At 43.2% G+C, this 72,089-nt stretch overlaps 1 protein-coding gene across 3 annotated transcripts; it reads left to right on the top strand.

The window, feature by feature from the left end:
• Positions 1-29,666: 29,666 nt before the first annotated feature.
• cnot6a (CCR4-NOT transcription complex, subunit 6a) lies at positions 29,667-42,863 on the top strand. 3 transcript variants are annotated; one of them, XM_024394907.2, is made up of 13 exons: positions 29,667-29,774; positions 30,103-30,206; positions 34,221-34,342; positions 34,485-34,671; positions 35,889-35,974; positions 36,248-36,349; positions 36,582-36,650; positions 36,808-36,965; positions 37,175-37,329; positions 37,524-37,678; positions 37,785-38,018; positions 38,101-38,303; positions 38,502-42,863. In XM_024394907.2, the coding sequence occupies exons 3-13, from the start codon at positions 34,231-34,233 to the stop codon at positions 38,712-38,714; spliced, it is 1,674 nt and encodes a 557-aa protein (XP_024250675.1). In that variant the 5' UTR covers positions 29,667-29,774; positions 30,103-30,206; positions 34,221-34,230; the 3' UTR covers positions 38,715-42,863. The 3 variants fall into 3 exon arrangements, with proteins under 3 accessions (XP_024250675.1, XP_024250674.1, XP_042165151.1); XM_024394906.2 differs by having other exon boundaries at positions 30,103-30,180; XM_042309217.1 differs by lacking the exon at positions 29,667-29,774 and having other exon boundaries at positions 29,818-30,180.
• The last annotated feature ends 29,226 nt before the right edge of the window (positions 42,864-72,089 follow it).

Here is a 72,089-nt window from a genome sequence, read left to right on the forward strand (position 1 = left end):
GTGACTCAGCCCCTGTAATAGGGTTAGAGGCAGAGAATCCCAGTGGAAAGAGGGGAACCGGCCAGGCAGAGATAGCAAGGGCGGTTCGTTGCTCCAGAGCCTTTCCGTTCACCTTCCCACACCTGGGCCAGACTACACTCAATCATATGACCCACTGAAGAGATGAGTCTTCAGTAAAGACTTAAAGGTTGAGACCGAGTTTGCGTCTCTGACATGGGTAGGCAGACCGTTCCATAAAAATGGAGCTCTATAGGAGAAAGCCCTGCCTCCAGCTGTTTGCTTAGAAATTCTAGGGACAATTAGGAGGCCTGCATCTTGTGACCTTAGCGTACATGCAGGTATGTATGGCAGGACCAAATCAGAGAGAAAGGTAGGAGCAAGCCCATGTAATGCTTTGTAGGTTAGCAGTAAAACCTTGAAATCAGCCCTTGCTTTGACAGGAAGCCAGTGTAGGGAGGCTAGCACTGGAGTAATATGATCAAATTTTTTGGTTCTAGTCAGGATTCTAGCAGCCGTATTTAGCACTAACTGAAGTTTATTTAGTGCTTTATCCGGGTAGCCGGAAAGTAGAGCATTGCAGTAGTCTAACCTAGAAGTGACAAAAGCATGGATACATTTTTCTGCATCATTTTTGGACAGAAAGTTTCTGATTTTTGCAATGTTACGTAGATGGAAAAAAGCTGTCCTTGAAATGGTCTTGATATGTTCTTCAAAAGAGAGATCAGGGTCCAGAGTAACGCCGAGGTCCTTCACAGTTTTATTTGAGACGACTGTACAACCATTAAGATTAATTGTCAGATTCAACAGAAGATCTCTTTGTTTCTTGGGACCTAGAACAAGCACCTCTGTTTTGTCCGAGTTTAAAAGTAGAAAGTTTGCAGCCATCCTCTTCCTTATGTCTGAAACACATGCTTCTAGCCAGGGCAATTTTGGGGCTTCACCATGTTTCATTGAAATGTACAGCTGTGTGTCATCCGCATAGCAGTGAAAGTTAACATTATGTTTTTGAATAACATCCCCAAGAGGTAAAATATATAGTGAAAACAATAGTGGTCCTAAAACGGAACCTTGAGGAACACCGAAATTTACAGTTGATTTGTCAGAGGACATATAATATCAGACATCGCGCACAAGCTGTTACTGACAAAAAGACACACGCCCCCACCCCTTGTCTTACCAGACGTAGCATCTCTGTTCTGCCGGTGCATGGAAAATCCCGCCAGCTCTATATTATCCATGTCATCATTCAGCCACGACTCTGTAAAATAAGATGTTACAGTTCTTAATGTCCCATTGGTAGGGTAATCGTAGGTCATCAATTTTATTTTCCAATGATTGAATTTTAGCAAGAAGATCCAAAGGCAGTGGGAGTTTACTCTCTTGCTTCGGTTTCTCAGAAGGCAGCCCAATCTGCGTCCTCTTTTCCTCCGTCTTTTCTTCACGCAAATGACGGGGATTTGGGCCTGTTAGAGCAGTATATCCTTCTGAAAGACCTGTGGTCGGCAGCACAATCTCTCGGCACACCAGTACAGTCAAGCAGGAAAATAGGGATCAAGTCATGCAAGTCAGAGCTTAGAGAAGTACACTTTTGAGGAAGCGATGTGAGAACGAGGGCGGGCGAGTGGCTCTTTAGTATGAGGGTAGGGGCTTACCTCATTCACCATTGGACCTGTCTGTCTCCGACAGATGTGTGTGATTAGTTCTTCAAGCTTCTGAGACATTCAGCTGAATCCCACATGAGATATTGAAACAAGTAATTGAAAAATAACTATTGGCGGCTAGCTAGCAAATTGGCTTGTCCCACTGGTGAGACTGAAGAGATTTGGCATGGGTTCTCAGATCCTCAAAAGGTTTTACAGCTGCACCATCGAGAGCATCCTGACGGGTTGCATCACTGTCTGGTATGGCATCTGCTCGGTCTCAGACCGCAAGGCACTGCAGCCCACGACATCACCTTGGCCAAGCTTCCTGCCATCCAGGACCTCTATCTATTGTATTTATTTATTTCACCTTTATTTAACCAGGTAGGCTTGGCCAAGATAAAGCAAAGCAGTGTGACACATACAACAACACAGAGTTACACATGGAGTAAACAATAAACAAGCCAATAACACAATAAACAAATCAATGACACAGTAGAAAAAACAAAGTCTATATTACAGTGTGTGCAAAAGCCATGAGGAGGTAGGCAATAAATAGGCCATAGGAGTGAATAGTTACAATTTAGCAGATGGAGTGATAAATGAGCAGATGATGATGTGCAAGTAGAGATACTGGTGTGCAAAAGAGTAAATAAAATAGGCTTATAGGCTTATAGATGACCTGGAGCCAGTGTGTCTGGCGACGAATATATAGGGAGGGCCTGCCGACTAGAGCATACAGGTTGCGGTTGTGGGTGGTATAAGGTGATTTGGTAACAAAACGGATGGCACTGTGATAGACTGCATCCAGTTTGCTGAGTAGAGTGTTGGAAGCTATTTTGTAGATGACATCCCCGAAGTCGAGGATCGGTAGGATAGTCAGTTTTACTAGGGTAAGTTTGGCGGCGTGAGTGAAGGAGGCTTTGTTGTGAAATAGAAAGCCGATTCTAGATTAGATTTTTGATTGGAGATGCTTAATATGAGTCTGGAAGGAGAGTTTACAGTCTAGCCAGACACCTAGGGATTTATAGTTGTCCACATATTCTAGATCGGAACCGTCCAGGGTGGTGATGTTAGTCGGGCGGGTGGGTGCGGGCAGCGAATGGTTGAAAAGCATGCATTTGGTTTTACTAGCATTTAAGAGCAGTTGGAGGCCACGGAAGGAGTGTTGTATGGCATTGAAGCTTGTTTGGAGGTTAGTTAGCACAGTGTCCAAGGAAGGGCCAGAAGTATACAGAATGGTGTCGTCTGCGTAGAGGTGGATCAGGGAATCTCCCGCAACAAGAGCGACATCATTGATATATGCAGAGAAAAGAGTCGGCCTGAGAAGTGAACCCTGTGGTACCCCCATAGAGACTGCCAGAGGTCCGGACAACATGCCCTCCACACTGAACTCTGTCTGCAAAGTAGTTGGTGAACCAGGCGAGGCAGTCATTAGAAAAACCAAGGCTATTGAGTCTGCCGATAAGAATACGGTGATTGACAGAGTCGAAAGCCTTGGCCAGGTCGATGAAGACAGCTGCAGAGTACTGTCTTTTATCGATGGAGGTTATGATATTGATATATGATATGATATATCCCACCGTACCTTGAGCGTGGCTGAGGTGCACCCGTGACCGGCTCGGAAGCCGGATTGCACAGCGGAGAAGGTACGGTGGGATTCGAAATGGTCAGTGATCTGTTTATTAACTTGGCTTTCGAAGACTTTAGATAGGCAGGGCAGGATGGATATAGGTCTGTAACAGTTTGAGTCTAGGGTGTCACCTCCTTTGAAGAGGGGGATGACCGCGGCAGCTTTCCAATCTTTAGGGATCTCGGATGATACGAAAGAGAGGTTGAACAGGCTGGTAATAGGGGTTGCAACAATGGCGGCAGATAGTTTTAGAAAGAGAGGGTCCAGATTGTCTAGCCCAGCTGATTTGTACGGGTCCAGGTTTGCAGCTCTGTCAGAGCATCTGCTGTCTGGATTTGGGTGAAATATCGATTATCATGGATTTATCAGTGGTGACCGTGTTACCTAGCCTATGTGGGCAGCTGGGAGGAGGTACTCTTGTTCTCCATGGACTTTACAGTGTCCCAAAACTTTTTGGAGTTCTGCTCGAAAAAGCTAGCCTTTGCTTTCCTGACTGACTGCGTGTATTGGTTCCTGACTTCCCTGAACAGTTGCATATCGTGGGGACTATTCGATGGTATTGCAGTCCGCCACAGGATGTTTTTGTGCTGGTCAAGGGCAGTCAGGTCTGGAGTGAACCAAGGGCTATATCTGTTCTTAGTTCGGGGCATGCTTATCTAAGATGGTGAGGAAATTACTTTTAAAGAATGACCAAGCATCCTCGACTGACGGGATAAGGTCAATATCCTTCCAGGATACCCGGGCCAGATTAGAAAGGCCTGCTCGCAGAAGTGTTTTAGGGAGCGTTTGACTGTGATTAGGGGTGGTCGTTTGACCGCGGACCCATAGCGGATACAGGCAATGAGGCAGTGACCGCTGAGAGCCTGATTGAAAACAGCGGAAGTGTATTTGGAGGGCAAGTTGGTCAGGATAATGTCATTGAGGGTGCCCATGCTAACGGATTTAGGGTTGTACCTGGTGGGTTCCTTGATGATTTGTGTGAGATTGAGGGCATCTAGCTTAGATTGTAGGGGTGTTAAGCATATCCCAGTTTAGGTCACCTAACAGAATGAACTCTGAAGCTAGATGGAGGGGCAATCAATTCACAAATGGTGTCCAGGGCACAGCTGGGAGCAGAGGGGGGTCGATAGCAGGCAGCAACAGTGAGAGACTTATTTCTGGAGAGGTTAATTTTTTAAATTAGAAGATGAAACTCTTGGGTATAGACCTGGAAAGTATGACAGAACTTTGCAGGCTATCTCTGCAGTAGATTGCAACTCCTCCCCCTTTGGCAGTTCTGTCTTGACGGAAAATGTTGTAGCTGGGTAATGAAATCTCAGAATTGTTGGTGGCCTTCCTAAGCCAGGATTCAGACATGGCAAGGACATCAGAGTTGGCGGAGTGTGTTAAAGCAGTGAGTAAAACAAACTTAGGGAGGAGGCTTCTGATGTTGACATGCATGAAACCAAGGCTTTTTCGATCACAGAAGTCAACAAATGAGGGTGCCTGGGGACACGCAGGGCCTGGGTTTACCTCCACATCACCCGAGGAACAGAGGAGGAGTAGGATGAGGGTACATCTAAAGGCTATCAAAACTGGTCGCCTACAGCGTTGTGGACAAAGAGTAAAAGGAGCATATTTCTGGGCGTGGTAGAATAGATTCAGGGCATAATGTGCAGACAGGGGTATGGGGTGCTGGTACAGCGGAGGTAAGCCCAGGCACAGGGTGATGATAAGAGAGGTTGTATCTCTGGATAAGCTGGTTATAATGGGTGAGGTCATCGCATGTGTGGGAGGTGGGACAAAGGAGGTGTCAGAGGTATAATGAGTGGAACTAGGCGCTCCACAGTAAACTAAAACAATGATAACTTACCTAAACAGTATACAAGGCATGTTGACATATGAGAGAGACATACAGCGAGGCATAAAGTAATCACAGGTGTTGATTTGGAGAGCTAACTAAGACAACAATGGGTGAGACAACAGCTAATCAGCTAAAACAACAACAGGTAAAATGGCAATGACTGGGCAGAGAGGGTCTAGCAGTGGCTAAATAACTTGTAGCTAATTAGTTGGTTAGCTTCTGATGGCTAGGAGGTTCTTGCTATAAGGTTTAAAAATTAAAAATAATAGCGGTTCCATATCACATTGGGTGAGGCAGGTTACGGGAAGGTATAATTGAACTAAAATGGAGAAGAGATTGAAAATAAATGTTAAATATATACAAAAAAAGACGAGAAAAGAAGAAAGTACACGAGAGGATGAACAAAACACGTCTGCACTGCTACACCATCTTGGATCTTCCATGTCAACAGGCAGTGTCAGAGGAAGTCCCTAAAAATTGTCAAAGACTCCAGCCACCCTAGTCATAGACTGTTCTCTCTGCTACCGCACGGCAAGCAGTACCGGAGCGCCAAGTCTAGGTCCAAGAGGCTTCTAAACAGCTTCTACCCCCAAGCCACAAGACTCCTGAACAACTAATCAAATGGCTACCCAGACTATTTGCATTGCCCCCCCCACTCCCACGCTGCTGCTACTCCCTGTTATCTATGCATAGCCAATTTAATAACTCTACCTGCATGTACATAATTACCTCAATTACATTGACACCGGTGCCCCCGCACATTGACACATTGACTCTGTACCGGTACCCCCAGTATATAGCCCCCCTATTGTTATTTACTATTGCTCTTTAATTATTTTGTTATTCTTATCTCTTACTTTTTTTAGGGATTTTCTTAAAACTGCATTGTTAGTTATGGGCTTGCAAGTAAGCATTTCACTGTAAGGTTGTATTTGGCGCATGTGACAAATACAATTTGATTTGATGTGTACTGTACATTTTTACATTTTAGCAGACACTCTTATCCAGTGACTTACATTAGTGAGCGCATACACTTTCATACTTTTTCTGTACTGGTCCCCATGGGAATTGAACCCACGCCCCTGGTGTTGGAAGTGCCATGCTCTACCAACTGAGCCACAAGTAACCAAAAAGGTATAGTGACATGTTTTTGTGATTCAAAGATATTTATATATTATTTTGAATGCTAGCCATACAACAAAAGTATTTGCTATATTGTATAGATCAACAAAGGCTATTCAAATAATAGTTGTTTTTTTTACCAATATAATGTGTGTTCATCAGTTTTATGTCATTAGTGTTACTGCCTGACTGCAAAGATATACAAGGACCTTGAGCATTCTCTCCAGTGACAAACTGTTATCAGGGGAGGGGTCTATACTAGAGAAAATGATTAGCTAATCACACCCATTCATTATGGGATTCCATTGATAATTTGGTGTGTCTAAGTACAAACTGTCACTTGGTGTTAGTCCATTTAAATGAAGGGAAATAACATTGTGAGCAAAATGATTAATCATATCACTTTAGAAAATTATTTTTAAAGGATTAACTTTGATTTGAGAGAGTACAGGATGTACATGTTTACTCGAAGATTTAGAAACAGCTAGAACATGGATGAACACAGACAAACAGCGTCTCCATGAATTAATGTACTCTCTACAGTACTGCATTGTTACACCTCAAAAGAGCTAGAACCAAGTGTTGGAACCAAAATCATTTTACAATAGTTTTGTTTTGAACAGAACCATTACCAGGCGGACATTGGAATTAGTTTCTGAGTGACAGTGAGGACAAAGCAGTGTTCCCCCAACTCGCAGGCCGAATTGGGCCCATGGGTAGTTTTATTTGGTCAAAACTATTTTTCAATTACATTATTTTTCTTGTTGGACATAAGACTGGAAAAACATCAGCAAATTAGCTCCAAGTAATTTTTATTTAAGAAATCTGTTCAAGAATTCCCCTGCATAATAGTATACAAATGTAAGCAAGATTATTTTAGTGAAACATTATATCTGTTCGGGCTTCTTGTGGTCAATTTGCTGTCTACAAATTATTTGTAATTATATTCCGGCAACCCAAACATCCTCTCAAGAAAAAAATTGGCACGCTGCTGAATCTAGTTGATGATCCCTGGGATCTCTGTTTGTTTTGTTCTCTTCACCAGGATAGTGAGACGGGGGGAAGTCAAGTTACTAAAAAAATGACTATCTGGTGAAACACTTCAGTTTTCGCTGTGCTGTGGTTTTTGGTTCGTTAACTTCACAATTGATTTTTCAAAGCTGCGCTCGCATTCTACACGTGGTGTAATTCTTTATGCATTTTTTCTATGAGAGGGTAGGCATGCTCGACATGGCCTTCCTGGATGCAATCAAAGGCACTAGATCTAAGTAAGAGGACTATTAGTCCTGACACAATGCCAGTTTTTACCAGGAGACTGTTAAGGTTTTTGTCAATTATATCCTCCATTTTTGTTACCATCACCCTCAGCAGTTGAGATGGCTCCACCAGCCTAGCATCCTCAATGTAGCGCTTCTTTTTGATAAAGGTTGTTGAATCAGAAGAACTGATGTGGACCAGCAGCCTCTCGCATGCCTTGCAGTCATGAAGGATTGGCTCTTTCTGCATCTCATGTGCAAGACATCCTCCAAACAATCCCCATCTGCATCCCCTTCGGCAGTGTTGATCTGGGGAGGATGGGCTCGTGGTAATGGTTAGAGCGAAATAAGTGAAATGGTATCAAATACATTAAAAACGTGGTTCCGTGTGTTCGATGCTATTCCATTTGCTCCGTTCAAGCAATTATTATGAGCCGTCCTCCCCTCAGCAGCCTCCACTGGTCAAATAGTGTGTCTAGTGGTCAGAATGGGAGTCCAAATAGTCCTGCATTATAGAAGTAATATAATCTTGGTTTCTGCAAAGCATGTCAGTAAGTGGGTCCTAGTCCATTTTAAATCAACTTACTTAAATGTCCATGTGTCAATCCATCTTATTGCTTCCTGAAGGAAATCCAGCTCGAAGCTGTTCTCTTGTCCGAGAGCCCTGGATTTCTATCCCAGCAAGATCTAGAAGGAAAAAGCTTGTGTTGGTTTGATAGTGATTTCTATGTGCAAGGTTTTCAACTGTGTAATCCACCCTGTACTGATTGCATTTTCTTAGGTCTCTCTTTATGTAGTGTGTGTGTCGTCTCTCTTGTCGTGATGTGTGTTTTGTCCTATTTCTTTTTCCATTTACTATTATTATGTATATATTTTTTAACCAAGTGATTTTACCAAGTGCGGAACATCAAAGATGGGAATTCTGTGGTCTTCAACTGTGATGCAGTGCGCCCCGTCAGTGTGGTCCTCAGCATTTAGACTTGCTCCAAGGAGTTTCATGGACTTCATATTACAGGGTGTCTGGTCACACACAACATTGATGACCTATCACATTTAAAGTAATTACTGTAAAATCCAAATATATAGTAGTATACATCTTCCGGCGCCGACAGAGATGGCCGCCTCGCTTCGCGTTCCTAGGAAACTATGCAGTTTTTTGTTTTTTTACGTGTTATTTCTTACACTAGTACCCCAGGTCATCTTAGGTTTCATTACATACAGCCGAGAAGAACTACTGAATATAAGATCAGCGTCAACTCACCATCAGTACGACCAAGAATATGTTTTTCGCGATGCGGATCCTGTGTTCTGCCTTACAACCAGTGTAACGGAGTGGATTACATGCAGCGACCCAAAAAACGACTCAGAAAAAGAGGGAAACGAAGCGGTCTTCTGGTCAGACTCTGGAGACGGGCACATTGTGCACCACTCCCTAGCATTCTTCTTGCCAATGTCCAGTCTCTTGACAACAAGGTTGATGAAATCCGAGCAAGGGTAGCATTCCAGAGGGACATCAGAGACTGTAACGTTCTTTGCTTCACGGAAACATGGCTAACTGGAGAGACGCAATCCGAAGCGGTGCAGCCAGCGGGTTTCTCCACGCATCGCGCCGACAGAAACGAACATCTTTCTGGTAAGAAGAGGGGCGGGGGCGTATGCCTTATGGCCAACGTGACATGGTGTGATGAAAGAAACATACAGGAACTCAAATCCTTCTGTTCACCTGATTTAGAATTCCTCACAATCAAATGTAGACCGCATTATCTACCAAGAGAATTCTCTTCGATTATAATCACAGCCGTATATATCCCCCCCAAGCAGACACATCGATGGCTCTGAACCAACTTTATTTAACTCTCTGCAAACTGGAAATGATTTATCCGGAGGCTGCATTCATTGTAGCTGGGGATTTTAACAAGGCTAATCTGAAAACAAGACTCCCTAAATTTTATCAGCATATCGATTGCGCAACCAGGGGTGGAAAGACCCTGGATCATTGTTACTCTAACTTCCGCGACGCATATAAGGCCCTGCCCCGCCCCCTTTCGGAAAAGCTGACCACGACTCCATTTTGTTGATCCCTGCCTACAGACAGAAACTAAAACAAGAAGCTCCCACGCTGAGGTCTGTCCAACGCTGGTCCGACCAAGCTGACTCCACACTCCAAGACTGCTTCCATCACGTGGACTGGGAGATGTTTCGTATTGCGTCAGATAACAACATTGACGAATACGCTGATTCGGTGTGCGAGTTCATTAGAACGTGCGTTGAAGATGTCGTTCCCATAGCAACGATTAAAACATTCCCTAACCAGAAACCGTGGATTGATGGCAGCATTCGTGTGGAACTGAAGGCGCGAACCACTGCTTTTAATCAGGGCAAGGTGTCTGGTGACATGACTGAATACAAACAGTGCAGCTATTCCCTCCGCAAGGCTATCAAACAAGCTAAGCGCCAGTACAGAGACAAAGTAGAATCTCAATTCAACGGCTCAGACATAAGAGGCATGTGGCAGGGTCTACAGTCAATCACGGACTACAGGAAGAAACCCAGCCCAGTCACGGACCAGGATGTCTTGCTCCCAGGCAGACTAAATAACTTTTTTGCCCGCTTTGAGGACAATACAGTGCCACTGACACGGCCTGCAACGAAAACATGCGGTCTCTCCTTCACTGCAGCCGAAGTGAGTAAGACATTTAGACGTGTTAACCCTCGCAAGGCTGCAGGCCCAGACGGCATCCCCAGCCGCGCCCTCAGAGCATGCGCAGACCAGCTGGCCGGTGTGTTTACGGACATATTCAATCAATCCCTATACCAGTCTGCTGTTCCCACATGCTTCAAGAGGGCCACCATTGTTCCTGTTCCCAAGAAAGCTAAGGTAACTGAGCTAAACGACTACCGCCCCGTAGCACTCACATCCGTCATCATGAAGTGCTTTGAGAGACTAGTCAAGGACCATATCACCTCCACCCTACCTGACACCCTTGACCCACTCCAATTTGCTTACCGCCCAAATAGGTCCACAGACGATGCAATCTCAACCACACTGCACACTGCCCTAACCCATCTGGACAAGAGAAATACCTATGTGAGAATGCTGTTCATCGACTACAGCTCGGCATTCAACACCATAGTACCCTCCAAGCTCGTCATCAAGCTCGAGACCCTGGGTCTCGACTCCCGCCCTGTGCAACTGGGTACTGGACTTCCTGACGGGCCGCCCCCAGGTGGTGAGGGTAGGCAACAACATCTCCTCCCCGCTGATCCTCAACACTGGGGCCCCACAAGGGTGCGTTCTGAGCCCTCTCCTGTACTCCCTGTTCACCCACGACTGCGTGGCCAATCATCAAGTTTGCGGACGACACAACAGTGGTAGGCTTGATTACCAATAACGACGAGACGGCCTACAGGGAGGAGGTGAGGGCCCTCGGAGTGTGGTGTCAGGAAAATAACCTCACACTCAACGTCAACAAAACTAAGGAGATGATTGTGGACTTCAGGAAACAGCAGAGGGAACACCCCCCCATCCACATCGATGGAACAGTAGTGGAGAGGGCAGCAAGTTTTAAGTTCCTCGGCATACATATCACAGACAAACTGAATTGGTCCACTCACACAGACAGCATCGTGAGGAAGGCGCAGCAGCGCCTCTTCAACCTCAGGAGGCTGAAGAAATTCGGCTTGTCACCAAAAGCACTCACAAACTTCTACAGATGCACAATCGAGAGCATCCTGGCGGGCTGTATCACCGCCTGGTATGGCAACTGCACCGCCCTCAACCGTAAGGCTCTCCAGAGGGTAGTGAGGTCTGCACAACGCATCACCGGGGGCAAACTACCTGCCCTCCAGGACACCTACACCACCCGATGCTACAGGAAGGCCATAAAGATCATCAAGGACATCAACCACCCGAGCCACTGCCTGTTCACCCCGCTGTCATCCAGAAGGCGAGGTCAGTACAGGTGCATCAAAGCTGGGACCGAGAGACTGAAAAACAGCTTCTATCTCAAGGCCATCAGACTGTTAAACAGCCACCACTAACATTGAGTGGCTACTGCCAACACACTGTCAATGACACTGACTCTACTCCAGCCACTTTAATCATGGGAATTGATGGGAAATGATGTAAATATATCACTAGCCACTTTAAACAATGCTACCTTATATAATGTTACTTACCCTACATTATTCATCTCATATGCATACGTAGATACTGTACTCTATATCATCGACTGCATCCTTATGTAATACATGTATCACTAGCCACTTTAACTACGCCACTTGGTTTACATACTCATCTCATATGTATATACTGTACTCGATATCATCTACTGTATCTTGCCTATGCTGCTCTGTACCATCAGTCATTCATATATCCTTATGTACATATTCTTTATCCCCTTACACTGTGTATAAGACAGTAGTTTTTTTGGAATTGTTAGTTAGATTACTTGTTCGTTATTACTGCATTGTCGGAACTAGAAGCACAAGCATTTCGCTACACTCGCATTAACATCTGCTAACCATGTGTATGTGACAAATAAAATTTGATTTGATTTGATTTGATGAAACTGGATTATTGTACAGTGGCAAGAAAAAGTGTGTGAACCCTTTGTAATTAAATCAAATCAAAGTGTATTTGTCACATGCGCTGAATACAACAGGTGCTTACTTACAGGCTCTAACCAATAGTGCAAAAAAGGTATTAGGTGAACAATGGGTAAATAAAGAAATAAAAACAACAGTAAAAAGACAGTGAAAATAACAGTAGCGAGGCAATATACAGTAGCGAGGCTATAAAAGTAGCGAGGCTACATACAGACACCGGTTAGTCGAGCTGATTGACGTTGTATGTACATGTAGATATGGTTAAAGTGACTATGCATAGATGATGAACAGACAGTAGCAGTAGTGTAAAAGAGGGGGTGGCGGGACACAATGCAGATAGCCTGGTTAGCCAATGTGCGGGAGCACTGGTTGGTCGGGACAATTGAGGTAGTATGTACATGAACATACCTGGAATTACCCGGAATTACCTGGAATTCTGCATAAATTAGCCATACATTTTAATCTGATCTTCATCTAAGTCACAACAATAGACATAGACAGTGTTCTTAAACACAAATTACTGTATTTCTCTTGTCTATACTGAATACATAATTTAAACATTAACAGTGTAGGTTGGAAAAAGTATGTGAACCCCTAAGTTAATGACCTCCAAAAGCTGATTGGACTCAGGAGTCAGCTAACCTGGAGTCCAATCAATGAGACGAGATTGGAGACGTTGGTTAGAGCTGCCACATAAAAAACACTCACAAAATCTGAGTTTGCTATTGACAAGAAGCATTGCCTGATGTGAACCATGCTTCGAACAAAAGAGAGCTCAGAAGACCTAATATTAAGAATTGTTGACTTGCATAAAGCTGCAAAGGATTACAAAAGAATCTCTAAAAGCCTTGATGTTAATCAGTCCACGGTAAGACGAATTGTATATAAATGGAGAAAGTTCAGCACTGTTGTTACTCTCCCTAGGATTGGCCGTCCTGCAAAGATGACTGCAAGAGCACCGCGCAGAAAGCTCAATGAGGTTAAGAAGAATTCTAGAGTGTCAGCTTAAGACGTACGGAAATACCTGGCACGTGCTAACATCTTTGTTTGCGAGTCTGCGATACATAAAACACTAAACAAGAATGGTGTTCATGGGAGAACACCACGGAAGAAGCCACAGCTGTCCAAAAAAAAAATATAGCTGCATGTCTGAAGTTCGCAAAAGTGCACCTGGATGTTCCACAGCACTACTGGCAAAATATTTTGTGGATAGATTAAACTAAAGTTGAGTTGTTTTGAAAGGCATGTGTGGAGGAAAAAAAGGCACAGCACACCAACATCAAAACCTCATCCCAACTATAAAGTATGATGGAGGGAGCATCATGGTTTGGCGCTGCCTCAGGGCCTGGACAGCTTGCGATCATCAACGGAAAAATGAATTCCCAAATGTATCAAGACATTTTGCAGGGGAATCAAGCTCAACAGGACAACGACCCAAAACACAAGTAAATCAACGCCTTTTGGAGTGGCCCAGTCTTATGGAGAGACCTGACCTCAACCCAATTGAGATGCTGTAGCATGACCTAAAGAAAGCTGTTCACACCAGACATCCCAAGAATATTGCTGAACTGAAACTTTTTTTTAAAGCAAAATGGTGCAAAATTCCTCCTGACCGTTGTGAAGGTCTGATCAGGTCTGAACTACAGAAAACATTTGGTTTAGGTTATTGCTGCCAAAGGAGGGTCAACCAGTTATTAAATCCAATGATTCAGACACTTTTCCCACCCTTGCACCCGACAAACCACATCCTGCAGGCCACCTGAACTAAAGTCAGCATCTGCTGCTTCCTCTGCATCGAGCTTGGTCTACGCTCTCCTTCACCGTCTTGTTCTCTCTGTCTTTCTCATCTAAAACTCCTACACCTGCTTCCCTGTCCTCTAGACAATTCAATACTTTAACCCTGTTGTATTGATTTAAAACGATGATGCATCTATAATTGCTAAAAACTTTGTGGTTGGCTTACTTCTTCTCTTTTATACTATGCTGTACATCTGTTGCAGATTGAGGGGGTGGATTCATGCAATTTATCCTGGTAGGTACTGCCTCGGTGGACAGTGTCTTCTGTGAACCCTGTTGAAAGATCCTTTTCTGGTAAAAATGTATCATAGGACTGAAATGTATTTTTATTGACAAATATTAGCTATACCTTTAAAAAAAAAATCAGAATAAAACACTCTTCAAAGTGCTCCTCGCACACATTATAACCCCCTTTCTTCTGGTCCTCGAAGGACTTGTGCAGACATGTCCCTACACCTGATGTTTCTCAGCCATATCTTCCTTCTGAGTAATTGCAACAGTGCGTAAGGTTTAATGTCAGATTTGATTGAATTCACAACAACAACAATTCAGGCTTTGTTTTAAATTTTATGGAAATATGACTTATTCTCTTCTCTCTCTCTCTCTCTCACTCGCCCTGCGAGAGTAGGTTCTACCCTTTCTAGGAGCGGAAGAGACCTCGGGTTTCTGGGAATCTACAACGTCCATTGTTTATTTTAACTTCTCCTCTGGGACCCCCAGCCATTGTGTGTGTATAAAGTTTATGATTGTGTTCTTATACCTCTACACACTACTCTGACGTTTTAAATAGTCCTTTAGATGTTCCTGAGTCTGAGGACACCTCCTGTCATCTGAAACCCCTGCAGACTACCTGATTTTTCTTCTACTGTATTATTGAATGTATGTTTGTTTTGCTCCATGTGTAACTCTGTCTGTGTCGAACTGCTTTGCTTTATCTTGGCCAGGTCGCAATTGTAAATGAGAACTTGTTCTCAACTTGCCTACCTGGTGAAATAAAAGATACAGAACACTACTGATTACATAGCCATGACGTGTGCCTCACCATGCAATATTTATTACATACCTTTCAACATCTGTTGGAAACTGGGAAAATGATTTTTCCTCCCTTCCTCTGGACAGTATTGCTGCACATTGTCATAACTGCATTAGTTATCTTAGTTATCATTAGTATCTTTGACAACAATCACATGGGATTCCAGCTCAACAACTTCATAATCAAGAATGGGAAATAAGCTTGGCATAATGATTTGATTTTTGTTTCCTCTCCCCCTAAACAAAATCAGAACATTTTACAATAAAAGGCATTTATTGATGACATGTTTCTTATCATGAAAAGAAAGTTATTTCACAGGAGGAGTAGTAGTCGCAAAACTTGTAAAGACATTGATTTCTAGCTATTTAAGCCAAGTATGTTTATTTTTTTGTGAGTTGTGAATTAGCTAGCCAGCTCGACATCTACTTGGGAAAGCTATCTAGCTAGCGCCAAGAAGAGGATGAAGACCATTTCTGCCTTAAGATACATGACCTTCTTGCGGAAGAAATGCCAACTATCTAGTGCACTCATCCTAAACAAAGTAATCTCTATAAACAATTAGGTGAGTCAAGTCAGCCAAATTTTGTGCACTCTGACACAGATTCTAGTTTTGGAAACAAGTTTATGGAGAAGAAATGTTTACTTGATGAGGAAAATTAGCAGAATGTCGCTCAAAATCTTCTCCCACTCCTGGCCACTGACTGCTTCACATTTACACATCCAGGGAAATATCTGTCTCATTGTCCTGTGGCGTCGTCGCTGATTTTGTCCAACTGGTGGCCGCCAACCAGCTCCATGGGGCCATATTGGTGTCACATGTCCATAACTAATTGGTACATAAAACCCAATGATGGCTTAAAAATGCTTGAAATGGTCTGAAGAAAATAAAAACATCCAAAACATGCCACTTAAATATCCTTATGTTTTGGGATGGAAAAGCACCCCAGAGTAGTTTTCATGCCAAGTTTGAATATTTTACATGTAAACAGTCTAAATAGGTTAAGTGTTCCCTGAATGATATAGAATAGGATATTACATACGGTGTTCATTTTAAGAAATGTGACCAGAAATCTGCCCTGTATCACAGCTCAGGCCAATACCCAGATGCAGACACAGGAGGCGGATAGTACGAGTCTCACAGTTTATTATAGTACAAAGGGCAGGCAAAAGTTAAGTCAAGGCAGGCAAAGAGTCACAATCCAAATCAGAGTCAGGCAGGTACAGAATGGCAGGCAATCAAGCAGAACGGTCAGAACTGGGAAGACCAGGGAAAACAAAAACTAACACATGGCACACGCTGGTGGGACAAGACGAAATGGAAATAGACAAACAGAAAATGCAGGTATAAATACACAGGACATAATGGGGACAAATAGGAGACACCTGGTGGAGACAAGCAAAAGACAGGTGGAACAGATCAGGATGTGACACCCTGTACACATCACTCTAGGTAAAAACCCAATAGGAATGCATTATGTCCAGCTGTGAGATATGTAACCAATTTGAACCAAATTCCTTTGTGATGAGACCATAAAACCCGAACAAAAAGCAAGTAAAGGTCTAAATAAAGATGTATAGCTAAAGTGCCATTGCAGATTTAACTTATTAAATAATTTAGGGCACCACTTTTCAAAAATGGGCGCCAACCAGCTCCATCCTTGAGGCAGTGTGGAAAACATTATAAAATGGCTCAAGTATTCCAGATATATGTATGCTTTAAAATGTATGCAGAATAGTGATCTAAAGGTACCCTCAAATTACTATTTTGTCATTTCCAATTGAACATAACTTCATTAATAAGTGTTAGATTAAGCCTAATGACGGTGTACAATGTTCGCGGGTGTGTGGCTAATACGATCATGTATGTTATTCTTTTGAAAATATGACCAAAATGTGCTCCCAATGCTGTCAGAAGAATCATTGATTTTTGTTAATATTTTGAACCCTCGATTCAGGAGATAACATTTCAGCACACTCCTAATGATCTGAAAATATTATGTGTCATCTGTGGATAAGAATGACATACAGTGCCTTCAGAAAGTATTCACACCACTTGACTATTTCCACATTTTGTGGTGTTACAGCCTGAATTTAAAATGGACGACATTTAGATATGTCACTGGCCCACACACAATACCCCATAATGTCAATGTGGAATTACAGTTGAAGTCTGAAGTTAACATACACTTAGGTTGGAGTCATTAAAACTCATTTTTCAACCACTCCACAAATGTCTTGTTAACAAACTATAGTTTTGGCAAGTCGGTAAGGACATCTACTTTGTGCATGACACGAAGTCATTTTTCCAACAATTGATAACAGACAGATTATTTCACTTATAATTCACTATATCACAATTCCAGTGGGTCAGAAGTTTACATACACTAAGTTGACTGTGCCTTTAAACAGCTTGGAAAATTCCAGAAAATGATGTCATGGCGTTAAAAGCTTCTGATAGGCTAATTGACATCATTTGAGTCAATTGGAGATGTACCTGTGGATGTATTTCAAGGCCTACCTTCAAACTCAGTGCCTCTTTGCTTGACATCATAGAAATGAAATTGTAGACAAGTCTGGTTCATCTTTGGGAGCAATTTCCAAACGCCTGATTACCATCATCTGGACAAACAGTAGTGCGCAAGTATAAACACCATGGGACCATGCAGTCGTCATACCGCTCAGGAAAGAGACACGTTCTGTCTCCTAGAGATGAACGTACTTTGGTTCGATAAGTGCAAATCAATCCCAGAACAACAGCAAAGGACCTTCTGAAGATGCTGGAGGAAACAGGTACAAAAGTATCTATATACACAGTAAAACGAGTCCTGTATCGACATAACCTGAATGGCCGCTCAGCAAGGAAGAAGCCACTGCTCCAAAACCGCCATAAAAAAGCCAGACTACGGTTTGCAACTGCACATGGGGACAAAGATCATACTTTTTGAAGAAATGTCCTCTGGTCTGATTAAACACAAATAGAACTGTTGTTTGGCCATAATGACCATCATTATGTTTGGAGGAAAAAGGGGGAGGCTTGCAAGCCGAAGGACACCATCCCAACCGTGAAGCACAGGGGTGGCAGAATCAAGTTGTGGGGGTGCTTTGCTGCAGGAGGGGCTGGAGCACTTCACAAAATAGATGGCATCATGAGGTAGGAAAATGATGTGGATATATTGAAGTAACACATCAAGACATCAGTCAGGAAGTTAAAGCTTGGTCGCAGATGGGTCTTCCAAATGGACAACGACCCCAAGCATACTTCCAAAGTTGTGGCAAAATGGCTTAAGGACAACAAAGTCAAGGTATTGGAGTGGCCAACACAAAGCCCTGACCTTAATCCTATAGAAAATTTGTGGGCAGAACTGAAAAAGCATGTGCGAGCAAGGTGGCCAACAAACCTGACTCAGTTACACCAGCTCGGTCAGGAGGAATGGGCCAAAATTCACCCAACTTATTGTGGGAAGCTTGTGGAAGGCTACCCGGAACGTTTGACCCAAGTTCATCTATTTAAAGGCAATGCTACTAAATACTAATTAAGTGTATGTAAACTTCTGACCCACTGGGAATGTGATGAAAGAAATAAAAGCTGAAATAAATCATTCTCTCTACTATTATTCTGACATTTCACATTCTTAAAATAAAGTGGTGATCCTAACTGACTGACAGGACATTTTACCAGGATTAAATGTCAGGAATTGTGAAAAATGTAGTTTAAATGTACTTGGTTAAGGTGCATGTCAACTTTCGACTTCATCTGTTTTTTGAAATGTTTCCTTTTTTTTAAATGAAAAGCTGAAATAGCTTGAGTCAATAAGTGTTCAACACCTCTTATGGCAAGCCTAAATACTGTACGTTCAGGAGTAAAAATGTGTAAACAAGTCACACAATAAGTTACATGGACCCACACTGTGTGCAATACTAGTGTTTAACATTATTTTTTTATTGACTGCCTCATCTCTGTACCCCACACATTCAATTATCTGTAAGGTCTGTCAATCGAGCAGTGAATTTCAAACACAGGTTCAACCACAAAGACATGGGAGGTTTTCCAATGCTTCACAAAGACGGGTACCTGTTAGTAGATGGGTAAAAATAAAGAAGCAGACATTGAATATCCCTTTGAGCATGGTGAAGTTATTAATTACACTTTGGATGGTGTATCAATACACCCAGTCACTACAAAGACACAGGTGTCCTTCCTAACTCAGCTGCCAGAGAGGAAGGAAACTGCTCAGGGATTTCACCATGAGGCCAATGGTGACAATTACAAGGTTTAATGGCTATGATTGGAGAAAACTGAGGGTGAATCAATAACATTGTAGGTACTCCACAATAGTAACCTAATTGACCGAGTGAAAAGAAGGAAGCCTGTACAAAATAAACAATATTCCAAAACATGCATCCTATTTGCAACAAAGCACTAAAGTAATACAGCAAAAACATTCAGCAAAGCAATTAACTTTTTGTCCTAAATACAAATTGTTATGTCTGGGGAAAATCCAATACAACACATTACTGGGTACCGCTCTCCATATTTTCAAGCATAGTGGTGGCTGCATCATGTCATGGATATGCTTGTAATCGTTAAGGACTGGGGAGTTTTTTTTTAGGATAACAAAGAAACGTAATGGAGCTAAGCACAGACAAAATCCTAGGGGAAAGCCTGGTTCAGTCTGCTTTCCACCAGACCCTGGGAGATTAATTAACCTTTCAGTAGGACAATAACCTAAATTACAAGGCTTACCCCGAAGACAGCGAATGTTGCAGAGTGGCCGAGTTACAGTTTTGACTTCAATATGCTTGAAAATCTATTGCAAGGCCTGAAAATGGCTGTCTAGCCAATTTGACAAAATTTGATGAGTTTTGAAAAGAATAATTAGCAAATGTTGCACAATCCAGGTATGCAAAGCTCTTAGAGACTTACCCAGAAAAACTGTAATAGCTGCCAAAGGTGCTTCTACAAAGTAATCAGGGGAATGAATACATATGTAAGTCAAATATTTCTGTATTTCATGTTCAATAAATTAGCAAACGTTCCTAAAAACAAGTTTTCACATTGTCGTTATGGGTCATTATGGGGTATAAATCAATTTATTCCCTTTTGAATTCAGGGTGTAAGACAACAAAATGTGGAATAAGCCTTGGGGTATGAATACTTTCTGAAGGCACTGTGTAAAATGTCCCAAAACAGTGTTTGCGATTTTAAGTAATGGTAGCCTATGTATCTGACCGATACATCCCATTCAAAAATGTAGAGTTCTGTTGGAACGGCTTCATGTCCATGATTCCATGATCAAGATTTTAAGTAAGTACAGGAAAGGTTTCCAGTCACATTTCTTGAAATATCATTGCAATCAGTAGACTTTATGGAACCCCCATATGACAATTTATACTGTTGAAATGTAAAATGTTGAAAATGAGGATGAAAATATATTCAGGAATCAGTAATCATTTTCACTGCATTTCTGCATCAATTTTTAAGGATACATCCAGTGCATTTGTAAAGTATTGAGACCCCTTGACTTTGTAAAAATGTTGTTACTTTACAGCCTTATTTCTAAAATTGATTGAATCATTTATTTTCCTTATCAATCTAAACACAATACCCCATAAGGACAAAGCAAAAAACATTTTTTAGAATTTTTTGCAAATGTATTAAAAATAAAAAACTGAAATATGACATTTACATAAGTATTCAGACCCATTACTTAGTACTTTGTTGAAGCACCTTTGGCAGTGATTACAGCCTCAAGTCTTCTTGGGTATGACGCTACAAGCTTGGCACACCTGTATTTGGGGAGTTTCTCCCATTCCTCTCTGCAGATTCACTCAAGCTCTGTCAAGTTGGATGGGGAACATCGCTGCATAGCAATTTTTTTAGGTCTCGCTAGAGATGTTAGATCGGGTTCAAGTCCGGGGCACTGAAGGACATTCAGAGACTTGTCCTGAAGCCACTCCTGTGTTGTCTTGGCTGTGTGCTTAGCTGTGTGGTTGTTGTTCTGTTGGAAGGTGAACCTTCACCTCAGTCTGAGGTCCTGAGAGCTCTGGAGGTTTTCATTAAGGATTTCTCTGTACTTTGCTCCGTTCATCTTTCCCTCAATCCTGACTAGTCTCCCAGTCGCTGCCGCTGAAAAACATCCCCACACCATAATGCTGCCACCACCATGCTTCACCGTAGGGATGGTGCCAGGTTTCCTCACGACATGACGCCTGTCATTCAGCCAAAGAGTTCAATCTTCGTTTCATCCGACCAGAGAATCTTGTTTCTCATGGTCTGAGAGTCCTTTAGGTTTCTTTTGGCAAACTCCAAGCGGGCTGACATGTGCCTTTAACTGAGGAGTGGCTTCCGTCTGACCACTCTACCATAAAGGTCTGATTGGTGGAGTGCTGGAGAGATGGTTGTCCTTCCGGGAATGTTCTACCATCTTCACAGAGGAACTCTTTAGTTCTGTCAGAGTGTCAATCAGGTACTTGGTCACCTCCCTGACCAAGGCGCTTCTCCCCTGATTGCTCAGTTTGGCTGGGCAGCTAGCTCTAGGAAGTCTTGGTGGTCCCAAACTTCTTCCATTTTAGAATGATGGAGGCCAATGTGTTCCTGGCGACCTTCAATGCCGAATTTCTTTTGGGGGCATCCTTCCCCTGTGCCTCAACACAATCCTGTCTCAGAGCTACACGGACAATTATTTTCGACCTCATGGCTTGGTTTCTGCTCTGACATGCACTGTCAACTGTGGGATCTTACATAGACAGGTGTGTGCCTTTCCAACTCATGTCCAATCAATTGACTTTACCACAGGTGGACTCCAATAAAGTTTTAGAAACATATCAAGTATGATCAATGGAAACAGAATTCACCTGAGCTAAATTTTAAGTCTCATAGCAAAGGGTCTGAATACATATATAAATAGAGTATTTCTGTTTTTTTCGAACATTTCTAAAAACCTTTTTTTGCTTTGTCATTATGGGGTATTGTGTGTAGATTGATGAGGGGAAAAAATGATTTAATCCATTTTAGATTAAGGCTGTAACGTAACAAAATGTGGAAAAGTCAAGGAGTTTGAATACTTCCCGAATGCACTGTATAGCTGGCATACTTCAGTCCTTTATTGTGTTCTCCGCAAAACCTCAACCATTGTAAGCCATCATAGGGCTTCATGGATGATTCTTGGATGATTCATCCAAGATGGTGTAGCAGTCTGACGTCTTTGTCCTGTCGTGTCCCTTGTATATATATTTTTCTTCGCATATCTTTTTAAAATATTTCCCCAAACGTCAACTTCTAAATACTCTCCTGCAACCCGCCTCACACAATGTGGCGTGGATCTGTTCTTTTCTCCTAAAGTATTACTATTTACTTCGGATCTGGAATCCCTCAACTGAAGCTAGCCAGCTAACTACCTAACAGCTATCAGTCAGCAAACCACTGCTAGCGGTCTTCAGCTAACCGGTCATCAGCTAACCTTTAGCTCGGAAAGCTCTCGCCAGTTCGAACAACGTGACTCAAACCAGAGCATAACGGACCAATTTTTTTTTTCTTTGCATATCCCCGGATTCCTACCGCAAACTCTGAACATTTTCATCTGGATCTTCGCAACTAGCTAACCGCAATCCCGGGTGACTACTCCTGGCTACTGTTTCCATCCCAGGGCAAGCACCAATTAGCCTGAAGCTAGCCCGGCTAGGGCTCCTGGGCTACAATATCCGGATCCCTTCTACTGCCGGTACGGGTCACGGGAACCCCGTCGATACTCTACGACTGGAATGCCAACATAATCTGCCCGAGGATTCCAACAGGCCCCTCATGCGCAACGTCCTCTGAAGGCCCATTCTGCTAACGGTGGCCTGCTAGCTATCTAGAGCTACTTGGAACCCTACTAATTCACGAGTGGTCTATCAACGTCACAGCACGAAGAGGCAAAAACAGACTTACCTCCATCGCGACGACCCCCAAATGCCCTTCTGCTAACTTGCTAGCCCCGGTCTACTAACTGCTAGCTTGCTAGCCCCGGTCTGCTAACTGCTAGCTTGCTCGCCCCGGTTTGCTAACTGCTTGCTTGCTAATCCGGTTTGCTAACTGCTAGCTTGTTATAGCAACGGTCTGCTAACTGCTAGCTTGTTAGCCCCGGGCCTACTAACTGCTAGCTTGTTAGTCCCGGCCCGCTAACTGTCTGAATGGCCGTGTCCCCAGCTGGTCCAACCACTCACTGGACCCATATGATTACTTGGCTACGCATGCTTCTCTCTAATCAACATGCCTTGTCCATTACTGTCCTGGTTAGTGATTACTGTCTTATTTCACTGTAGAGCCTCTAGCCCTGCTCAATATGCCTTAAGTAACCATGTTGTTCCACCTCCTACATATGCGATAACATCACCTGGTTTAACCTCTTGATTCTAGCCATCCCGGATCTGGGATCGTGAATACAGCCTCAAGCTCATTAGCATAACACAACGTTAACTATTCATGAAAATCGCAAATGAAATGAAATAAATATGCTAGCTCTCAAGCTTAGCCTTTTGTTAACAACCCTGTCATCTCAGATGTTCAAAATATGCTTTTCAACCATAGCAAAACAAGCATTTGTGTAACAGTATTGATAGCTAGCGTAGCATTTAGCGTAGCATTCAGCGGGCAACATTTTCACAAAAACAAGAAAAGCATTCAAATAAAATCATTTACCTTTGAAGAACTTCGGATGTTTTCAATGAGGAGACTCTCAGTTAGATAGCAAATGTTCAGTTTTTCCAAAAAGATTCTTTGTGTATGAGAAATCCCTCCGTTTTGTTCATCACGTTTGGCTACCCAAAAAAAACGAAAATTCAGTCATCAAAACGCCGAACTTTTTTCCAAATGAACTTAATTACAAATTATTATATTAATAATATCGACTGAAACATGGCAAACGTTGTTTAGAATCAATCCTCAAGGTGTTTTTCACATATCTCTTCGATGATATATCGTTCGTGGAAGTCTGGTCTCTCCTCTGAATCACATGGAAGAATGCTTGCAGCTGAAGATTACGCACCAATTTCGACAAAGGACACCGGGCGGACACCTGGTAAATGTAGTCTCTTATGGCCAATCTTCCAATGATATGCCTACAAATACGTCACAATGCTGCAGACACCTTGGGAAAACGGCAGAAAGTGTAGGCTCGTTCAGGGCGCATTCACAGCCATATAAGGAGACATTGGAACACAGCGCCTTCAAAATCTGGGCCATTTCCTGTTTGAAATTTCATCTTGGTTTCGCCTGTAGCATCAGTTCTGTGGCACTCCGAGATAATATCTTTGCAGTTTTGGAAACGTCAGAGTGTTTTCTTTCCAAAGCTGTCAATTATATGCATAGTTGAGCATCTTTTCGTGACAAAATATCTTGTTTAAAACGGGAACGTTTTTTTATCCATAAATTAAAAGAGCGCCCCCTATATCCAAGAAGTTAAACGTCTCTAGAGACTATATCTCTCTCATCATTACTCAATGCCTAGGTTTACCACCAATGTACTCACATCCTACCATACCTTTGTCTGTACACTATGCCTTGAATCTATGCTATCGTTCCCCGAAACCTGCTCCTTTTACTCTCTGTTCCGAACGTGTTAGATGGCCAGTTCGTATAGCCTTTAGCCGTACCCTTCTCCTACTTCTCCTCTGGTGATGTAGAGGTTAATCCAGGTCCTGCAGTGCCTAGCTCCACTCCCACTCCCCAGGTGATCTCCTTTGTTGACTTCTGTAACTGTAAAATCCTTGGTTTCATGCATGTTAACATGAGAAGCCTACTCCCTAAGTTTGTTTTACTCACTGCTTTAGCACACTTTGCAAACCCGGATGTCTTAGCCGTGTCTGAATCCTGGCTTAGGAAAACCACCAAAAACCCTGAAATCTCCATCCCTAACTATAACATTTTCCTCCAAGATAGAACTGGGAAAGGGGGCGGTGTTGCAATCTACTGCAAAGATGGCCTGCAGAATTCTGTCTTACTATCCAGGTCTGTACCCAAACAATTCGAGCTTCTACTTCAAAAAATGTACCTTTCCAGAAACAAGTCTCTCACTGTTGCCGCTTGCTATAGACCACTCTCTGCCCCCAGCTGTGCTCTCGACACCATATGTGAATTGATTACCCCCATCTATTATCTGAGCTCGCACTACTAGGTGACCTAAACTGGGACATGCTTTTAACACCCCGGCCATCCTACAATCTAAGATTGATGCCCTCAATCTCACAAAAATTATCATCAATGAACCTACCAGGTACAACCCCAAATCCGTAAACACGGGCAACCTCATAGGTATCATCCTAACTAACTCTCCCTCCAAATACACCTCTTCTGTTTTCAATCAAGACCTCAACGATCACTGCCTCATTGCCTGCATCCGTAATGGGTCTGCGACCAAACGACCACCACTGTCAAATGCTCCCTAAAACACTTCTGCGAGCAGGCCTTTCTAATCGACCTGGCCGGGGTATCCAGGAATGACATTGACCTCATCCCGTCAGTAGAGGATGCCTGGTTATTATTTAAAAGTGCCTTCCTCACCATTTTAAATAAGCAAGCCCCATTCAAAAACTGTAGAACTAGGAATAGATATAGTCCTTGGTTCACTCCAGACCTGTCTGCCCTTGACCAGCACAAAAACATCCTGTGGCATTCTGCATTAGCATCAAATAGCCCCCGCGATATGCAACTTTTCAGGGAAGTTAGGAATAAATATACACAGGCAGTTAGGAAAGCCAAGGCTAGCTTTTTCAAACTGAAATTTGCATCCTGTAGTACAAACTCAAAAAAGTTCTGGGACACTGTAAAGTCCATGGAGAATAAGAGAACCTCCTCCCAGCTGCCCACTGCTCTGAGGCTAGGAAACACTGTTACCACCGATAAATCCACTATAATTGAGAATCTACAGCTGGCCATGCTTTCCACCTGGCTACCCCTACCCCGGTCAACTGCCTGGCACCCTCCACAGCAACCTGCCAAAGCCCCCACCATTTCTCCTTCACCCAAATCCAGATAGTTGATGTTCTGAAAGAGCTGCGAAATCTGGACCCCTACAAATCAGCCGGGCTAGACAATCTGGACCCTCTCTTTCTAATTATCTGCCAAAATTGTTGCAACCCCTATTACTAGCCTGTTCAACCTCTCTTTCGTATTGTCTGAGATTCCCAAAGATTTCAAAGGTGGTGACACTCTAGACCCATATCTATACTACCCTGTCTTTCTAAGGTCTTCGAAAGCCAAGTTAACAAACAGATTACTGACCATTTTTAATCCCACCGTACCTTCTCCGCTAAGCAATCTGGTTTCAGAGCTGGTCATGGGTGCACGTCAGCCATGCTCAAGGTCCTATTTAAAAAATGTTTTATTTCACCTTTATTTAACCAGGTAGGCTAGTTGAGAACAAGTTCTCATTTGCAACTGCGACCTGGCCAAGATAAAGCATAACAGTGCGAACAGACAACACAGAGTTACACATGGAGTAAACAATTAACAAGTCAATAACACAGTAGAAAAAAAAGAGAGTCTATATACATTGTGTGCAAAAGGCATGAGGAGGTAGGCGAATAATTACAATTTTGCAGATTAACACTGGAGTGATAAATGATCAGATGGTCATATACAGGTAGAGATATTGGTGTGCAAAAGAGCAGAAAAGTAAATAAATAAAAACAGTATGGGGATGAGGTAGGTAAAATTGGGTGGGCTATTTACCAATAGACTATGTACAGCTGCAGCGATCAGTTAGCTGCTCAGATAGCAGATGTTTGAAGTTGGTGAGGGAGATAAAAGTCTCAAAAAGTCTAAAAGTCCTAAACGACATCATAAGTGCCATCGATAAGAGACATTACTGTGCAGCAGTATTCATCGACCTGGCCAAGGCTTTCGACTCTGTCAATCACCACATTCTTATTGGCAGACTCGACAGCCTTGGTTTCTCAAATGATTGCCTCGCCTGGTTCACCAACTACTTCTCTGATAGAGTTCAGTGTGTCAAATCGGAGGGCCTGTTGACCGGACCTCTGGCAGTCTCTATGGGGGTACGACAGGGTTCAATTTTCGGGCTGACTCTCTTCTCTGTATACATCAATGATGTCGCTCTTGCTGCTGGTGATTCTATGATCCACCTCTACGCAGACGACACCATTCTGTATACTTCTGGCCCTTCTTTGGACACTGTGTTAACTAACCTCCAGACGAGCTTCAATGCCATACAACTCTCCTTCCGTGGCCTTCAACTGCTCTTAAATGCAAGTAAAACTAAATGCATTCAATCGCCTACCTGGTTAAATAAAGGTTAAATAAATAAAACATTTTTTTAAATGTACCAATTATTTATGTCGATATGGCCATATGAATCCTGTCCTATTAGAACCGACGGAGCTGATTGGCGGCCATTTTGGAAACTAAAACTTTATAATAGAGTACCACAGCATGAGACATAATATACATAAAACCTAGCAGTCAAGCAAGTAAATGGTTCCAATTGTTTTTCCACCATTCATTTTTCCCATAAGGGATATTAAAATAAGGGCTTTGTTTCGTTTAGGCTTACCCTGGCGTGATGTTTGAGGCTTACCCAGCGTGATGTTTTGACAACCATGTCAATCTTTCTAGAGCAAGTTGAATTGCAAGAAAAAAATGCAGTTACACAGGTCAAACAAAGACACAAGGTAAGCATTAAATAATGGAATGTTTTGCAAGTGTAGACTGATAGTGACTATGTTGTTGGCAGTACGCTCTGATGGGCGCATCACATTTTAACACCGTAGGCATGCTATGGCATTGGAATAAAACAAATGAGCTACTTTCCACCTGAACTTCTTTATGGGTTCATTATGAAATGTGAAGTATAAAAAGCAAGAGCAAAACCCTATGGTGACAAGTTAAAAGAAGTTTAGAAGTTCAGTGCCTCTATAGTTGGTTCTTCTATTCCATTCCCTTGACAATGAACATCACTCTCGCTGTTTTCTGTATGAACACACTAATTCCTTTTAATAGATACTACAGGATTTTGCAATGTCTGCTAAATCTGTGCCTCTCAACTGTTTGTATTTTTTTTTATCCTGTAATGATATCACCCACACCTACACCGTAATCCATTCACTTCCTTGTCTTCGTTCCAGCAATGTATTTTTTGACAGAATATTAACAAAAAAAAGCTGATTTGATGGAGAAAATAAGCCAAACAGGGTTGGGGTCATTTCATTTAAATTCCAATCAATTCAGAGAGTATACTGACATTCAAACTCATGTTTTTCCCCTATGCTTTTCAATTAGGAGAAAAATTGGAATTTGGTTTACTTATGAAGTGCCTAGAATGTAAATAGAATTGACCCTAACCCAGAAGCCAAAACATATATTGTGTCCACTGACCATAATATGTTCCTGTATAGCTCTTCTACCATGCTATTACACAAGCTTGTATCTTGATCTTACTGGATCTGACAGGCAACTGATTTCAAAGGATTTAGAAACTCCATATCATGCAATCACATGAAATACTGGTAGCATTTAATCAGGGAGAATAACTAACTTGCCTCTTGCTCAATAATCTGTTGTTTCACTGTCTGATTTGCATGCTTTTGATGTGATGCTTATTATTGCAGATATCATTATCCACAATCTAACTTTAATTGTTTTCTGGAAGGGTGTGGATTGGCTCTGCTGTAATAGAAAATCACCTAATCACAGGCTAAATGTGCTGGAGGTCACTCTTTTCTCAGAAACTTTAATTAACCAACTCTGAAAAAGTACCTAACCCCAAACAGATCCATAAGTAACCTTGTTTATCAGTGAAATTCTGAGTAAATTCTGAGAAATTCGAGAGGGAGGAGAGAAGCCCTAATATTATGACTTTCCTATCCGCATGTAACAGAAGAATCCCTGGAAGATCAGGCTAAGAGTGGGACAGAATGAGCCTAGAGATGAGCAAATTTAAAAGTAAATATTGTACCACAGTCAGTCTTGGAGATATTTGGGCTTTTGTATCCTGCTCGTTGTACCTTACCAAAATGCCAGAGGTAAAACTAAATGATGTATCACATACTACCCTTGAGATTAGGAATGATAAATTAACCAGAAATTCAGATTTTGCTGAGCATGTATCAGATTTGATGTAAAAGGTGTATGTGTTACGCCCCTGAAAACAGGGGAGAAATAATCACGAGAGTGATACGGTGTTGTATTCTCAATTCAACGTTTAGTGTAATGAGAAAAGACCGCGATTTTCCCCAGGAATATGGGTGGAGAAAAGACCGCGATTTTCCCCAGGAATATGGGTGGAGAAAAGACCGCGATTTTCCCCAGGAATATGGGTGGAGACCAGAGCAATCGATCTCCGGCTCATAGATTAGAGCATTTCGTAGATCACAGATTAACACTTTTAGGCACCATAAAATAAAGTAATCAATATAACGTTTACACATTACTCTCACAATTCGTACCCTTTGACAGATTTTAACTTTAACACAATTATATGAATGTTATCAATCTCTATCAACTAATACTGAATGCATCTTTTTAACCTTAGATGTTTTAAGATCCTCACATACTATGAACTTACTAATACTTTTTATAACAGGCTATGAATATTTCCTTTAACCTGTCACTTATGGGCATATGGGCTTTGGATTTGACAGACCTTGTAATTAACATAATTATCGTCATCAGGTTGCAATTAAAAATGCAGAATATAAAAATGTGTCCATATGTTTTTGGCTTGATGGATATTGCACAGCGCTGTCAGTTTTACCATCTGCGGTTCTCTGCTGCTCTCCACTGGGGCCAGAAAATATTGCAATTGTCGTGAGAATAGGACTTCACAGTTGCTATTGCACTGATATGGTATACAGTAGCCTAGCTACATTTGTTTTGCATTACTTTGGGTTTTTGACGCAAGTTTTATGCAAGGGGGATTGAAACGTAGTACAAATGAAATGTATTAGGCTTTACGATTTTTGAAAACTTAATTTGAAGACTCAGAACCTGTAAACTGTTACACTGTATCGGATGTCCACGAGTTGAATGAAATCATTTGATCCATGTTCACAACCCATTTAGATGGGAACAACAACCGTTTTGTATATCAGCGTAAACTGTTCGGAAGCGACGACGAGCGCTGTTATCACAGACCACAAATCTAACGGACGCCATGATTCTTGTTTTCTTTCAGTGGGTAACAGCTGACACGAAGTGAATTAGAAACAAAGGAAACACGCACTCGCCATAGCTGACTGGTATGCTCATACAGGTAAACCATCAACTTCTCATTTAAAGGTACACATTTGTTTAAGCGTACGAAAACAACGTCGTGTGTTTTGTGAGATGTATTAGCTAGCATAGACAACCCCACCAGTCAGTTAAATTAACCGAGTTAGCTAGCTAACCGAGCTAGCTAACAATGGGTACCTAGCGCGCTAGCTGTCAAACTAGCTATCTAAAACTAGCGTTTTAGTTATCAAGCAAATGAGCTAAACGTGCTAATTCATGAGGGCACGTTTCCTCGTTAATTATTGATTTGTGTTGCGCTAACTAGACGTTGAATTCAACTAATATTAGCTAGCTAGCTAGAAGTCGCTGTACTTACAAGGATGTGTACGGGGATTGACGCTTTAGCTGGATACATTGTCATCTAGCTATCCATTTATCGTCTGCCTGTGTTCTGTGTGGTTTAGTAAGTTAAATGTCGAATATTTTAAAATAAACTAATTTAGCTAACGTTGGAGCATAGTTAACGTTACCGGACGTTAGTTAGATAATTACACGAGATTAGACTAATTTGAGCGTTACTGTCTGTACCCAGTATGAAAATCAAGTAGAATGGAATAGCCAAAGAGAGCTAGTTAGCTATCATATTTGCTAATGTTTAGTTATCACACAATTTTCGTTTGGATGGTATGTGGTTAATGTTAGGTATACAATGGACATACTAAGTTAGCTTACCACTACCAACTAACGTTAGTGCAGTTAGCTAGCTAACGTTACAGATATCGGGTAACTGTTAAACAATGTCCACTGCTGAAAATTGATTTATGCTAGCTAGCTACAGCTTGTTTGTAGCTAGCTAGCAAGATCAGCTAGTTTGTGACTTCAATGATTTATTGAAACAAATGTTTGAACAGGAGGACAAGTTGTTTGAGAAAGGTACAGCGATTTTCAGGAACATCCTATTTTTTGCCATTACTCGATAGCGCCACTTATCAAGTCTGCTTTTGTTGTGCTTTTGTGGTCGCTCCTAATTTAGCACATGTAGAGCTTGATGTGTTAGTACAGCCTTCATGTCCCTGCCTGTGTCAATCTGTTCAGGTGTTAATCTGATTGTGGCAAATGTGCAAAACAATTACATTGTGGACAAAATTGCTAAGTGTTTTTCTACGGCCTCCTAAATGCTCATTCAACATCTTGTTTTAGGGGGGCGAGAATTTGTGAATCATCTTTAGCGCTAAATGTATAGCAGTTTGGAGCAGCTGTCTACAGAGTGGTTTTACTAGAGGTTAAATTTAGTTCCAGAAACCCCAGGTGTCCACTTCTTTACATGTTTGGAGACTCATAGTGTGAAAGGGTATCTTCATGTAATGAGTGGCAAATTGTGATAACTTTAGGCCAAACATGGATTTTTTTTTTACTGGGTTTGTACATATTTGGTGTCCTAGGAAATGTGTGTTAGCCCAGTGGTTCCCAAAATGTTTATAGTCCTGTACCCCTTCAAACATTCAACCTCCAGCTGTGTACCCCCCTCTAGCACCAGGGTCAGCGCACCCTGAAATTGTTTTTTTGGCATCATTGTAAGCCTGCCACACACACCTATACATTTATTAAACATAAGAATGTGTGTGTTTTGTCACAACCCGGCACATGGGAAGTGACAAAGAGCTCTTGTATATGACCAGGGCACAAATAATAATCATTTTGCTCTTTATTTAGTCATCTTACATAAAAAAACGTATTTGTTTATTGTGAATAACTCGCCACAGGTTAATGAGAAGGGTGTGCTTGGAAGGATGCACATAACTCATGTTTTTTTTATTGGAGAGAGTCTCAGTTTTAAATTATTTCCCACACATGGTCTGTGCCTGTATTTAGTTTTTATGCTAGTGAGGGCTGAGAATCTACTCTCACATAGGTACATGGTTGCAAAGGGCATCAATGTCATAACAGCGCGATTTGCCAAGGCAGGATAGTCTAGCGCAGCCCTATCTAGAAATCTGGCAGTGGCTTCTGATTTAAGTTACATTTTTACAGAATGCAGACAGAGAAGAGCTCCAACTTCTTAATCATAGCCTCAATTTTTCCCGCACATTGAATATAGTTGCGGAGAGTCCCTGTAATCCTAGAATCAGATCATTCAGGGAAGATATAACATCACCCAGGTAGGCCAGTCGTGTGAGAAACTCGTCATCATGCAAGTAGTCAGACAAGTGAAAATGATGGTCAGGAAAGAGAACTTTAAGCTTGTCTGCCCATATTTTTTTTTAAATTTATTTTACCTTTTATTTAACTAGGCAAGTCAGTTAAGAACAAATTCTTATTTTCAATGACGGCCTAGGAACAGTGGGTTAACTACCTGTTCAGGGGCAGAACGACAGATTTGTACCTTGTCAGCTCGGGGGTTTGAACTCGCAACCTTCCGGTTACTTGTCCAACGCTCTAACCACCTGCCGCCCCATTGCATAGTGCAGAAAATACACGAGAGTTCAGGGGCCTTGCTTTAACAAAGTTAACCATTTTCAATGTAGGTGTCCAAAATGTCTTTCAAGCTGTCAGGCATTTCCTTGGCAGCAAGAGCCTAACGGTGGGTGCTGCAGTGTTCCCAGTGGTGTCGGGAGCAACTGCTTGCACGCACGTTACCACTCCACTGTCTCCCTGTCATGGCTTTTGTGCCATCAGTACACATACCAACACATCTTGACCACAAGTCCATTTGATGTCACAAAGCTGTCCAGCTGTCAAATACCCTCTCCTCTTGTCCTGGTTTGCAGAAGAGGATGTCCTCCTTAATTGACCCCCCGTAAACATAAGGGACATAAACCAGGAGCTGTGCCAGGCCCGCCACGTCTGACTCATCCAGCTGTAACATATATAATTCACTGGCTTCTATGCAAAGCAGTAATTGTTTCTAAACATCTCCTGCCATTTCACTGATGCGTCATGAATTAGTGATGTTTGAGGAAGACATTGTCTGTATAGTTTTTTGGCCTTTTCCCCCAGCATTGTCCCAGCCATATCTGCAGCAGCAGGAATAATTAAGTCCTCCACAATAGTATGGGTCTTGCCTCCTAGCCACTCGCTAGCTCATCATATAAGACGCTTCAAGCCCCTTCTTATTAATGGTATCTGTTGCATTTATATATGTCTTACTACTCAAGTCATCTTAATTCTCTCTCAAACTCCCATGGATTATTTTTGAAGTTGGCATGTTTTATTTCTAAATGTCTGCGCAAGAGTGAAGGGTTTCATCGAGTTGTGAGATAGCCACAGTGTGTTATGTGCAAAAGTACTGAGGAAAGGCACTACTCCCAAATATAAGTGAACCTTAAACCAATGTAGTTCTCATCATATTTGCTTCTCTTCAATGGTCCAATGTCCCTCTCTGTTGTCCTGTGCTTTCCAGGGCAAAGGGGCAGTAGCTCTTCGGCTGCATCAAATTCACAACTGTCTGTATCCATGCTAGCTGGGCTAACAACATATGTAGAATTACTGATGCTAGCATTGGATGTGCTCGTGGAAGCAGAACAACTTGGCGTCGACAGGTGCAGGTTTAGTACTGCTGGTAGAAGTGGTACTGCCGGTAGAGCTGGTATGTGTCTCTATGGATGCGGGCCTTACTTTTTTAAAGCATTTATCAATTTTCGAGCAAACGGAATGAGCAGTAGCTACATAACGGACCGTTAGTGGAAGTCCCACGAGAGAGTAACGGTGAATGTGATTGGATGTTAATTATTTGACTAGGCTACCTGTATTTGACATTGTGTTGTTATTTCGCTGAACACTAGATGGTTCGAGGCTACTCAGGCGTGGGGGGAAAGAACTCACCCAAATGTATAGCCCCGTTGGAAAATCTCAATGGGCTGTTTTTGAAAATGTGAAGATGCATATGTAAAAAGTGAATCCCCTTTTTATTTGGCGTACCCCCGACAGCATTTCACGTTCCCCAGTTTGGTAAGACTAATTGTCTGTCAGTCAATCTCTAAGATGTATCTAAGAGGGTAAGGTTTCAAATCGACCATGCAAAGTTTCTGGTTCAACATTTTGTTTCAAATTGATCATGCAATCTGTTTTTGTGTTTTTCAGTATTATAGGGATGCCCAAGGAAAAATATGATCCGCCAGACCCAAGGCGGATGTACACAATAATGTCCACTGAGGAGGCAGCCAATGGGAAGAAGTCATACTGGGCTGAGCTCGAAATTAGTGGTGAGTGCTGGTGGGGGCGATGGCTTCCACATGTTGGCCAAATAGGTGTATTTATTTCCATTTAAGTTGAGTAAGGGTATTTCTGTACTCCTTTTTTCACTGAGTCACTCTTGTACCCTGGTTTCCCCACTTGTTTCGGCAGGTAAAGTGAAGAGTCTGAGCACCTCATTATGGAAGTTGACTCACCTCACTGCTCTTCACATCGGAGATAACTCCCTCTCTCGTATCCCGCCTGATATTGCCAAACTTCAAAACCTGGTGTACCTGGACCTCTCATCCAACAAGATCAGGAGCCTGCCCGCCGAGCTTGGCAACATGGTGTCTCTCAGGTCAGTCATAGTGCAAGTTGAATTGTGTCCATTGTAGGCTAAATGTTTACTCTGCTAGTTTGGAGAACCGACATTGCTGTGTCTTCCACGAGAGAAATTATTTGCACTAAAAGCTGATTGGTCCTGTTAAAGACAGGAGCTTGCTGTTCTTCAATAGCGTAGTCATTTAACCAGGTTTCTATTTAATTTAAACCCTTTCACAGTTCATGCTTCGAACCCTATTGTTTTGAGCTATTTACGCTATAATTGGAAATGTTAAGTGTGTTGTTCATCTAATCAACAATGCCATTTCAGCGTCCCTAGGGGATTTGGGCTGAGAGCACATTCTATAAAGTAGATGGATGAAGAGACCTTTCAGCATCCCATGCGTGGTATTAGACCTCTGTTCCCCACTGTGATTGAAATTGGTAATAGCTAGTTACTCTGTTTCAAGGAAATGTATGTTTTTGTTTGTATCGTTCTTGTGTATGCCCTCTCCTGCACTCAAAGACAAATTGCTCATTAACTGGCTGAGTAGACATGGAAATGGCCTGAACGGATACTTATTGATTGACATGCTGACTAGACCGGTGCGTGCACCATCGCGCGCATGTTGATTTTGTCCATCCACATCAGATGCGATCAGGACATGCAGGTTAAAATATCAATACGAACTCTGAACCAACTATATTAATTTGGGGACAGGTTGAAAAACATTAAACATTCATGGACATTTAGCTAGCTAGCTTGCTGTTGGTAACTAATTTGTCTTGTGATATCCACATTGGATTGTTATTTTACCTGAAATGCACAAGGTCCATTTTTTTCCTTCTGTATCATTGGAGAATTTTGAGTCACACAAAATCCTGTGTTCTCTACTCTGACAATTAATCCACAGATAAAAGGGGGAACCTAGTTAGTTTCTAGTAATCTCTCCTCCTTCAGTCTTCTGTGGACTTTTATATGGCGGTTGGCAACCAACTTTAAGGTGTTACTGCTACCGACTGGTGTGGACCCCAGTTCATCTTTCAATCATCCATGTGGGTATATGTTCCTAAAACCAACTTCTATTTTAGCGCCTGGCTACGCAGACGCTTGTTGATGCGCGCAGCAGTGTGGGTGAAATGGAGAATGCCGGTCACTTGTGTGAATACTTGAATGTTGTCTTCTGAATCTTGACCTATTGCTCTCTACTGTCTCTAGCCTTCTAAAACATGTATGTCTTACCTCTTCCACAGGGAACTTCTTTTAAACAATAACCAGTTGCGGGTTCTACCTTTTGAGCTTGGAAAACTGTTTCAGTTACAAACACTGGGGTTAAAAGGTAAGCTTTCCCTGATAGTTATTACATTTTGGTGGTTTGTGGCATTGAAGTTGATTATTTGAAGCTGGTCTTTCTGTTCATGGGGTCTTAAACTTGCATGCAGATTATCCATTGACTCCCTGCGTTTTCAGTTTTTATAATCTGTTTATGCTGATTTGGTTGCACATCCAAGTGATTTCTAGAGTAGAGGTCATAGAATGATGTCATTGTTTTCATTCTGTATCATTGAACCTGTGTAATCTCATTTCTTTCCACTGTATCCTCCTCCTGCAGGAAACCCACTTGCACAAGAAATATTGAACCTCTATCAGGAGCATGATGGCACGAGGAAACTGCTCAACTACCTTCTGGACAATCTGGCAGGGACCAAACGAGGTAAGTTCAAATGCAGGAAAAGCATATTCTTGTTTTCAATTGAGTGAGGTAGATAAGTTATTATTTTCTTTGAAATTTGGTGAATGGAATGACTTGGGTCTGTCAGTTGATCTTGATGATCATATTGGGGAACAGTGGTGACTATGAAGTTGTATTTACTCTCCTTTGAATCACTCATAATGGTATTTTGGGGAGCAGTGTAAGGATTACTCATTTTCCCCCTCTGTCGCAGTCAACTCCGAGCAACCCCCACCCAGATCATGGATTGTCATGGCCGAGCCTGACCGGGCACGAACAGCAGGTAACTAACTCATCCACCGGTATAAATCACTTGCAACACCTATTCAAAGTCACACACATCAACACAAAGAACATTGTGTGTGTTATTGATCATATTCAGAGCCCTAATGAGAGACTGTAGCATAATCTCATGTCTGCGTCCCTCTGTCCTGTTCTAGCCTTGTTTTCTGTGATGTGCTACAACGTGTTGTGTGATAAGTATGCCACGCGCCAGCTCTACGGCTACTGCCCCTCCTGGGCCCTTAACTGGGAGTACAGGAAGAAGTCCATCATGCAGGAGATCATGAATTGCAACGCTGACATCATTAGCCTACAGGTGAGCAGACAGATGCTGATTTGATACTGAAAGTTACAATGAATTATAGGACACATGCGTGGTACACTCAGTCTAGCATTTAAGGCGTTGTCTTACGTCTTGTGCGTTGCGGTTGCGATGTCACCTCCATAATTTACAGATCATATACTTTGAATAATGCACCTTCAAGATTAAGATTAACCTGAATTGTCCTGGTTTTTGCTGAACAGGAAGTGGAAACAGAGCAGTACTACAACTACTTCCTACCGGAGCTGAAGGACCAGGGTTATGAGGGCTTTTTCAGCCCCAAGTCCCGCGCCAGGACCATGTCTGAGTGTGACCGCAAGCATGTGGACGGCTGCGCCATATTTTACAGAACCGAAAAGTGAGTTCACGCCACACTGCCTCTTGTCAGTCTTGATTAGATCATGAGTTCAAGTATATTTGACATTTGCCCTGTATATAGTGTTTCAGAGGTGTAATGATTCTAAATTCAGCCATTGCAGAAAGCCTTAAGCTGTCCCAGAGGCAGCACAGTGCACTCACCTGTCTGTTCTGCCTCTCCTCTCTGCTGTCTAGGTTCAGCCTGGTGCAGAAACACACGGTGGAGTTCAACCAGCTGGCTATGGCAAACTCTGAGGGCTCAGAGGCCATGCTCAACAGAGTCATGACCAAGGACAACATTGGTGTGGCCGCTCTTCTAGAGGTGCGCAAGGAGATGATGGAGCAGTCTGGTGAGTCTTTCTCACACTACACATACGCCAGCAAAAAAGTATTAACTCCATATGGCTTAAATGTTTCCATGTCAACCCTGGTGTTGTCCAATGTGTGTTTGTCTAGTGGGAAAGTCTCTGCACGGCATGGAGAAACAGCTCCTCCTGGTGGCCAATGCCCACATGCACTGGGACCCGGCGTACTCCGATGTCAAGGTGGTCCAGACCGTCATGTTCCTGTCTGAGGTGAAAAACATAGTGGAGAAGGCCACGCGCAGCCTCAAGCTCTCCTCAGTCTCCGGGGAGACTAATGCCGTCCCACTCGTCCTGTGTGCTGACCTCAACTCACTCCCCGACTCTGGTGTGTACTGGGTCAGCTGAAAATCGAGTGTGTGTACTCTACTGTAGTGCCTTTTCTGTAATTCCCGGTGATCTGTGTGTAGGTGTGGTGGAGTACCTGAGCTCGGGCGGAGTGGACAGCACCCACAAGGACTTCAAGGAGCTTCGCTACATCGACAGCCTGACCAACTTCAACTGCAACGGCAAGAATGGCACATCCAACGGCAGGATCACCCACAGCTTCAAGCTGAAGAGTGCCTACGAAAACGGCCTGATGCCTTACACCAACTACACCTTCGACTTCAAGGTGAGACTGTCACATTCATGTCTTCCCGCTTCTGTATATCGCTCTTTTTGCATCGGTGTAAAATTTGTGCTCCAGTGTTTGTTAGCTGTTCTAAAAGACTGGGTTATTATGAAAGCTTGGGTCACACCTGTGAATAATTTTCTCCAAGCCGGGGATGTGAATGTATCGCCATCTAATGTGCCTTTCCTCTCTGTGCAGGGCATCATTGACTACATCTTCTACTCTCAGCCTACGCTCAATGTGTTGGGAGTTCTGGGTCCTCTGGATCCTCACTGGCTCCATGAGAACAATATCAGTGGCTGTCCCCACCCCCACATCCCCTCCGATCACTTCTCCCTGTTTGCACAACTGGAGCTGCTCCTCTCCTACCCGTCATCAGTCAATGGAATCCACCTGCCAGGGCGCAGGTAGTTCTCCGAGCCACAAGAGGGAGCTGTTGCTCCAACCTCGTTCTATTTTTCCTGCAAAGTTGACAAACTCATTCTGTATCAATCAAAATACAATAATAGGAGTGGGATATGGCCAGCATTTTACCCCCATGGATTTTAACTGAAGCAAAAGTTCATGACGATCTCAACAATACGTCTTTATCACATTTTCTGGGCACAATTTAATGTTGTATATTTTTTTCACACCGTATCCCACGTAGCAGTCCTTTAGGGTGTTTCGTTTTTACGTAACCTGCAGATAAATTGTTGAATTGTGTGACAATACCATGAGGCCCACAGGGAGTGCATGCATCTGTAGAGTATTTTTTTCCCACCTCTTATCACCAGTGAGAGATCTTGTTGAGGGGGGATTCTTCATGTCAAAAGCATGAGCTTGTGTACACACAAAGTTAGAGCTGCTGACTAACGGCGAGTAAACTGTAGGCTATAAAAATAGTTGCACACTATATTAAGGGTAATTGATTGTGTAAAAACCAACGTTTCGGTGTTAGTACCACAGTGCCGAAATGTTGGTAGTTTACTCAATAAATTACTTGGTGTGTGTGTGTACACACACACACGTATGTGTGGCTCTCTTTATATCCTACAGGGATTGTTCATGTCACCACAGTCCAGTCAGAGCGAGCGGCAAAATCTCAAGACGCCACCAATCGACAAGATAAACCCACAAGGCCGATATACCAGCTTTAACCAGAGTCAGTCTCAGCCGCTCCAAATCCATTCCCTCGCATTGCCGTATCTTGCCATAAAGAGTGTAGTAGGTTTGGAGGTGCTGGAGAGAGCAGGCCAAACGTTGTACTTTTGCACTCGCTGGTTCTGAGACCACCTCTACGGGTGCTAAAAGCCTGTCCTCTAGCTCAGCGGCTCCATTTTATACTGAGTGGTGCAATCGCTCTGTGCAGCTAAAGCACAAAGGCATTTTCAAACCTCCTCTTTGAAAGACTACTGTAAAATGTCTATTTCAGTGTATGATGCTAGGGTGATAATACGTGTAACTTATCTAGACTCATAGCATTAACACCTCGGACTGGTTCTGTTTTTTTATGGCCTAATCGCAAATCTGAACATCATCGCAAAATTAAGCGACTGCCTTTTAAATATTCCAATGCAATTTTACCGTAGTCACGTGCCATAGAGCCATTTTGAATCTAGCATCGGATATTAAAATGTTACAAAAACCACCAGTCATTCACTGGGAATGACCTTTAGTGATCCTTAGCAATGGGGCTTAGAGATTTAGAAAGGGAAAATGGTCACGGTCAGTCTGACTTGGCAGCTTCCAAACAGGTCTTATGCCAGAGACCCCATCTCTGACCCCATAGCTGTGTAGCCAAATGGAATTGAGCAGGGGCCAACTTGCTTTAAATCACATATGGTTTAAAGCAGGGTCGACCCCCCCCCAAAAAAAAAGACATGCTCCAACAGACAGGTCTGTGGTGCTGTCTTTTAGGCCAGTAGCAAACCTTCCATTACAAAGACATCCACTCTTCAATCCAGGGTTATTCCTCTCCATTACTAATAGCTATTTGTTTGATACAGGAACTTGGGCTAAAATTGATTGTATATGAACTGCAGAAGTCCTAATACACTGCATTATTTTGTACCTGTAAGTATGGTCAGATTTGGAGAAAATGATTGTATTGTAAATTAAGGCTAAATTTGTATCCATTTTAATTGTTTAAAGTTAAGAAAATGTAAAAGACCAGCTTGTATAAACGAAACAATAGAGGTTTTTTCAGGTTTCCGCCGTTGCACTTGACCAGGTTACATTTTCCCGATTTAACCACTTTTTTTTATTTAATTTTTTTATAAATTGAATGCATTTCAGAGGCAGGTTTCTGGCTATTTTCTCACATCTGTCTTTGGAATTTGCAGTAAAACATAAAACGTGCCTCCCTGATTCTGTTCTCTAATGCACTGCCAGTGCTATCAGTGAACACCTGAACAGCCTCCTATTTTTCTCATATTGAAAACACAGTTTAGAAGTTTATTTTTTTGCATTCGCTATCAAACATATTATTTCCTTGTCTCACTTAGTTGATATTTTAGAGTAATCGGGTAAAGTGGCTGTTTTTGCTGTGCTTTTTTTTTCAGCTTAAACTATAAGCCGCGCTTGTCTCTTAACGTGTTTTAGATCGGTTTTATCATGTCCTTTGTTTTGTCTTTTCGAAGAACCCGATCATGCAGAGGTCCATACTTGGAAGCCTCCCCCTCTTCCTCAGTCTAGTGTAAAATAGTTGTATCTAGAGCCACTGACTCCAACTCAGGCAATTCTCTTTAAATTTTTGTTTCATTTTGAGGTGTTTTCGTATGTCTACTGCTAGACCACAGTGATCTATTCTATTGTCTCTAGTGCCATTTGATGCATTCTACTTCAAGGCCAATTGTTAAGTCCACTTATATACTGTACAGGAAAATATCAAGGTAAAAAATAAACTAAAGGGGGCATAAAATGTTATTCAGAAATATTGCTCTGAGCTTGTTGTGAGCCAACGCTATGGCGTGGCCCAGCTTGTTTCCAAACCACAGTGGCACTGTAAGATCAGCTACATGAGAAAATATGATCTGTTTTAAATTATTGATATTTTCTCTTAAGGCCAATTTGCGTGTTTTGTTGTGCTCTCCTGAATTGTTTTATTTTTTATTCAATGGATTGACAAGCATTTATTGTAGATCACTAGTGCAGCTACTCATGTGGCATTTTTTAAATGATACTTTTGCTGTTTTGCAAAAGCAATTTTTTTATGCATTTTACCAAGCAGGAGAAAATGGTGGAAAGGGTTCCGTCTTGGTCCTTTTGTCCCTTTCAATTTTCCACCATCCTTTTTTGTTTTTCATCAAAATCAATGTATCTGGTTAATTATATTAGATTGCTGATGGTGTTGTAGCTAAAAGAGATTTTTTTGTAAATTGTGAATAAATTGTATCACATTTCCTTTCATGAATTGTTTGTATCATGACAAATGTATGATTGGTTTGTCTGTCTTTGCTCATAGTTTTTATTTTGTAATTCTCAAACCAAATTTATTTTTGTGATAATGTTGGCACACTGAATTATAGATTTATATTGTTGCTAACTTTTGATTTAAGAGAACATGATTTGAACAGTATTTTAAACACTTGACAAACATCCTAGAGAACTAAGTCACAGATAAAAGATTTGTCATGGTCACCAAATGATATTCTCCAACTTTTAGCTTTTATAGAACCATTGTTATCGGCTGTGGGTTCTGGTTAGGTAGAGGATGTCGGGTAGTAGCCAATGTTGAAGAGATGGCTGGTGTAAAAGACTGCTTGTATAAATGTGCAGCATTTTGAGGTTCCACTGATTTAGCCAACATTTATGACCATTTGACCCAGACATTATTCCCCTGCTGTTTGATCTGTTGGCAGACCCTAGACTAGAGGGTGGGAATGGAGATGTTTGGCAGGCACTAGTCACTAGTTTATTAACATAATTTAGGCCTAACTAATCCCTGGCACTGTAGGTATCTTGCCTTCACCTTTTATGTTTGATAACTGGTGCATCTATGTCCACCACAGTCCTAGTTCATAGGCAAAATATGAATTTGATGTGACTGTCAGATAATTGGCACTCAGTCTTTGTATAGTTTACCCAAACTTGGCAATAATAATTAAAACATTCTACTTTTTTGAATTTTTTGTTTTGTAAGACTTTGGCAGAATTTACAATTACCTGTCTTTTCCATTTTGAATCTGTCTCAATCTGTTTATCGTTCTCTCTCTCTTAAGTAGAAGTAGTAATGCAATGGTTAGGTTTGTGGCCAGCTGAAAGTAAGTGTATAGAGGTAATGTGTCACTATGTAATGCACTGGACCAACTCTTGTTTACCAGTTATGGAATACCAGCAACACACTTGCACAATGTTTTAAAGAGTTATGTATTTGGAAAAAAATATAGATATATAAAACATGGCAGCTGTTTTTAATGTAATATTAGGACATGTACAGCAACCTAATGGTAAACCATGGTCTTCATTATTTCACTGTTATCCTCTAGTCTTGGTTCTCTTGAGTAGTCGTGTTTATACTTGTTTCTTTTACACCTTTTTTTTCCTACTTTTGGTTGACTATAAAATTCTATATCTGTTTGTCCTTGTACTGTGTTTATTGTGTGCGTGTGTAACGGATGTGAAACGGCTAGCTTAGTTAGCGGTGCGCGCTAAACAGCGTTTCAATCGGTGACGTCACTTGCTCTGAGACCTTGAAGTAGTAGTTCTCTGCAAGGGCCGCGGCTTTTGTGGAGCGATGGGTATAAAGATGCTTCGTGGGTGTCAGTTGTTGATGTGTGCAAAGGGTTCGCGCCCGGGCATGGGCGAGGGGACGATCTAAAGTTATACTGTTACATTGATGCTGTTGACCCGGATCACTGGTTGCTGCGGAAAAGTGGGGTGAGTGTAACGGATGTGAAATGGCTCTCATGGGCAGATGAAACGGTCGTCACTAGTTGCCACAAAGTCATAAACCCAACCCCTTTTCTACAATTTGTCTTCTTAAAATGTGATTTTAAACCTAACCTTAACCACGCCACACTGCTAACCTTATGCCTAAACCTAACCTTAAATCAAGAACAAAAAGCACATTTTTGTTTTAATTAATTTTAAAAATCTAGCCATTTTTGAGTTTGGCTGTTGTAACTAGTGACAACCAGATGACATGGCGAATCTGTCAAGGTTTACTTTTGTGAATTTTGTGATTACGAGCAGTAGTAGTTCCTGGTTTTGGGTATTCGTTGATTATTTGGACGAATCAGGATTGGGCATTGGCGGTGCTTAGACTTGTGCGGTGATTTTCAAGCACGTTTTCGGATGATAAGCAGTTTCCACTCGATTCCACAGCCACAAAGTCAGAATTGTCTATCATAAAAATTTATGAAAACAAACATTTGCTTCATAGCAATTGTAGAAAAGGCCCATGGAGTTGGTGGAATAATCCTTTAATTCATTGCCATTTACTCAGCTGGGCCAGGGGCGCTTTAATTAGGTCAGGTGGAAATGTCCGACAGATCTCAACTCCATAAAAGGAGGAAATTGCCATCGCCTGATCTCGCTGCTTTCTCTTGCTTAACTCCATCTGATCCAGAAGTTATTTGCGTCCATGAATCCTCGTAAATCCACCGACTCTGTTACCTTTCATCTGAACTATCTGTTGCGATCCGGAGATGGGCCATCAGTTATTGTTAATAGTTATTACCGCGGGGCGCGGCTTGGAGCGCAGCTTCAAACATATTGTGTTATGTGAATTGTCAATGATCACGGCCCTACGGATCCTCATAGGCCAATTATGCAGTCGATATGGTTCATGTGCATTGAAATTAATTATATGTACACATGAAGACAATTGAAAGAGTGGAATTAGAAACGTCATTGTTTGCTAACTGATTGACTTTGATAATGGGGATTATAGATTGTATAACCATTCACTGTTTGTATTCTTTCATGATTTATGATAAATAGTTACGAGCCTTAAATGACTCGCGGATGATTACTATTGACTTCTTAATGAACTGAACTGTTGAACTCCCTAATTTATGTTAATAATGAATGATCTGATTTGATCTTTGATTATGAATTTGATTGGATACATGTTATTTGTTTCCTTTGTGATGCAGCACAGACTACTCTGTAAATATACCACTTTATGGTTAAAGGAATTTCTGCTTCGGTCTCATCCATTCCTCTGTCACCTGACACGTGACCACCTGTTCACCTTCACTGTCAGTCATCCTACCTGTCCAGCTACCCACACAGATTCCACTAATCTTTCAGCAATGATAAACATGGGTGAAATTAGCGGAAGGGAGTTTTGCCAAGATATTCTGTTTGCGTAGGATTAGACTTTGCTTCCTTCCTTCGTACAACGGTAATCACATTTGTTATCGGCATAGAGCACCCACAGTGGAGGTGTCATAAAACCCATAAAACCTAGTGGTTAATCGGAAATGATTCAAATAGTTTTTCCACCATTCCATTTTAGAGGATTTTAGAAATACGGTCTGTCTTTCATGAAGGCTTCCCCTGGCGTGATGTTTTGATAACCGTGTAAATCTCTCTCGGACAAGGACAATATACTCGGCTCTATTTACTCTCAGATTAGAACATGCTAAATAGTATCAAAGTAGACATCATGCAAGACTAGAAATCCCTGAAAGCTCCTGCATGTAATTTCTAGCTGACAACTTTGCTAACAAGGTCAATTTAAAACTTTCAGAAGACAGTTCACAGAATGGTCCATTTAAAGACCTGTAGCCCATGAATTCATCACTACAATTAGCTAACATTGGATAGTTAATCCAGAGATTCTTACTTCTGCCTCGATTTTGTCAATCTCGTCCAGTTCATGGCATTTGTAGTTATTTATGATAGACATTTTAGCAGCTAATTATAATTTCATTTTTTGGGGTAAATACAGGGTAATATATTGTTAAATGTCACCTTGTCCTAGAGAGATTAACACAGTTATCAAAACATCACGCCAGAGTAAGCCTACACAGAACACAGCTCTTATTTTAAGTGTTTAAAAAAAATCCTTTGGGGAAAATTAATGGTGGAAAAATTATTGGAACCATTTCCTTTTTTGACCTCTAGGTTTTATGGGTATTATGACTCGTACTGTACTCTATTCCCAGAAGGAAAACAGAAAATGACAAACCTTCGCAATATAATTTTACTTCTGGGTAACTGAGATTATCTCTGCGGTAACAGGGATTTGTCTTGTTCTAGTTGCAGACGCCTATGCGGACAGGAGTGACATTGGGAGACAGATTCCATTTCGAGGTAAATCTCAATTTAGTTTATTCCTGGTTTTACAAAATTACCTTTTGGAACATACAGTACAATAGGTTGGATAAATATGCAGCATTTCTTCTATCAGAAAGTCTAACTAACTGACGGGCAGCCAGCAGTTGGTGTCCATTTGCAATTAGTTAAACATCTACAATTAATTTGAGGTTCCCTTACAAAAAAAAATATTGTAGTTTTGAAACTGCAGTAACTGCAGTCAACTGGTATTTTGAATACAGTAATTACAGAATAACTGTCATTAATAATCAGCTCTAGAGCCAGACCCTTCTCTATGCTAGGAAGAGAGGGAGCTATTTCATGTATGGTGGGGAACATTCACATATCATTCTGAGGAGATGTTACTGATGGCTTTGCTGTAAACATCATGATATTCATCCATTAGCAGGTCTTCACAATAAGCACTCTCCACACTCTCACTCCTTCTCTCTGGCATGTCATACTGTCACCGGGACAGGTATTGTTGTCAGTACTCAAGCTAAGAAACTGACTCTCTGATCTACTTGCCACATTGGTATGAGGAGAGGCTCGATGAGAGACCGAGAGTTTAGAACTTCAGTACAGAGCAACAGTTTGATTTCCAGCTCTGTGTAGTTAATCAACTCTCCCATTAGTCTTGAGAAGGCCAGATACAGCTCAGAAAACCCAGGAAGGTTCTCACTGGAGCATGGCATTGGCCCGCAGAAACACAGATTGCCTCTGGCTGAGCTGTACATGGCTGGTGAAGAAACACTTCGCTAAGGTTTCTTTTTTTGCTAACATTCCCAGGAGATACAGTGTTATTAGAAGACCTTTGTAAATCTATGAAGTAGAAAATAAAGTTTGCATTTCAAGGCCAATAGTAGCATGACATGGTTTGGTACAAATGTTGATGTTGCACAGTGCTCTGCGAGAGCTGTCAGTGGAAGCACTGAGACCATCTGTTAGTTTCTCCCTGGCCTGTACTGTACTGGAGGTTCAGAGTCATTCAGCTGGAAACATCAACACCTTGAGCGAAGGTTGACTAAAAGAGGATTAGTTAGCAACACAGTGGATTGCACATTCATATTTTTCCCAGAAAGCACTCTCCCTGGCCTCCAGAGTGGCACAGCGTTCTAAGGCACTGCATCGCAGTGTTTCGGCATCACTACAGCCTGGGGTTCGATCCCAGGCTGTGTCACAACCGGCCGTGACCGGGAGTCCCATAGGTGGCACACAAGGGGGGGTTTGGCCGGGGGGGCTTTACTTGGCTCATTGCACTCTAGCGACTCCTTGTGGCGGGCCGGGCGCCTGCAGGCTGACTTATGGTCGTCAGTTGAACCATGTTTCCTCCGACACGTTTGTGCAGCTGGCTTCCGGGTTAAGCCAGGGGGTGTTAGGTAGCGTGGCTTGGCGGGTCATGTTTAGGAGGATGCATGACTCAATCTTCGCCTCTCCCAAGCCCGTTGGGGGAGTTGCAGCGATGAGGCAAGATCATAATCATGAAATTGGAGAGAAAAAGGGTGTGAAAAAATAAAGCACTCTCCCTACAGCAGTAATGCCACAGTTGTTCAGCTTCCCTTCAAATTACATGGCTTCATTTATTATATTGGGAGATTATGGTTCAGTTAGTTTGGCTTAGAGGCCAACACAAACTGCAAACATTTGAGACCTCTTATATTTATAAAGGACTTCAGACTCCTTATCTCTCTTATTCCATCAGTGCACAGAAGCTTTGCACTTGGGATTTGAACTTGCACTAGCCCTGTCAGCAAGCTATCTCTGAACCTATACATATTTTGCCATAGATCATGTTTGGTATTTGGTTAGAACTACCTGCCAATTGGCAGGTATCACCCCCTCCCCCCCTCTGTTTGCCATGTATCACTCTCCTTAAGCAAGGACAAACAGTAGCTTGGAGAGACACAGGGCCTGCGTTGCCAGGGCACAAAGCCTTGATGAAGAGTAAGGACCTCAGAGTGCTTTGTGGAGGTGCGATCAAGTCTGATATTAGTGCCTGAGGACAGTGCAATCTCAGACTCTGACTGACAGACCCCTTTCTCCCCCCCAGCGTAGGCGGATGGATTGAGATGTTTTAAATTTCCGCTAAGGAGAGGACATGTCAGCCTGATGAATGGCTACGGCTCGTTGGTTTTCCTTTGAGCTAATGAGTGCGAGCTGTAAATTACTCTGTTAAAGGCTAACTCTTGCCACGATGCTTCCCTGATAGTAAATCATTTGTCCTATTTTCCATTTAGTCCATCAGTATTAGGTGTGTCCTCGCTTGTCTAGGCTTGATACAGTTGCTCTGTTTGGCCCAATAACTCTCACTCTGCCTGGGAAGATACCATAGATACCAGAGAAGGGCAGCTTAGTTTAAATGCCATGGTAACGTTTGTTGCTGTGTATATTTGGGTAGCTACGATTGATAGTGCAAGTGCGCACTTTAAATATGTGTTTCGTCTTATAAAAGAAATAGAGCCCGCACACACAAGCTCCACCACATAGCTTTATTTACAAACAACGTTTCAAATTGGCAAGGATCTTCATCAGGTTATTTCACCGGAAGTGTACCACACGCATATTTATAGACATAGGACAACCACCAATTTGGGCGGACTGTTGAAGTTGAAAAGGGTAACACACAAAAAATATAGGGGAGAGTGGGGTAAGCAGAGCCAAAAAGTTAGATGAGCCACCCCTCGGTGTATCATCGTGTATCAAATTAATATAATGCAGAAATGTGGGCTCGTAAATTTTCCGACTTGACTTGGCAAAAAAAAAAAACACTTGCCACTTCTACATGAGCATCTATGACTCGTGACTTAACTTAGGCTTGAGCTATCTGTGCTTTATATTGGAGTGCTGCAGCTTCTGTGCGTTCTGTTCTGTCTTGACCAATAAGATTCATAGAAATCACAGGTTGCGCAGGCAGGGCACAAATCACATCATCTAGCAAAGTACAAAGTGCCCACAGGACCACTGTCCTTTCTTTAGCAAATGTGATAACGGACTGGCTATAGCCAATGTGCCCTGTCCCCTCTGGCCGGGGTAAAGGAAGTGGTAATGTTATGAAGTGTAATTATAGCCCATTTATTTGTCTTAGGAGAAAATGTGAATGTGATTTGACATTTGTTTCAGCTATATTCAAACATGGGCTGGCTAGGCTAGGCTACCTTGACCTTTTTCAATCCAAAATGATTCACTTAAATTAATCAAACAACACAATACTGATTAAATAAATAGACTGTTACTTTTTATTTGCAGTTGCACAGGCCTATATGATGCAAACCTGCAAAAAAAAGCATCTCAGCCCTTTGAGTGCTATTGTCCAATCGCAGTGGTTGTGTCAGTGTAAAGGAAAGTCTAGTTTTAAAATATATTTCATATTAACAAGTACAAGATTGCTACAGTTGGACACGTTTGTCATCCTTCCTAGGTCCAGGAGTGTTTCCAGAATTTCTTTAAAAGCGTGTGACCTGTTTACAAAATATCTGTATACCTAGGTGTTAGGTATAACCTAGCAGTTAAGAGCGTTGGGCCAGTAACCAAAATATCAATGATTCAAATCCCTGAGCCGACTGTGAAAAATCTATTGATGTCCCCTTGAGCACGGGGAACAGCTTTATTATTGCATGTAGATTATGGCTTCTATCAATGTAATTGTCTGCATAATTTCCAGTCCCCCTTATATATATTTTTTATTAATATATTATTTTAAATATATAAACTCAGCAAAAGAAAAGTTCTCTCACTGTCAACTGTGTTTCTTTTCAGCAAACTTAACGTGTAAATATTTGTATGAACATAACAAGATTCAACAACTGAGACATAAACTGAACAAGTTCTACAGAAATGTGACTAACAGAAATGGAATAATGTGTCCCTGATCAAAGGGAGGGGGGGAATCCAAAGTAACAGTCAGTATCTGGTGTGGCCACCAGCTGCATTAAGTACTGCAGTGCATCTCCTCATGGACTGCACCAGATTTGCCAGTTCTTGCTATGAGATGTTACCACATTCTTCCACTAAGGCACCTGCGCACAGAACGAACAGTATGGCTGGTGGCATTGTCATGCTGGAGGGTCATGTCAGGATGAGCCTGCAGGAAGGGTACCACATGAGGGAGGAGGATGTCTTCCCTGTATCGCACAGAGTTGAGATTGCCTGCAATAACAACAAGCTCAGTCCGATGATGCTGTGACACACCACCCCATGAAGAACCCTCCACCTGCAAATGGATCCCTCTCCAGAGTACAGGCCTCAGTGTAACGCTCATTCCTTCGATGATAAACGCAAATCCGACCAACAACCCCTGGTGAGACAAAACCGTGACTCGTCAGTGTAGAGCACTTTTTGCCAGTCCTGTCTGGTCCAGCGACGGTGGGTTTGAGCCCATAGGTGACTTTGTTACCGGTCATGTCTGGTGAGGACCTGCCTTACAACAGTCCTACAAGCCCTCAGTCCAGCCTCTCTCAGCCTATTGCGGACAGTCTGAGCGCTGATGGAGGGATTGTGTGTTCCTGTTGTAATTCTGGCAGTTGTTGCCATCCTGTACCTGTTCCGCAGGTGTGATGTTCGGATGTACCGATCCTGTAGAGGTGTTGTTACACGTGGTCTGTCACTGCGAGGATGATCAGTTGTCCTTCCTGTCTCCCTGTAGCACTGTCTTAGGCGTCTCACAGTACAGACATTGCAATTTATTGCCCTGGCCACATCTGCAGTCCTCATGCCTCCTTGCAGCATGCCTGAGGCATGTTCACGCAGATGAGCAGGGACCCTGGGCATCTGTCTTTTGGTGTTTTTCAGAGTCGGTAGAAAGGCCTCTTTAGTGTCCTAAATTTTCACAACTGTGACCTTAATTGCCTACCGTCTGTAACCTGTTAGTGTCTTAACGACCGTTCCACAGGTGCATGTTCATTAATTGTTTATGGTTCATTGAACATGCATGGGAAACAGTGTTTAAACCCTTTACAATGAAGATCAGTGAAGACCGGGTCCTGAAAAAGGGACGTTTCTTTTTTTGCTGAGTTTACATAGTATACACATTTTATGAACACAGTATATTTTACATTCGTTATCTTTTATTGTTTTTAGTCTCATCCTTCAGCTACTCTCAACCCCTCCCATCTATCTCTCAACACCATCCAGTTTTGATTTCTATTTGCCATATATTTTTCAACTGTGCTGTGATTTTTCACAAAAGTTCTGAACCTTTCTATTCTCATAGTTTCTACAGATTGTAAATTAAAGATACATATTTTTGCTAAGACTATGACTTTTCAGATCACCCAGCAGTGCTATTTGCAGAGTGAACTCCAGGTAAATGTTGCAATTATTCAGCCATTCCTGAACCTGTGACCAAAAACAAGCTACATATAGACAGTACCAAAACTAAATGATCTAATGATTCTGTCTCTTTGCAGCAAAATCTTAAGAGCTGGGATGGTTGTATCCTTCATATATATATATATATATATATATATATCATTCTATTGGTTGCATTAGTTTTGCTTAATGATATAGATTGAAAAACTTGTTTTGAATCCTGTGTCATTTTTTGTATCAATTCATAAACCGTGTGCCATGGAATCGGTACATCGCAAATCTCTTCTCAACTATTTTGAAATCTGTATGGCCCACCTGTCTATTTTTTTGGTCCTTATATGAAACTGATATTCAATTTTCTTTAACCAATTATGGTCTTTAATGCAGGGCCGACAGACAAATTCCTTATCTTCTCCCCCTTCCATTTGCCTCTTCCATTTTTGCGCAAAACATGTCCATATTGTTGTTAGCTGTATGTGTGACAACTCCACCAGTCCTATTTATGGTATCATTCACAAAGATTATACCATTTAAAATATATATATATAAATTAGTATCTTTGTGGTTAACCATGTTTGTTATATTTGTTCTGTCTTTTCTGGTGGATTAAACTGAAATCTCAACCAAATTTATGTCTTGTTTTACTATTTATTTTGTCTGGCATGCCATTCACCAATCCAAATAAAATGTAATATTTTTTTGCTGATATAATTTAAAGAGAAAAGTTGTCAGGTGTAGGCAGGGCCATAAGCAAATAGGTAAATTGGGATATGACTAAAGAGTTAATCAGGGTGATTTTTCAACAAATAGACAGGTATTTTCCTTTCCATGGTAGCAAGATCTAATCTATTTTTGATAACTTTCTATAAAAATGTATTGTGAGAATTTATTTATTTTGGGATTTAAATGTAAAAGTTGTATTTTTAAGATTCAATACATAATACAGTACACATAAATGTTTGAAACATGTCCCAGATCCTCTATGAGGCTATGGAGGGATGCAAATTGTGGATTTAAAAGAAAACATAAATCATCAGCATACAATGACACTTCTGTTTTTAAGACCTGGATTTCTAGCCCTTTGGTGTTATTGTTGGGTCTGATTTTAATAGCTAAAATTTCGATGGCCGTAAGAAATAGATATGCCGATAGTGGACAACCTTGTTTTACTCCTCTTGATAGTTTAATACTTTCTGATAAGTTGACATTATTTTCTATTTTACACCTAGGGTTACTATACATAACTTTAACCCAAGAGATTCTCCAACATTGAAATAATCCAGGCATATATAATTCCAGTCGTGCTTTATCAAAAACCTTTTCAAAGTCAGCTGTGAATACCAGGCCTGGTTTCCCAAATTTTTCAGTGTTCTATTGTTTCCAGTACTTGTCTTATATTATCTCCAATGCCTCATCCATGTAAAAAACCTGTCTGATTACGATGAATAGTATCTGACAATACCGTTTTAATTCTATGCGCAATGTATTTTGCTTGAATTCTTGCATCACAACACTGACGTGTAAGGGGCCTCCAATTTTTTATCTTCATATTTACCACCTGGGTTTCAATTCTAGTGAAATAAGACCCTGTTGAGTATCTGATAATATACTTTTTTTATAGGAGCGGTTAAAACATGCTAATAAAGGTACAACGAGTACATCAAAAAACATTTGATATACCTCAACTGTTATGCCATCCAGCCCTGGAGTTTTCCCAGACTTAAAGGCTTTAATTGAATCAATAAGTTCCTCCTCTGTAACATGGCCCTCACATGAGTCTTTCTGTACAGCTGTTAATTTTACATTAATATAAAAATGTGTTTTAATTAACTTCGGTTAGTGGAGATGGAGGAAACTGAAATGAAAACATATGCTTAAAGTACTTTGCTTCCTCTTTCAATATACAATTTGATCTTAAGTTTCTTAGCAAATTCTCGCATGGAATAGCCTTCATTTCTCAGAACAAGAATAGACAGTTTCAGAAGAAAGTTCTTTGTTTCTGGCCATTTTGTGCCTAATCAAACCCACAAATGCTGATGCTCCAGATACTCAACTAGCCTAAAGAAGGACAGTTTTATTGCTTCTTTAAACAGCACAACAATTCTCAGCTGTGCTAACATAATTGCAAAAAGGTTTTCTAATGATCAATTAGCCTTTTAAAAATGATAATCTTGGATTAGCTAATACAACGTGCCATTCGAACACAGGAGTGATGGTTGCTGATAATGGGCCTCTGTACGCCTATGTAGATATTCCACAAAACATCAGCCGTTTCCAGCTACAATAGTCATTTACAACATTAACAATGTCTCACTGTGCTTCTGATCAATTTTATGTTATTTAAATGGGCAACAAATGTTTTTTTTGTTTTTTTCTAAGGAAATTTCTAAGTGACCCCAAACTTTTGACTGGTAGTGTATATATATATATATATATATATATATATATATACAGTACCAGTCAAAAGTTAGGACACACCCACTCATTCCAGGGTTTTTCTATATTTTTACTATTTTCTACATTATTGAATAATAGTTAAGACATCAAAACTATGAAATAATACATATGGAATCATGTTGTAACCAAAAAGCGTTAAACAAATCAAAATATATTTTATATATGCGATTCTTCAAAGTGGCCACCTTTTGGTTGATGACAGCTTTGCACACTCTTGGCCTTCACTCAACCAGCTTCATGAGGTAGTCACCTGGAATAAATTTCAATTAACAGGTGTGCCTTCTTAAAAGTTCATTTGTGGAATTCCTTTCCTTCTTAATGCATTTGAGCCAATCAGTTGTGTTGTGACAGGGTAGGGGTGGTATACATAAGATAGCCCTATTTGGTAAAAGACCAAGTCCATATTATGGCAAGAACAGCGCAAATAATTAAAGAGAAATTACAGTCCATCACTACTTTAAGACATGAAGGTCAGTCAAAGAGGAAGATTTCAAGAACGTTGAAAGTTTCTTCAAGTGCAGTCACAAAACCATCAAGCGCTATGATGAAACTGGCTCTCATGAGGACCGCCACAGGAAAAGAAGAGTTCCCTCTGCTGCATAGGATAAGTTCATTAGAATTACCAGCCTCAAAAATTGCAGCCCAAATAAATGCTTCACAAAGTTAAAGTAACAGACACATCTCCACATAAACTGTTCAGAGGAGACTGTGTGGATCAGGCCTTAATGGTCAAATTGTTGCAAAGAAACCACTACTAAAGGATACCAACAAGATGAGACTTGCTTGGGCCAAGAAACACAACCAATGGATATTAGATCAGTGGAAATGTGTCCTTTGGTCTGATGAGTCCAAATTTGAGATTTTTAGTTCCAACCACCGTGTCTTTGTGAGACGCAGAGTGGGTGAACGGATGATCTCAGCATGTGTGGTTCCTACCATGAAGCATGGAGGAGGAGGTGTGATGGTGTGCGGGTGCTTTGCTGGTGACACTGTTGGTGATTTATTTAGGATTCAAAGCACACCTAACCAGCATGGCTACCCCAATATTCTGCAGCGATGCACCATCCCATCTGGTTTGCACTTAGTGGGACTATCATTTGTTTTTCAACAGGACTATGACCCAACACATCTCCAGGCTGTGACAAAGAAGGAGAGTTATGGAGTGCTGCATCAGAAGACTTGGCCTCCACAATCAACCCAATTGAGATGGTTTGGGATGAGTTGGACCGCAGGGTGAAGAAAAAGCAGCCAACAAATGCTCAGCATATGTGGGAACTCCTTCAAGACTGTTGGATAAGCATTCCAGGTGAAGCTGGTTGAGAGAATGTCAAGAGTGTACAAAGCTGTCATCAAGGCAAAGGGTGGCTACTTTGAAAAATCTTAAATATATTTTGGTTTGTTTAACACTTTTCGTTACTACATGATTCCATGTGTTATTTCATAGTTGTGATGTCTTCACTATTATTCTACAATGTAGGAAATAGGAAAAATAAGGAAAAACCCTTGAATGAGTAGATGTGTCCAAACTTTTGACTGGTACTGTATATATTGTGTGTTGACCTTTTCTACTTAAAGATGAATAGAGCGCTCTAATTTGCGCTTGTCCTATGTCTATAAATATGCGTGTGTAGTACACTTCCGATTTGAATAACCTGTTGAAGATCATACAGGATCGAAATGTTGTATGTTTGTGAATAAAGGTACGTGGTGGAGCTTGTGAGTGAGTGGGCTCTATTTCTTTATATTTACTTTTTTCACCCCTGCACCCCACTAAAGGATGTTTGTTTGACCACACTTGACTCTGTCGTCTAGTCTTATGCCTCATGGTTGTCTGTTGTTGTTGTTGTCTCTAAAAGTAGGGAAAACGGGGGCATCTGACTTATTTAAAGTAAACCCCTGACGAATCAAACCCACCAGCAGTAGCAGATGTGTTCTTTGAAATTAGTGAACTGTATGGAAAACCTCAACCCATTTCTCTCTGTCCTTCCTCTATCCTGCCTCCAGCTGAAAACAAGAGCCAATAACAAGAATTCACCATCTTCATACCAACTGGAGTTGCTGAATTTTGGTAACTCTCAAAATGCCCAGGTTTTCCAGAAATCCTGGTTGGAGGATTCCGGATTTTCTATTTATTCCCTCCTGATTCCGGGAATCTTCCAACCTAGATTTCTGGAAAACCTAGGAATAGCTATAGGATTGCTAGATCCATTTCATGGAGTAGCCAGGGGAATTTGATGGGATATCATCTGTGATCAATACAGCCTCATCTCTGTTGCCCTGCACTAGATTAGCCAAGGAGAGCGCTTGCAGAGAACTAACCACTGGACTGGAAATTGGACCATCTGGTCTGTCTTTTGTGCGCAAGAACCAAACATCAGTTAGCTAAAAGCTGCAAGCTCCTCACCATGCAAGTTGACCTTAATGGGAAGCATGTGGAGCTGCAGCATGCAATATGGATGAAAAAAGTCTAAACTCTAATGCTTTAATAAAACGGTCTTAAATTGTTAGATTGTCTATACATCTCAAATTATTCAGATGCATGGGTCAAATTGTTGACCATCTGGTAACAGAGGTAGAGGTAAGATGATGCCCATTACTTGTCTTGTGCAGGAGCTATGTACAGTGGTGTCGAAATTATTGACACCCTTGATAAAGATGAGCAAAAATGACTATACAAAAATATTCATTCTGAGCTACATTTTATGCTTAATTTTTTTGTTGAAATTATATTATTTTATACTAATACAATTGCTCAGAGAAAGACATTTTGTTTAAAAAAAAGAAACATCTCAAAAAGGTAGTGGGCAAAATGATTGACACCCCTGTTTTCAATACCCCACCTTGCAAGGATAATGGCACTGAGACATTTTCTAAAATGTTTCTGAGTTAGAGAACACATTGAGAGGGATCTTAGACCATTCCTCCATACATAATCCTTGTAGATCCTTGATATCCCTCATCTGCATTTATGGACTGCCACTATCAATTCAAACCACAGGTTTTCAATGGGTTTGAAATCCGGAGAAGGAGATGGCCATTGCAAAATGTTGATTTTGTGACCAATTAACCATATATTTGTGGATTTTGATGTGTGCTTGGGGTTATTGTCTTGCTGGAAGATCCACTCGTGGCCAAACAACTCTATTTTCATGTTATCCGACCATAGCACCGGTTCCAATCCAAGTGCCAATGCCATTTAGCAAACACTAGGTGTTTACATTTGTTGGATGACATGAAAATAGAGCTCTTTGGCCTTGCACACCAGTGGTAGTTTTGGCCAGTACACACACGCATACAATGTAGTATTTTAATTATTTATTTTTGGAACACCTGGATCTGTTTCACCTTTCTTTGTGATTGTCTACACCCCCCTCCATGTGTCGCCAATCTTCCCCATTATCCCCTGTGCATTTATACCTGTGTTCTCTGTTTGTCTTTTGCCAGTTCGTCTTGTTTGTTAAGTCAACCAGCATTTTGTCTCAGCTCCTGCTTTTGCCAGTCTCTCTTTTTCTCACCCTCCTGGTTTTGACCATTGCCTGTCCTGCCTCTGAGCCAGCCTGCCTGACCACTCTGCCTGCCCCTGAGCCTGCCGTCCGGTACCATTGTCCCACCTCTGATTTACTGACCCCTGCCTGCCTTGACCTGTCTATTGCCTGCCCCTGTTGGATTATTAAACCATTGTTACCTTCATACCTGGTAGTATGAACTGGCCATGACTGACCCAGCAGATCCGGGCCAATGCCATATCCTCCCAAGCAGCCTCCATTGGTATGCACGAGGAATTGCTTCATGGCTTTATGGAGGGGTCCAAAAGTTGGCTGAGCGCCATGACTGAGCGTTGGACATGCTGCTGGAGCAATTCTGCGGGTTGTGTGCGGGGCAGCCTGCCATGGTCGTAACCCCGCCGCCCCTCAGTAACTTGGCGGTTAGCAGCGCCGCCCCACCGGCCACTCCACCTTCCCAGGAGCCCCATTTACCTCCCCCGGAACGCTTTAATGGAGAGCTGACCACCTGTCGTTCGTTTTTAGCTCAGTGTGCCCTCATTTTCGAGCTTCAGCCCTCATCCTTCCCCTTGGACCACTCCAAGATAGCCTACCTCATTACGCTGATGTCTGGGAGGGCTCTCACCTGGACTACCACCGCGAACAACAGCTGGTCATGTGCGTGAGTCTGGAGGGGTTCGTGGGAGAGGTGAGGAAGGTTTTTGATGCCCTGCTCTCCCGGAGAGAAGCTGCCCAGAAGCTAATCCAACTCCTGCAGGATGCCCGCAGGGTGGCCCGACTCTGCGGTGGATTTCCGCACGTTGGCAGTGGAGAGTGCGTGGAACCAGGAAGCACTGTTTGACATGTTTCTGCACGACGTCTCTGAGGAGCTTGCTGCTCAGGAGTTATCCACGGATCCCTCATCGCTTTGATCATCCGCATCGATGGGCGATTGCGGGAATGACGGACGGAGAGGAACGCTCGCACGTCCAGGGATTTGACCTCGCCTCTGCGTCATCCTGGTCGCATCACCGAGAGCACCCGAGGTGTCCCGACCTTCCTCGAGAGTCACCGAAGGTGGCCGAGGCACTGTTTCCCGAGCCTATGCAACTAGGCAGAGCTGGGCTATCGCCAGCGGAACGGCAACACAGGATCAACACAGGGAGCTGTCTGTATTGCGAGACTTTTGGTCATTTTGTGTCCTCTTGTCCGGTAAAAGACCAGGCTCACCGGTAGGTGCGAGTACTCTGGTGGGCCATATGGAGAACTTTTCAGCTTCCTTTACTGGCACCCCTTTTCATGTCATTTTGCTGTGGGGAAACAAGTCCAAATCTCTCCGGGTCCTCATGGACTCTGGGGCCGATGAGAGCTTTTTGGACGCCACACTGGCTTCTGGGCTGAACATCCCCACTCAGCCCCTCTCCATTCCCATGGATGTTAGAATGCTGGACAGGCGCTCTATAGGCTGGGTCACCCATAACACCACTCCCATCAACCTATGTGTGCCAGGGACTCACAGCGAAGCCATTCAATTCCTGCTCATCAAGTCCCCCTAGATTCCCGTGGTTTTGGGATTCTCCTGGCTCCAGCAACACAATACCCTCATCAACAGGTCTAGGGGTGCTATTATGGGCTGGAGTCGTTTCTGCCACGCCCATTATCTTAAGTCGGCGCAACCTGCCCCGAGATGTCTTCCTGGGGGCTCGGAAATTGCTTTGGACCTCTCCACCATTCACGAGTACTAGAACCTCCGAGAGGTGTTCCGGGCCACTTCCCTTCCGCCGCACCGCCCCTATGACTGCGGGATTGACCTTCTCCCTAGCACCACACCGCCCCGGGGACGTCTGTACTCTCTGAGACCAAGACTATGGAGACCTACATTGGGGACTCCATGGCCGCAGTATTTATCCATTCCTCTTCCTCTCCTGCTGGCACAGGGTTCTTCTTTATGGACAAAAAGGACAAGACCCTGCACCCGTGCATCGACTACTAGGGACTGAATCACATTACTGTGAAGAACCGTTAACCGCTAACACTCATTTCCACACCAGTGGACCATTGCTTTCTCCAAGCTGGATGTACGAAACGCCTACCACCTGGTGCAGATACAAGAGGGGGATGAGTGGAAGACCGCCTTCAACACAGCCAGCGGCCACTACAAATATCTGGTCATGCCTTTTGGTCTCACCCCTGCCGTGTTCCAGGCTCTAGTGAATGATGTTCTCCGCGACATGTTGAACCAGTTCGTCTTCGTCTACTTTGATGACATCCTCGTCTTCTCCCGCTCCCCCCAAGAACAAGTTCTCCACATCCGACAGGTTTTTCAGCGCCTTCTGGAGAGCCAGTTGTTTGTTAAGGCAGAAAAGTGCGAGTTCCATCACTCCACCATTCCCTTTCTGGGCTACATCATCTCTGCTGGGAGTGTCCAGATGGATCCCAAGAAGGTGAGAGCAGTGGTGGATTGGCCTCAGCCTACGTCCAGGGTGCAGCTGCAACGCCTCCTCGGGTTCGCCAACTTTTATCGCAGATTTATCTAAGGTTACAGCACCCTGGCCTCCCCCTGTCTGCACTCACCTCTACCAAGGTTCCGTTCACGTGGTCCTCTGCCACTGACCAAGCGGTCCGTGACGGACCTTAGACACTGCTTCACTGCTGCTCCTATCCTGGTTCATCATGACCCTTCCCATCAGTTCATGGTGGAGGCTGCCGCTTTGGATGTCGGAGTGGGGGCTGTCCTGTCCCAATGTTCTGCTCTGGACCTTAAGCTGCATCCCTGCGCCTTCTTCTCCCACCGCCTCAACGCCACGGAGAGGAACTACGATGTGGGGAATCGGGAGCTTCTCGCGGTGAAGATGGCATTGGAGGAATGGAGGCACTGGCTAGAAGGGGCCGAACATCCGTTCATTGTGTAGACCAACCACAAAAATCTGGAGTATCTCCGCACCGCCAAGCGCCCCAACTCCAGGCAAGCAAGATGGGCCCTGCTGTTTACAGTTCAACTTTTCCCTCTCCTACTGGCCAGGGTCCCAAGAATGTCAAGCTGGATGCCCTGTCTCGCCGCTATAACCCCACGGTTACCACCCCGGAGCCCGAGACCATCGTTCCCACCTCGTCCCTGGCGATGGCAGAATGGCGCAGTGGTCCCAGCCGAATCCTGGGGGGGATCCAGATAACCAGATGTTTGTGCCTGACTCTGTCTGCTCTGCGGTCCCATTCCTCCAGACTTGCCTGTCACCTGGGCTCCCTTCGGACCATGGCCTTCGTGCAACAATGCTTTTTGTGGCCTACTATGTTGCCACGTTTGTCGCCACCTGCACGGTCTGTGCACAGAACAAGACTCCTCGGCAAGCTCTGGCTCCAACCACTGCCTGTCCCTCACTGTCCCTGGTCCCATGTATCCCTGGATATTGGCACGGGCAACACTGTCATCGTGACTATGGTCGACCGGTTTTCCAAAGCCGCCCACTTCATTCCTCTCCCCAACTACCCCCGGCCAAGGAGATGGCCCAGCTTATGGTGCAGCACGTCTTCCGGATCCACGTTCCATGGTCTCCGATCTGGGTCCGCAGTTCTCGTCCCGGTTCAGGAAGGCGTTCTGCACGCTCATTGGGTTGTCGGCCAGCCTGTCCTCTGGATTACACCCCCAGTCAAACGTCCAGTCGGAGTGAGCCAACCAGGACTTAGAGACGACTCTTCGCTGCATGTCTCCACCAACCCTACCTGGAGTCAGCAACTGGTATGGGTTGAGTACGCCCACAACACCCTTCCTTGCTCTGCCACGGATCTCTTGCCTTTCTAGTGTTCCTTGGGATATCAACCTCCGCTCTTCCATGAACAAGAGGAGGAAGTCAGCAATCCCTCTGCCCAGATGTTCATCCGTCACTGTCCCCCTACCCGGAAGAGAGCCTGAGCCGCTCTGTTGAAGATCACTTCCAGGAATAGGTGACAAGCGGATCGCCACTGGACCCCTGCCCCAAGCTATCGGCTCAGACAGAGGGTAAAGGCTCTCCACCCGGGACCTGCCCCTCTGAGTGGAGTCCCGTAAACTTCCCCCCCGATTCATCATTCCGTTCGCCATCTCTAGAGTCATTAGCCCCACTGCTGTTTGTCTTTTGTTACCCCGTACCCTCCATATTCACCCTTCTTTCCATGTGTCTAGGATTAAGCCTGCTTTGTCTTCTGTTTCCAGGCCCACCCCTCCTCCCCGTGTCATCGATGACCATCCAGCGTACTCGGTGAGACGCCTCCTGAGTGTTCGCCCTCCTGGTTTTGACCCAAGACCCTCTGTGCCTTCCTGCCTGACCCTAAGCCTGCCTGCCTGCCTGCCCGACCTGTACCTTTGCCCCAACTCTGGATTGTTGATCTCTGCCTACCTTGAGCCTGCCTGCTGTCGAGTACGGTTGCCCCACCTCTGGTTTACTGACCCCTGCCTGCCTTGACCTGTCTATTGCCTTCCCCTGTTGGATTATTAAACCATTGTTAATTCGACGTTGTCTGCATCTTTGTCTTACCTTCATGCCTGATAATTTTATACAGTCATTTTTGCTCATCTTTGTCAAGAGTGTCAATAATTTCAGACCCCACTGTATGTGTTTGTCCAGATCTTGGATCCCTGTGCCTTTTCATGTTTAACATGTTTAACCGAGGACAGCCTAAATTGGAGGCAACAGTGTCTCTGTCGCTCTCGCTCTCTACTCACTCACACACACACACACAGAGTCACAGATGGATCCTGGCGAGGGTCGCCGCAGATACGTTTTGATGTAAATGACTATGGACAGCTCCACCTGCTTTTCCTTGCCTCCACTATACTATAATCAGTCTTACGCCTCTCTCAATGTCACCCAAAACTCATTTTAGAAAGCTCCCTTTTAGGTAGCACATTGATTAGGTTATGCCCGCCTCTATATTGCTCATGTTTTTGTCACCACTGATTTGCTTCTACATTAATCTCCACCACTGCAGAGAAGCTATACAATTTGTGTTAGACAGTTTGAGTTACTGAAGTTTCTGTTTGTGTCACTTCAGTTGAATTCTTCCATTTAAACAGGCTTATCAAAACAGAGCCAGAGAGAAGGTATCGGTCATCGTAGAACCCTCCAGCACATTGGTGTCAGTGGAGATGGCAGGCTACGTCAAGCCAGGCAGGGACACCTGGAGGGAGAGGCTGTAGTGTAGAATGCAGTGTGACAGTGGGCCCATGTACCTGCAGACAGTAAATAACAACTTCAACACAGACTGCAGAGAACGTGGAGCAAAAATACAGCAACTATCGCAAAATCTAACTTCCACTTGAATAAAATGTTCACTTAGTTGTGCAGTGATGTCAATATCAGTGGAAGGATTCACCCCTTACATTTTGCGATACAAATGTTCACCTTGTCATATATTGATGTCAATTTCAGTGAAAGTAAGGATTCACCGGTAAACTAACTTCCAACTGAATGAGAAAAGATTTTTCATGAATTTTCACAGAAATTGACATGGTTATTTACCAGGGGAAGTGGTTTGCATCTAGATAGGCTGCTATGTGTTGCTTATGGATAACAATAATGATAGCAGTATGGTGAACTACAGTGCATTTGGAAAGGATTCAGACCACTTGACTTCTTCCACATTTTGTTACATTACAGCCTTATTCTCATCAATCTACACACAAAACCCCAAAATGACGAAGCAAACACAGGTTTGTAGATTTTTTTTCTCCAAATGTATTCAAAATAAAAAACAGATACCTCATTTACATAAGTATTCAGGCTCTTTGCTATGAGACTCGAAATTGAGCTCAGGTGCATCGTTTCCATTGATCATCCTTGAGATGTTTCTACAACTTGATTGGAGTCCACCTGTGGTAAAATGAATTGATTGGACATGATTTGGAAAGGCACTCACCTATCTATATAAGGTCCCACAGTTGACAGTTAATGTCAGAGCAAAAACCAAGCCATGAGGTCAAACTAATTGCCCGTAGAGCTCCGAGACAAGATTGTGTCGAGGCACAGACCTGGGGAAGGGTACTGAAACATTTCTGCAGCATTGAAGGTCCCCAAGAACACATTGGCCTCCATCATTCTTAAATGAAAGAAGTTTGGAACTTTTCCTGAAGCATGGGGGTGGCAGCATCATGCTCTGGGGATGTTTTTTAGCGGCAGGGATTGGGAGACTAGTCAGGATCGAGGGAAAGATGAACAAAGTACAGAGAGATCCTTGATGAAAACCTGCTCTTGGGCACTGAGGACCACAGACTGGGCAGAAGGTTCACCTTCCAACAGGACAACAACCCTAAGCACACAGCCAAGACAACGCATGAGTGGCTTCGGGACAAGTCTCTGAATGTCCTTGAGTGGCCCAGCCAGAGCCCGGACTTGAACCAGATCAAACGTCTCTGTAGAGACCTGAATATAGCTGCATTGACGCTTCCCATCCAACCTGACAGAGCTTGAGAGGATCTGCATAGAAGAATGTGAGAAACTCCCCAAATACAGGTGTGCCAAGCTTGTAGCGGCTGTAATCGCTGCCAAAGGTGCTTCAAAAAAGTACTGAGTAACGAGTCTGAATACTTATGTAAATGTGATATTTAGTTTTACTCTATAAAATAGCAAAACAATTCTAAAAACTTGTTTTTGCTTTGTAATTATGGGGTATTGTGTGTAGATTTAATACATTTTAGAATAAGGCTGTAACATTACAAAATGTGGAAAAGGTAAAGCGTCTGAATACTTTCCTAATGCACTGTATATCATCTCTAGCTGCAGGTTTTGTCTTTCAGTGGCCAAAACTATTGAGGGTGGGGGATTTTGGATCAGAGAAGGTGTTTATTGTTATGTTAGAAGTGATAAGAAGTTATTCTGTGTTTTTTCTTCAATTTGGCCTCACAGATCTGCTCTGGTGTTAAAACTAGCTTTGAGAACAGACTACTTTGGTATATCCTGGTGGTTGTTCAACTCTTTATTGGAACTTTATTTCCATTCCACTTCATTTCTGTCCAACATTTCAACTGCCTTTGATCATGGAATTGGAGACAGCATACGTGGCACACTTTTTCAGCAAGGATCACAGGCTGTTTCTGCTTAGCTCTCAATCTATCACAAGACCAATCTTTCTTACTCCAATTCATTACATCTTCACATACCATAAGGAGAATAGAGAGGGGGAGAGTAGGCTGCAGCATGCTGGAAAAGCCTTGTGTTTCACAGATTAAAGTACTTAAATTCTCTGATCAGAAAGAAATGATCATTACATGAGTGTGCCAGGATGGAACCAGAATAAATCACTCTGTGGTCTATCAACTCTGTTGTCACAGCTTGTTTAACTAGACCAGGGTTCCCCAAACTCGGTCCTGGGTGGGCCCTGGACCGAGTTTGGGAAACCCTGAACTTGAAAACTAGAGTAAGTCTTGTTTTCTTCTCTTTATATGGCTGTTGTGGGATGTGTGTGACATCTGTAGCATACCACCCTGCATTCCACTGCTGGGTTGCCTCTGAAGCTAAGCAGGCTCGGTCCCTGGATAGGAGACCAGATTCTGCTGTAAGTGGTGTTGTAGGGCCAGTAGGGGGCACTCTTCTCTCTGGTCTTAAGATCAAATCCCAATGCCCCAGGGGCAGTAAAAGGGAATTTGCCCTGCGTAGGGTGCCATTCTTCGGATGGGACGTTAAACAGGCGTCCTGACTCTGTGGTCATAAAAAAAAATCCCATGGCACTTATCACAGAGAAGGGATGTTGACTCTGGTGTCCTGGCTAAATGTCCAATTGGCATATATCACTCCTCACCTCTCTACCATGCTAGCTGATGTGTGGTGAATGTTCTGGCAGAAATTGGTGTGCTTTGAGTACCTCAGTTGGTAGAAAGGTGGTATATAAATCCAATTCATTATCTGAGGGCTTTGCCTCAACAGTTATAGACTCATAGTATTACTGAGTTCATCCATCCTGCAGTTGAGTTTTGAGGTCACCGACATCTCTTTGACTCTATCTGCAGCTCCACTTCCTGGTCCTTGATCAGGGAGGACAACTTTTGACAACACCACTTGTCCCCCACTTCATCTGATGTCATGTCCTCCACTACTTGGGCAGCTGTTACGCTCTGCAATGTTATTTTCTACCTTTACTGTATATTTGCACAAATACTAATTAGCCAAGCATGGAGGCACAACATATACCAGGGGAGCCCTGTGGGCCTTCTGGACCTACAGTGAGAACCAATCACATACTGCAGCAGACAGCCTAGTGAGCTGACAGAAGAATAGAGGATAACCTCTGTCTGAACTTGGTCTTGATTACATTATCAAGGTGTTACGATGAGGTAATGGCAGCGCGGCTTGTGCCATGCTTTACTGTGGTATGCATGCCCTGTAAATTCTGCTCAGACCTGCAGTAGTCTGCCTTCACTTGAAGAGCTTTTCTCTATGTCAACATACAGTGCCTCGTTTACTCTGATTCTGTATTGGCTTCTGAATTCAATTCAGGGAGAAGATAAAGAATATTGCACTGTCATCAACAATCTAGACACCACACACATGTTGCATCTTGGACAGGTTAATTTCCTTTACATTGGGAATCAGATGTGCCTTTCAACATGATTCTGTGCTCTATGATGTAGATATTATTTGTGAGTGAGGGGCTTTATAAATCAGACAAGAAGAAGGCTGTGCCACACATCTCATAAGGATAGCAGTGTGATCTCTTTGCTGGCCCCTGGCTTCCCTCTGGCCCTGTAAATGTCACTAAAGGACCCATCATCTCCCACCTCTCGGCAGAGCTCCACACAAGTCTTCAAATGTCAGTTCCTAGTGAGCTGTACAATTTGATTAACTTTAAAAGGGCTAATCTCACACACACAAAATAGGAGAGCAAGACGTGCCACTGCCTTGTGTTTAAATAAATGCTTACTGAAACCTATCAAATGTTGACGTTGCCTTTTCTGTTCATTTTATTTCGACAATGTATGAAGAAATGTTGCCTCGTGATTCCAACAGAATAACACCCCATAGTAAGTGCACGTGTGTCCATTTGCACGCATATGTATGTATCTGTGGGCGTGTGCTCTCCAGTGTTTGTGCACGTGTCTGTGTCTGTCAGTTAGTCCGCCTGCCCGCCCACGCATGTGAACCAGCCACAGCTGCTGCAGGGATGTGATATGTAGGGCCGTGACAGCCTAGTGCTGAGCTCCTCTGATGGAACAGGGATGGAGTGATGGAGGGGAGTAAATGGGAAACACAACCTGGCAGGGCAATCAGACTAGGCCACGCTCCAGTTGTTGGCCAGGAGTGACGCCACTGCAGCCCCTCTCCTTAGTAAAGAGCACACTGCAAGTCCCAAACTAAGGCATCCATCCCCAAGCTGGGACCAAGTACAGTGCAAGGTGGTCAATCAAGGCAGAACATTGATGGGATGGATGCTCCTGATTTTTAAATCAATCCATTCTGAGGACAGTAATTTGTTTTGTGATGTTTGCTATTCAAGTACAGAGTGTAGGCTACTCAAAATACACTACTGGGAAACACATACAGTTCAACTCGGAAGTTTACATACACTTAGGTTGGAGTCATTAAAACTTGTTTTTCAACCACTCCACAACTTTCTGGTTAACAAACTATAGTTTTGGCAAGTCGGTTAGGACATCTACTTTGTGCATGACACAAGTCATTTTTCCAACAATTGTTAACAGACAGATTATTTAATTTACAGACAGATTATTTAACTGTATCGCAATTAAAGTGGGTCAGAAGTTTACATACACTAAGTTGAATGCCTTTAAACAGCTAGGAAAATTCCAGAAAATTATGTCATGGCTTTAGAAGCTTCTGATAGGCTAATTTACATAATTTGAGTCAATTGGAGGTTTACCTGTGGATGTATTTGAAGGCATTCCTTCGAACTCAGTGCCTCTTTGCTTGACATCTTGGGAAAATCAAAAGAAATCAGCCAAGACCTCAGAAAAACTCCACAAATCTGGTTCATCCTTGGGAGCAATTTCCAAATACCTGAAGGTACTATATCTATATCCGGAGTAAAACTAGTCCTGCATCGACATAATCTGAAAGGCTGCTCAGCAAGGAAGCAGCCACTGCTCCAAAACCGCCATAAAAATGCCAGGCTACGGTTTGCAACTGCACATGGGGACAAAGATCGTACTTTTTAGAAAAATGTCCTCTGGTCTGATGAAACAAAAATAGAACTGTTTGGCCATAATGACCATCGATATGTTTGGAGGAAAGAGGGGGAGGCTTGCAAGCCGAAGAATACCATCCCAACCATGAAGCATGGGGGTGGCAGCATGTTGTGGGGGTGCTTTGCTGCAGGAGGGACTGGTGCATTTCACAAACTACATGAGGAGTGAAATGTACGTGGATATATTGAAGCAACATCTCAAGACATCAGTCAGGAAGTTAAAACTTACTCACAAATGGGTCTTCCAAATGGACAATGACCCCAAGCATACTTACAAAGTTGAGCAAATTGGCTTAAGGACAACAAAGTCAAGGTATAGGAGTGGCCATTAGAAAGCCCTGACCTCAAACCCATAGAAAATGTGTGGGCAGAACTGAAAAACCGTGTGCGAGCAAGGAGGCCTACAAACCTGACTCAGTTACACCAGCTCTGTCAGGAGGAATGAGCAAAAATTCACCCAACTTATTGTGGGAAGCTTGTGGAAGGCTGCCTTAAACATTTGACCCAAGTTAAACAATTTAAAGGCAATGCTACCAAATACTAATTGAGTGTATGTAATCTTCTGACCCACTGGGAATGTGATAAAAGAAATAAAAGCTGAAATAAATAATTCTCTCTACTATTATTCTGACATTTCACATTCTTAAAATAAAGTGGTGATCCTAACTGACCGAAGACAGGGAATTTTTACTATGATTAAAGGTCAGGAATTGTGAAAAACTGAGTTTAAATGTATTTGGCTAAGGTGTATGTAAACTTCTGACTTCAATGAAAAACACAAACATTTGCTGAAACAATTTGTTTGGGGCTTAATTAGACCTGCATCAAAAATACAACTAATTGGATCTCATTTAGTGACATCATTGTATTTCAAATGTCATAATTCCAGGACATAATTGCCACCATTTGAATATTATTACGTAACAAAACATTTTTCTGGTGCACTCTCATTTAAGATTAGCTAGAACTATTACACAGTTTAAGTCATAATACCCATAAATCCTAGCCATCGATCAAACATGGAAATGATTAGATTTTCCACCATTCTTTTTCTCGTAGATGATTTTAGAAACACTTCAAATAAGGGCTGTGTTTCGTCTAGGCTTACACTAGCTTGACGTCTTGATAACTGTGTAAATCTCTCTCTGACATGATGACTTTCATCAATATATTCACCTGTATTTACCCCCCCCCCCGCTAATTAGCTACTAATGTGGCTATCATTCATAACAAAAATTGCCTGTCTCAAGGTTCACGTCACTCACCAGGGCCATGATGATTCGGACGAGACTGAAGAATCGAGGCAAATGGAAGAATCTCTGGATTAGCTATCTAATGTTAGCTAAATGTAGTAATGAATAAATTGGCAAAATAAAATGGATAATTCTGTGAAGTGTCTTGTGCAAGTAAAACATTTACATAATACCTGTTATCTAGCTAGCTAGCTCATGATATCCCAGGGAACACTCAAAGCGCGAGAGACCAGTGGCAGAGCAGGGGAGGGTGTTGTGAGTGTGGTGGTGGGGTTGACAGAGACAGGCAGCGAAGAGTCGTCTCCAGGTCTTGATTGGCTAGCTCTGACTGGCAGTTGGAGTGAGGGTGGAAACAGGAGGACAGGCTGGCCAATGACCCAATGAGTGAGCAGAACACCTTCCGGGACGAGAACTGAGGACCCCGGTCAGAGTCCATGTCCACCGAGAGTCCATGGATCCAGAAAATGTGCTGCACCATGTGCTGGGCCGTCTCTTTGGCACAGGGTAGGTTGGGAAGAGGAATGAAATGGGCGGCTTTGGAAAACCGGTACACTACTGTCAGGATTACAGTGTTGCCAGACGGGAAGAGGCCCGTGACGAAGTCCAGGGATACGTGAGACGAGGGACGGTGAGGGACCGGCAGTGGTTGAAGGAGACCAGCCGGAACTTGCATAAGAGTCTTGTTCAGATCACAGATCGTGAAGGCGGCAACGGACACAGAGACGTCAGGGACCATGGTATGTCACCAAAAGTGACCTACCAAAGGCCAGGGACCAACGGAACCTCAATTGGCAGGCAAGCCTGGAGGAGTGGGCCCACTTCAGGACTGAGAGGCGGACAGCGTCAGGCACAAACATCCGGTTATCTGTGCCCCTGCCGGGGTTCAGCTGGGAACGCTGCGTCTCACGGACATGTTTCTCTATTCTCCAGCTGTGTGCTGTCACCAGGGACGAGGTGGGAAGGATGGTCTCGGGGTCCGAGGGTGTAGCTGTGGGGCTATAAGGGTGTGACAGCATATCCGGCTTAATGTTCTTGGATTCCGGTTGGTAGGAGAGGGAAAAGTTAAACCAGGTGAAAAGCAGGGCCCACCTAGCTTTGAGGTGCTTGGTGGTGCAGAGATATTCCAGGTTCTTGTGGTTCGCCCACACAATGAATGAATGTTCCGCCCCCTCCAAACAGTGCCTCCACTCCTCCATCGCCATCTTCACCGCGAGAAGCTCATGATTCCCCACATCTTAATTCCTTTTTGTGGCGTTAAGGCGATAGGAGAAGAAGGCGCAGGTATGTAACTTGAGGTCCAGGGCAGAAGGCTGGGACAGGACAGCCCCCACTCTGACATCTGAAGCACCGGCCTCCACCACAATCTGATGGGTCAGGATGAACCAATATGGGAGCAGTGGTGAAGCAGTGCTTGAGGTCCCAGAACGCCCGATCAGCAGCTGGGGACCACGTGAACTGAACCTTGGCAAAGGTGAGTGCAAACAGGGGGAAAGCCAGGGGGCTGTAACCCACGGATGAAGTGGCAATAAAATTTGGCAAATCCCAGAAAACGTTGCAGTTGCACTCTGGACGTATGCTTGGGCCTATCCACCACCACTCTCACCTTCCCGGCATCCATCTGTACACTCCCTGCAGCAATGATGTAACCAAGGAAGGGGATGGTGGAGCGATGGAATTCGTGCTTCACTGCTTTCACAAAAAGCTTGTGCTCCAGGATGCACTGGAGGACTTGTAGGACGTGGAGCATGTGTTCTTGGGCTGAGTGGAAGAAAACGAGGATGTCATTGAGGTAGACGAAGATGAACCGGTTCAACATGTCATGGAGAACATCAGTAACCAGGGCCTGGAACACAGCTGAAGCGTTGGACAAATGGCATGACCAGATATTTGTAATGACTGCTGGCCATGTTGAAGGCAGTCTTCCACTCGTCCCCTTCCTGTATCCACACCAGGTGGTATGCGTTCCACAGGTCCAGCTTGGAGAAAACAGTGGCCCCCTGGAGCGGCTTCGAAGGCCAAGGCGATGAGTGGTGACAGGTAGCGGATCTTCACCGTGATCATCGAGGCCCCGGTAGTTGATGCACGGGCACAGGGTTTTGTCCCTCTTCTCCACAAAGAAGAACCCAACACCGGGGGAGGCAGAAGGACGGATACACCCTGCAGCCAGGGAGTCCTCGTTGTAGGTATCTAGACCTGACAGAGAATACAATCATCCCCGGGGCGGTGTGGTGCCTGAGAGAAGGTTGATCCCGAAATTATAGGGTCGGTACAGAGGAAGAAAAGTGGTCCGGGCCTTACTGAAAACCTCTTGGAGGTCCTGGTACTCTGCGGGAATGTAGGAGAGGTCCGGGGCAACTTCCGAGCCCCCAGGAGACGCCCTGGGGCAGGCTGTGCTGACTTTAGGCAATTGGCATGGAAGAACGGGCTCCAGCCCATGATGGCACCAGCAGTCCAGTCAATGAGGGGATTGTGTCGCTGGAGCCAAGAGAATCCCAAAACCACAGGAACCTGAGGAGACTTTATTAGCATGAATTTGATGGGGGTGGTATTAGGAGTGACCCGGCCTATGGCGCGCACGCCCAGCGCTCTAACATCCATGGAAATGGAGAGGGGTTGAGTGGGGATGCCCAGCTCGGACGCCAGGGTAGCGTCCATAAAACTTTCATCGGCCCCAGAATTGATGAGTACCCAGAGAGATTTTGACTGGTTCCCCCACAGCAGGATGGAATGGAAAGGGGTGTGAGTAAGGGTAGAGGAAAAGTTATCCGTATTGTCTACCAGAATACTCACCGCAACCGGTGAGCCTGGTCTTTTAGTGGACAGGAGGACAGTAAATGACCAGTAGTCCCACAATACAGGCAACTTTTCGTGTGAAGCCTGTGTAGACATTCAGCTGGAGACAGCCTAGCTCTGCCTAGTTGCATTGGCTTGGGAAGAGGTGAATCGTCAGACTTTGGAGACTCTCGGGGGAACTCGGGTAGCCTCAGGTTATTTTGGCAATGGAGACGTGGTGGAATCCTTGGGCGGGCGAGTGGAATCGGGCCTCCTCTCCTTCTTACCTTCCCGTAGCCGCCCATCGATCCGGATGGTCAAGGCGATGAGCAAGTCGAGATCCGTCTGTAGTTCCCAGGCTGCTTGCTCATCCTTAACTTCCTCCGATACTCCGTGCAGGAACATGTTGAACAGCGATTCCGGGTTCCAGGCACTCTCAGCTGCCAAAGTGTGGAAATCCACCGCATAATCTGCCACACTGTGGGAGTCTGGCCGAAGCTGGTGTAACTTCAGGGCAGCCTCTCTCCCTTACAATGGATAATTGAAAACCTTCTTCATTGAAAATCTCTGCCAAAAACTCCTCCAGACTGAATCACATGGCTGACTGTTGTTCCAACACTGACGTAGCCCAGGTGAGAGCCTTCCCGGACATCAGCGTGATGAGGTACGTTATCTTTGAGCAGTCCGAGGGGAAGGAGGAGGGCTGCAGCTCGATGATGAGATAACACTGAGCAAGAAACGCCCGATAGGTTCCCGACTCTCCAGCGAAGCATTCCGGGGGAGGTTCTCAGGAAACCGGGGTGACCGGGGAGGCCGCGCTGCTAACAGCCAGGTAACTGAGCGACACCTGGAGGGGGGTGGAGACAAGCACAAAGACAGGTGAAACAGATCAGGGTGTGACAGTATTCGTATTGCATAACTGTAATAAATCTGATTACTTTGAAAAGGGATGAACCATAGTCCTCATATTTCTACATAATATTACTTGTATTATTATTTGGTGAATGATCTAATGGTAAATGTTATTCACACTACACATAGCATACAGTGTATGTTTGGCCTCTAACTGTGCAGCTCTGAGCTACGGTGAAATCAAT

This window comes from Oncorhynchus tshawytscha, linkage group LG30 (genome assembly GCF_018296145.1).
Source record: "Oncorhynchus tshawytscha isolate Ot180627B linkage group LG30, Otsh_v2.0, whole genome shotgun sequence".
In the NCBI taxonomy this organism is placed as follows: domain Eukaryota; kingdom Metazoa; phylum Chordata; class Actinopteri; order Salmoniformes; family Salmonidae; genus Oncorhynchus; species Oncorhynchus tshawytscha.

What these genes read in the sequence shown, in the direction of transcription:
- cnot6a (XM_024394907.2), top strand. Translation starts at nt 34,231, where the DNA reads ATGCCCAAGGAAAAATATGATCCGCCAGACCCAAGGCGGATGTACACA. An exon ending in TCTGGCAGGGACCAAACGAG is followed by an intron (nt 36,350 to 36,581) that starts GTAAGTTCAAAT and finishes CCTCTGTCGCAG; the next exon opens with TCAACTCCGAGCAACCCCCA. An exon ending in CAACTCACTCCCCGACTCTG is followed by an intron (nt 38,019 to 38,100) that starts GTGTGTACTGGG and finishes ATCTGTGTGTAG; the next exon opens with GTGTGGTGGAGTACCTGAGC.